This window comes from Euprymna scolopes, chromosome 27 (genome assembly GCF_053919585.1).
Source record: "Euprymna scolopes isolate OS-2025 chromosome 27, ASM5391958v1, whole genome shotgun sequence".
NCBI classification, from domain to species: domain Eukaryota; kingdom Metazoa; phylum Mollusca; class Cephalopoda; order Sepiida; family Sepiolidae; genus Euprymna; species Euprymna scolopes.
The window spans coordinates 108,162,257-108,234,345 of NC_136508.1; the positions used below are offsets into that span (position 1 = coordinate 108,162,257).

The 72,089-nt window shown below is 30.6% G+C and overlaps 1 long non-coding RNA gene and 1 pseudogene across 1 annotated transcript; both read right to left on the bottom strand.

Moving 5' to 3' along the window:
* Positions 1 to 9,379: 9,379 nt before the first annotated feature.
* On the bottom strand, positions 9,380 to 31,451 carry LOC145249054 (uncharacterized). The gene is made up of 2 exons (XR_013863460.1): positions 30,866 to 31,451; positions 9,380 to 13,769 (listed from the first exon to the last, which is right to left on the bottom strand). It is a non-coding gene; the product is annotated as an uncharacterized LOC145249054 (long non-coding RNA).
* Positions 13,909 to 14,133, bottom strand: LOC145249246 (U2 spliceosomal RNA; annotated as a pseudogene).
* Positions 31,452 to 72,089: the final 40,638 nt, after the last annotated feature.

Genomic DNA, 72,089 nt, shown 5'->3' on the forward strand with positions numbered 1-72,089 from the left:
TCATTTACAAACATCAGTGCATGGACAGGCTGTACTTACCACGGTGAGAAGGTGGTTTAGGCCTCACTGAAATAAACCACGCCTACCGAGCTTCAATGGTAAGCATAGGCCAATACATCAAATGTTCTTCTAACCCCAAAATAAAAATGGTTAATGAACATCACACCAAATGTTTGCCCCAGCAGACGTCAACTACAAAGCTCGGTAAAAATTTCAGTGGTAACACACTGGACAACACAGTAGAAGAATATGATAACCCAGCAACCCTAATCGCTCGAAAGAAGAGAAAGGAGTATACTAAAAGGGAACTGAAGACAAGACTAGAAGGATGGCAACAACATAAGAGAGCAGGCAGGATCATGGAAGAACTGAACCAGAGCTAAATTGACAAGGAGGCCCCACTACAAATCAATCTTAGTGAGGCATATTAGAACTCATATCGGGGAAAATATGCAAAACAAAAGCATCAAAGACAAAATGGCAGAACAGCCACCTGGAGACTTTTTTTTATTTTTATCCTTGAAAAGCTTATATCCCGCCAGGAAGAATAACAACATGGCGACTTAACAGCCTGAAATTGTTCTACTCAAGAGACTACATGTCTGCAAAAGTAACAGCTCTTGAGCTGAGCCACAGATGCCCGCTGGAAAACCCAATAAAAATTCCCACAATAGACCTACTCCAACAACTACCACTAACTTCACTATCAAAACTCATCAAATTGTTCCATCCCGTGCTTCTGTGCCTCTGGAGTCTCTGGTTGACACAACACCTGTATTCACAAACTCTCTGCTAGGAACCCCACAACAACCGACCCAGGAATGTACATCACCTAACTTGATACTATCAGTTGAACCACCACTACAATCACATAGACCACCACCATCAGTTGTACTCCAAGAAGCAGATGACGAACATTTAGCTTTGGAGGAGGATATCAGTAACACAATTGAGGAGATGAAAATGAAAGCCATATCAGGTTTGTTCAAGATCAAGCAGCTGAAAAAGCAAAGACTGTTATAGACAAAGTTAACATCGCTGTCAAGAGGCTAATACCAACAACAGTAACGCTCACAGACTCAACCACACCACATATGTAGATCGGCTCTATATCAACTGAAAAATTAACCCCCGAGCATTGGATCAAAATCCTCGAATAGGGCACAGTCCCCAGACACGCACCTCACTTTTTTGAGCCAAAAGTTTGAAAATTGGAAGACCAAGTTGCAAAAATAAATAAATCTCTGCAGGAAGGAACTAAGTCAAATAAAACAGTTCCTTGCAGATCCCTCGGTACAGAGCCGAGTTAAGACCAGCATCAGAAGACCTCGCACCAAATAACACTATCAGAACATTGATGAGTTGCATAATATAGCTGGGGAGTTGGAGAGGAAAATATCAGCACTTGCCCAGTAGATTAAAAACCAGTAAAACAAGATAAACTCCCAGATTCAAAACAGGCAGTTTCAAACGAACCAAAGGACGATTTACAGGCAGCTTATAAGGGATACAATTACTGTAGATAGTCCACATGCAGATAAAAACTACTGGAAATCTCTATTTAAAATAGAAGGCAAATACAGTCAATACGATCAGTGGATTGAAGATATTATTACGCTCAACGAAACCAGTCCTCAGATGCCAGAACAAGTCATAACTCCTGGTACGGTAACAAGAAAAATGGCACATGTATCCAACCACAAACACCTGGCATCGACAATGTCCAAAACCTTTGGCTGAAGTAATTGACTGCACTCCACCACCACTATCGTGAGTGCTTCAGCAGGATGCTAAGAGGTGAGAAAGCAACACAACCCTGGCTGACAGAGGGGACATATCTCCCAAATAAATACAGGTCGACATGCCGTCTAAAAACTACCTACAAGCTTTTCACTAGTCTGGTAGCCGACGATATATATATGACAACCTTTCTTCTGGGACTCACCTTGAAAAAGAGAAGACATGGCGCAGAAGAAAATGTTTCGGTACCAAAACCCAGTTATTAATCAACAAGAACATCTTAGAAGACTATGTAGAAGCAAAACACCTGAGCATTTTACAGGCATGGATCGATTACAGAAGACATTATAATTACCTTGGCATTGCGGAAAACGGGAAAATACAACATATACAATGCCAAGATGAGGTGTGAGGAAGGTATGCAAAACATAGTTTAGAAATAAAAATAAAATAATTGCCATCAGCAAACTTGTAATAACATACAGGTTTGACACAAACATATATCAACCGCCAAGATGTGTAAGACACGGAAGCTACTAACGGTTCATAAATTAATATATAGAAATCAGTTTTTCCAAGGCTGCATTTGCCCCAGGGTAAAAGGAGGATTGGGGCTCTCGGAGATCCAACATCAACATAGGGAAACTATTGTGAGCACAGACCAGTGTGTGAGAAGCTCCCAGAACCACACCCTCTCAATAATATGCGAACATAAAGAGCCAGCAGAACAGCATCAGTCACCCAGCTGGCCAAGCATTTTGGTCAGGGCTGTCTCACAGATGAGAATGAAGCACCAAGAAGCCTGCCACAGAAATAGCAAGAAAGAGCCAGCATAAATATACCGAGACCTTCCAAAGGATGAACCTTACAGAATGGGACCAACAGCAGCCTACAAAGTGTTTTTGGAGGAACTCTCTCAGAGATACATAGACAAAGAAGCTTCCTTGGACTGGCTCAAGAGGGGAGCCCTCCAGCATGAATAGGGAAGGGTTATAATGACTAGTTCAAGACCAGGGATTAATGACCAATGCATTCAAGAAGATTGCAGATATCATTAATGACAATAAATGCAGACTCTGCCATACAGAATTGGAAAGTGTGAGTCACCTGATATCGAATTGCATGTTTTTTGGGGGACGGCTATTATACAGCGATACATGATGGAGTGTGTAAGTACCTCAACCAGACCATCTGTAAAAAATTAAACATCCAGTGTAGCAACAAGTCCTGGGAACATCAAGCTGACAGAACAGTTGGAAATTACTTATATACCATACATTACGACCAGGTAATCCTTAGAGCCACCTACTTGAAAATACCGTCAAACCTGACACAGTTATATGGAATGTCAGAGAGTGGTAACAATTATTATAGGTTCCACTGGGCTTATGAAGAAAAACCTGAAGTCCTACTTAACAAATATTCCTGGTGAACCAAGTGCAAATAAGATCCAAACAATTGAACTTAAGGGAACAACAAGGATACTAAAAAGAACTCTCGGTTGTTTCAATAAAAAGCAATGTTGACAACTGGTCTGGCTACCCCATAGCATTACAATCTTCAAAGAAAGAAAATGAAAAAAGGGAAAAAGCCACATTCTTTTCAACTGTGTGGATATTCTGCCGAAAATCACTTTTACTAAGACATATGATAAACATTATACCGGTTTAGATATGAGCAACTAGTGAAAATGACCAAAATACCAAATACTTGAATGCAATCCGTTGAAGACCAAGCTGTAATGAAATACAGATTGAAGCTATAAAGGGAACATCTATTCTGGAAACAGCCCTCGGATATGCACTCAAATCGTAATTTAAATCAAGTGTTAGTTTGGTCTCGAAAGTAAAATAAAAAGGGAAAGCCCACTGGATATTGTTTTTCTAGATAATCATCTTTATATTTATTGGTACTCCTGCTGGAGAAAAGCCACATTTTTGTCAAGTAAGTGGATATTCTTGTTCTCAAAGATCAATTTTAGTGATCCATACGAGAACTCCATGAGGACATTAACCAGTATGTAGACAGGGATGCTTTACTCCAATGGCTCAAGAGCGGAAGACTTCAACTTGACGAAGAAAGACTCATTGTACCCAGTAAAGATCAGGGCCTTCTCACAATTGATTTTAAAAGATGGCTGACCTGCAAAGAAATGGCCAATGTAGGTTTTGACACTCGACGATTGAGAGCCCTGTCCGCCTAATATCTGCATGTCCAATCTTATGAGAAGAGGCTTTTACATTGCCTATTACAACAAAGTATGTAAATACCTTCATTGGAAAATCTGTGGAAAGATGCAACTTGACGGCTCAACAAACATCTGTGAATAAGAACCACCACCGATAACATCAAACGGAAAAGTGACCGTGTTCTATGACAAACATTCAGGTAGGAAGATACATAGAAGACAAGATTATCAAACCAGAAATTGTAATATTGAACAATTCGAAAGAACTGCAGTAATTATCGATGTCACTATCCCAAATGGCTTTGGCTTTAATAGACCTGAACGAGAAAAGATAATAAAATATCAGGATTTAAAAATGGTCTAAAAACGATATGGTCCCTACAAGAAATACACATACAGGCTGTGATGGAAGCAACTGGCCTAATAAAAAAGAAACTTCGGAATCAGTTACAAGCAATCTTGACAGATTGCAGATAGCAGTCATAAAGGAACACGAACTAAACATTATCAATAAGTGATAAGAGCAACTCGCCTAATAAAGCTAAGAATACTTGGAAGCAATCAGTGAAAGCTGTAATAAAATACAGTTGGAAACCATAACATAAAACATCGTCTAAATTTGCAAACTCCATAATAAATATGCAAACTCCATAATAAATATGCAAACTCTATAATAAATATGCAAACTCTATAATAAATATGCAAACTCCATAATAAATATGCAAACTCTATAATAAATATGCAAACTCCATAATAAATATGCAAACTCCATAATAAATATGCAAACTCCATAATAAATATGCAAACTCCATAATAAATATGCACATTGCAATGAAATCATGTACAAGCTTAATAATAATAATAATAATAATAATAATAATAATAATAATAATAATAATAGTAATAATAATAATAATAGAGCCACTTGATCTTGTAAAACTAATTGAAGTAAATTAAAAAATCAAACACTACGAACGAATATTCTGTCTTACTACAATATAAACGCTCTTTACTCAGTGGTTGCATAAGACATCTGTACAATATTATTGTCTGGAGTACATCTTAAAAACAAGCTATATATCTGAATCAATTTGTATTTAAAAGGAATCGTTGAAATATCTCAGTTGTATAAATGTATGAGTTAAGAGGTTAATGCTTGGTATCTGCTAGGTTGTCTCATCCCAACTAGACAAAAATGATAGGAAATATAAAAAAGAAAATACACAAGAGATCAAGAGATTGACTATGCTTCAATATAATGAAAACAAATCTAAATATAAGACCCAGGAATAACACCTTAAATGTTGATCCAGTATGACAAATTCCCTGTGTAGTATTCCTCATAGATTTTTGGTTTACGAAGCTAGCATCATTCTATAGAAAATAGCGTTTTCCTCATAATTTTGTTGATTCGTAAGATACACTAACATGGCTAATTATAGGTGACACTAATTCATTCCCCATAACAGTGAGAGACTATTGCCTAACAAATCCTTACTACAATATAAACGCTCTTTACTCAGTGGTTGCATAAAACATCTGTACAATATTATTGTTTGGAGTATATCTTAAAAAACAAGCAAGATAAAGTGTTTTGCAATAACGATCAATTGTTAATCAAGAAGTTTAGTTTCTCTCTCCCTCTCCTTCTTTACCTCCCCCCATTTTTCTTGGTGTATCTTGTGCTGCTACTGCTTGTTATATCACGTGTTGAATGCGTGCCTTTTGATTGATAAAAGGAGATGTGTGCACCACTGCACCAATGCACCATTTTGTGGGAAGTTTTGAACACAAGAAAGAAGACGGCTCGCTATTCCGCGTCAAGAGAAAAGACGTTAAAAATCGCAAGTTTGAACACGAGAAAGAGAAATCGGCTCGCTATCCCGCATCAAGAGAGAAGACGTTAAAAATTGCAAGTTTAAACAAGAGACACCAGTGGTTTAGTTTCTTTTTCTTCAATCGGGATTCGTCAAGGAATACGACACAGCATTAGTTAGAAAATATTGTTTAAAAAATCAGTTGTAAACGAAATTACAACGACCTCTTCACTGAGAAAGAAATAACTATTTTAATTTCTATAATTGATCTTGTAAAAAAAGAATACTACATCCAGTGAAGCGTTAGAAATCACGTCAAAAGGAAACAATAACTCTTCTATAGAAATATGTTACACCTCAGATTTTGATTATTTTCTTGGATTACAGAACCTAGAGGATTGAAATTTTTTCGAATGAATATTTAAGTTAATGACGCAAGGGAGATAATTTACATACACCCTCTTCTAAAAAGATTAAGTTTTGACGTGTTTTATTAAAGTACTTTGACACGTAGTAAGTCTTGACTACACCTATATTCTTACCCCTACTATCCCTTACAACATTGTTAATGGAGTTCTTTGAGAACCGCCATGTATTAAAATAGGGACTAAAGTGGCAGACACTGTTATTGCGGAACATAAAACTGAATATACCTTCCTTTCCCTATTTACCTTCCATGTATTAAACAGTTTATCGTGGTATTCTTTCGTTTTTTTTTCTTGTTGTGCAATGGGATAACCTTCATTGGACGTCATGATTAAATTACCGTTATCTACTGAGGTGCTCAAGAATCACCGTCATAGCAACTACAGTTGTTGTTTCTTGATTACATACAACATCGATGAACAATTATTGCCACATGTTTAGTTTAAAAAGAATAAGTTGAATGCAGGCACCGACGGTTAAACAAAGCGCAGAAAAGTCTAATCTTGGGCTCGATTGATTACTAACGAGAATTCACACTATGCAAAAATAATTGTTTTAATGGATCTTAGACATAAGTCTAATTTATGAAAACAACCTTGAAATGACAGAGCCAATAATAACGTTGGAATGTAAAAGTTGGATGGATACTGGTATCGCAAAATACGACATAGACTAACTATCAATATTCTGGCTGAAGAAACGCATATCACTCTAGATCAAAAACGAGTGAGACACTACACTATTGAACAATGCAGATGAATATGATGTCTTATTACCAAACGTTGCTTCATATTGTGACTTCAAATATTGTTTTTAATTGTAAGTTGAGATTTAGTTCAGAAAAATAAATAAAAGACGTATGAATGCAAGTTAATCAACATAAAATTGTGACAAATAATTTTTAAAATAATGGGAATAAAATACAGATTACAATAGACAATAAAACTGACTCGTGGTGTAAAAGAATAAAGAAACGAGTTATCATATCGTCTCCTAATCAGAGTAAATCAGAGTTGGCGGAGGTAGAGTGTGGATTGGCCAGCAGACCTCGATGGAGATTTTGCCTTTGAATATCCTGAACGCAAATGAATACACTAGAAAAAAATATAGAATATTAAAAAATCGCGTACAACTCCGCGAGAAGTAACAGACATTAAATACAGTTATATGAAAATATATCTTGGTGTTATACTGTTTTATTTTGGAGAAAGATTTATTCTTCTAATGTAAAAAAAATGTCTATCCGTCATGTTAAACTGTCGTGCATACATCATTTGTCGTGGTTGTTAATATACACCTGCGTACAAAAAACATCCGTCACTGTACACTACCAAAACACTATATACTATCAAAACAAGAAAAGAAAACATTATACATACATTCAGAGACACATTTATAGGAACACAATTACATAGACGCAATAAAACGTTACAAATACACAGGCGGCAAAAAGAAAGTCCTCATGTAATTTTTTCACAAACTGCAAATTTAATGTAACAAACTATATCTCATTTGAGTGGCCTTTTATTCTTCTAAAACTTTACGTGTTCATATTTGACTTTTAATTGAAATATTCTAGTGTTCATGTCAATTCAAAAAATAACTCCAAATTGAGGAGGAAAAAAGAAAGTCCGCACAATGGAAAATTGTTATTTAAATGTAACTTTAGGACACTAATGCAACACAAATACAACGGAAACACAACGAACTAGTTAATATTTAGTATCATAGCCCTTCTGAAATTTGAGAGTCTGCAATATTTTGGGAATTCCTTGAATTAGACTGTAGCAATACTCCGAGGAAAGGGCATCCCACTTTTCTTTAATTTTTGTCCAAAGTTCTTCTAAATTTGGAATTTTCTGTTGCTAGATGTAATGCCATATGTTTTTGATAGAATTGAGGTCTGGAGATTGTGCAGGCCAATCCAAACACGGAATATCATGCTCTTCCAGGAACATCTTGACATTGCCAGCTGTGTGGATGGGAGCATCATCCTGCATGAAGATGGGATTATCATCCAAATCTCGACCAAAGAAGGGTAGAAAACGCTCAGTCAACATATTAATGTACTTGGTCGAATTTTTTCGACCTTGCTAGCGAACTTTATGCCCTGGAACATTGCTACTAATAATACCCCACAGAAAAACTGAACCTCCACAACTTTGCAGCGTTGATACTGAGCACCTATGATTAAATTCTTCGTCTTTCCTTTGACAGACATACTACCTACCATCACTGCCTAGTCTATTGAAATTGCTTTCGTCTCTAAAAAGCACTTTTGACCAATATGAAGAGTCATGATCTTCCTTGCATCTAAGTTCAGACATCGCTTTCTGTTCTTTATTGGCTTGCATCTTGCAACATATCCCCGCAAATTAAATTCTTTTAATCTGTTCCTGACAGTAGAAAGAGAGCACTTTTTAACAAGATTGAACTGTTGTTAGATTTAGGAAGCCGTTTCAAATCTGTTTCTTAGGCTGCGGATCTTGACAGCACTGTCTCCCCTGCTAGAACTAACTCCAGTACGACTAGATTTCGGGGCATCACGAACACTACCGGTGTTTTGGTTCTTTTGCACAGTCTTTTGTACCGTTTTCTCACCACATTTCAATCTGCGGCCGATTTCTCGATTGGATAAACCAGAAAGGAGGAGATTAATGAGCTCCTCACAATAACTCAGAAAAAGTCGTGGCATATGAACTAAATGTTACGTTGTATAATCTGGAACAACAACAATTACGATTATAGATGCTTTGTTGCCTGTTGGTAGATATTTTAAACTGATTTTGAGGCGATAATTTAAGCTCGTTTTAAGCGAATTTGTTGCTACGGACTTTCTTTTTGCCTCCTCATTTTTAAGTTATTTTTAAATTGACGTGAACACAAGAATATTTTGATCAAAGTCAAACATGAACAAGTAAAATTATAGAGGAATAAAAGCTGAATCAGATGAGGTATAGGTTGTTTAAACAGTTACATTAAATTTAGCTTGAATTTGCAGTTTTTGAAAAAATACAAGTGCGGACTTTTTTTTTTGGCTACACTGTATACATGCCCGTTATATATATATATATATATATATATATATATATATATATATATATATATATATATATATATATATATATATATACTCAAGTATACTATAACATGCTCTTCCCGAGACTGGGTGTATACATGTAGTATTGTAAATAAATGAAGACGTAAAAACACTTTTCAAGGTTTTATTGAACAAAATTCACAGCTACTAAAGCAAGGGAGAAAAACTCAGTCTTTTAAATAAAAAGGAACGCGTGCAAAAATATGTGGCAAGAAACTGAATTTGCATATCGATTTTTTTAAACATTAAGAACAAAACAATTTGCATTAGCGTTTCCTTTAAATGAAAACGTAACAGTAAGTCATCGTATTTTCCCATACTCTGAACACACTGACCATCTCATTAATTTCTAAGATCATTTTCATTTACATGGAGTAGCGAGTGACGATTGGCGAGTTTTAAATTACTAGCTAGTGAGTGATAATATACCTCTATGGTAATTGATTCAAAAGTCGAAAGTGGATCCATGTTGTAGTAGTCATCCCTTCATAGAACCTTGCAACTTGATACTAGATGACTGTGTGGCAGAATCTGCATTTGTTATCATTAGTGAGACCTGCCATCTTCTTGAATGCATTGGGAATCAATCCCTAGTCTTGAGCAGCCATTATAACCCTTTCCTTATCGTGGTGGAGGGCTCCCCTCTTGAGCCAGTCCAAGCAACCTTTTTTGTCTATGTATTCCTGCGAAAGTTCCCCCAGAAAATACGCTGATGTTTGTCTCATTCTTTAAGGTCCCTCTTTTGGAAGGTCTCGGTACATTTCTGCTGGCTCTTTCTTGATATTTCTGTGGTAGGTTTGTTTGGTGCTTCGCCCTCATCTGAGAGACAGCACTGACCAAAATGCTTGGCCAGCTGGGTGACTGATGTTGTTCTGCTGGCTATTGTTTATGTTCCTATACCACTCAGAGGGTGTGGTTCTTGGAGCTTCTCAGATACTGGCCTGTGCTCACTATCGTTGGTGGTTCATCTCTGAAAGCCCAAGTCCTCCTTCTTCCCGTGGAAAATACAGTCTTGGTAGACACTGATATCTATATATTATTTTATGAAGCGTTAGTAGCTTCTGTGTCTTTACATCTAGCCAGTTGATGTATTTTTGTGGCCAGTCAATGATACCAAAATTATATATTATTACTGGCACAGCAATTTGGTTTACGTAATTTATTTTTATTTGAAAGCTTTGTTTTGCAGATCTCCCTCACACGGAATGCATACTGTTTGCCTATCTTCTCCCTTATCTTGGCATGTTATGTTATCATTTTCCTCAATGTCTTACACATCTAGCCGGTTGATATATTTTCGTGGCCAGTCAATGATACGATAGCTCCCAAAGCTGTATGTTATTACTGGTTGATGGCAGTTATTTTATTTTTATTTGTAAGCTATGTTTTGCATACCTACCTCACACGGCGCACAAAATTTTTACTAATCTTCTCCCTCATCTTGGCATGCTGTATGTTCGCGTTTTCCTCAATGCCAAGGTAATTATAAGGCGTGTGCTCTTCTAGATCCTTGTTGTCGATGTCTTCATTAAGCTGCATATTTTCTGTGTGGGTCTTCTTCCCAGCTCTTAGTGTACACCTGGCACATTTATCCAAGCCAAACTTCATTTCGATATCATTGGAGAAGGTGTGTACTAACCCGACTACCTGTAAAAACTGGTGCAGATCCGTGTCAGAGCTGGTGAGCTCATATGTCTCACTAAATTTGATTTTTATAAAAGAATATCAACACACTTCACAAGAACGTGGCTTTTCCCTTTTTTGTTTTATTTTACTTCAGTCGAAGTTCTCAGAAATGAAGGGGCCCACAACATAGGGCTAACATTAACTCTATATGAGATACATAGATATTCGAATATTCTATTAAACCTCTTTATCTCTCAAACACTGAGTTAGATAAGACATTGAGAACATAGTTTTCCTCTCCCCAATTAACCATTTTTATATCTTTAATTTTGGTCTGTTAGTCTTACTGGATTCCAGGACAAGAGTTTATCAAGTCTGGTGGAATATCCAGCTTCGTGCTATTACTTGAGGTAATATCACTTGGAGAAGGTGCACCATTCCTCAAAAAAGCTTTGGGGTAGCCGTAGTGAGATGTTATTTGGGCAGCGAATACTGAATGTGATTTAGAATATTTGGTTAGGGTTTACTTTTAGAGAAAAGTATCCCCATGCCAGGTTGTACTGACAAACCCCTGTACAAAGAGATCTTAGACACTCGGAGTGTCTAGTATGCATTCAAGTTCTCTCTATTAGGAATTAAAGTCTCGTATATCTCATCAATGTTGATTTAACAGAACAAGAATATCCACACACTTCACAAGAATATGGCTTTTCCCTTTTGTCCTATTTTCCTTCAGTCGAAATACTCAAAAGTCAAGGGGCCCACAACCTGCGGCGAACACTTGAACTCTATATGAGATACATAGATATTCGAATGGTTATTTATCTCTCAAACACTGAGTTAGTAAAGAAATTGAGAACATAATTTTCTTCTCCCCAATTAACCATTTTTATGCGTTGTAGTATAAATTTCATTTTGGTCTCTTGGTCTTACTGGTAACATCACTTGGAGAAGGTGCACCATTCCTCTTAAAAGGCAATGTGGCTTAGCCATACTGATGAGTTCTTATTTGGGCAGTAAATACTATGTGATTTTGAATATTTGGTCATTATCCTCATGCCAAGTTTTTCTGACAAACACTCGAGAATAGTGTCTACTAGGCATTCAAGCTCTATCCCCAGTGTGAGTTTTCATATGTCTCACTAATGTTGATTTTGAAATAAAAAAATATCCACATACTTCACAAGAATGTGGCTTTTCCCCAGTGTGACTTTTCATATGTCTCACTAATGATGATTTTTGAGAAAAAGAATAAGAGCACATTTCACAAGAATATGGCTTTTCCCCCGTGTGGGTTCTCATATGTATAACTAATTTTGATTTATCAGAACAAGAATATCCACACACTTCACAGGAATGTGGCTTTTCCCCCGTGTGAGTTCTTATATGGCTCACTAATGTTGATATTTGGGAACAAGAATATCTACAAACTTCACAAGAATGTGGCTTTTCCCCAGTGTGAGTTCTCATATGTGTCACCAAATTTGATTTTGTAGAAAAAGAATATCCACACACTTTACAAGAATGTGGCTTTTCCCCTGTGTGAGTTCTCATATGTCTCACTAACGAAAATTTTTCATTACAAGAATATCCACACACTTCACAAGAATGTGGCTTTTCCCCAGTGTGAGTTCTCATATGTATCACTAAGTGGGCTTTGTTAGAACAAGAATATCCACAAACTTCACAAGAATGTGGCCTTTTCTTTGTGTGAGTTCTCATATGCATCACTAATTTTGATTTATCAGAACAAGAATATCCACATACTTCACAGGAATGTGGCTTTTTCCCAGTGTGAGTACTCATATGCTTCACTAATTCTGATTTGTCAGAACAAGAATATCCACACACTTCACAAGAATGTGGGGTTTCCCCCGTGTGAGTTCTTATATGCCTCACTAATGTTGATATTTGAGAACAAGAATATCCACAAACTTCACAGGAATGTGGCTTTTCCCCAGTGTGAGTTCTCATATGTTTCACCAAATTTGATTTTGTAGAAGAAGAATATCCGCACACTTTACAAAAATGTGGCTTTTCCCCAGTGTGAGTTCTCATATGTCTCACTAACGAATATTTTGCAGTACAAGAATATCCACACACTTCACAAGAATGTGGCTTTTCCCCAGTGTGAGTTCTCATATGTATCACTAATTTTGATTTACCAGAACAAGAATATCCACATACTTCACAAGAATGTGGCTTTTCCCCAGTGTGCGTTCTCATATGTCTCACTAATTTGGATTTCTTAGAACAAGAATATCCACAAACTTCACAAGAATGTGGTTTTAGCTCAGTGTGAGTTCTCATATGTATAACCAACGAATATTTTTCAGTACAAGAATATCCACACACTTCACAAAAATGTTGCTATTCCCTAATGTCTATATATATATATATTTAAATTAAATTGCTCATGCAGCAAGATTATCACTACCAAGTTATAAGCATTATGTCATTTTATCCTGACTTTTTCAGTTTTAATCTGAAGTTGTTGATGCAAATCAGATTTTATGCTAAAGAAATTTTAATTGTGTATCACTTTTCATTTGTTTGATAAGAGATATTTCGTAGTGTAAAAGTTAAAAGTTTCTCTGTTGTAAATTATAAGACTTTTCTGAAATGTTAAATTCGATATCTCATTATTTACAAAAACATTAAACAAAATTTTCACAGATTTAAATATGGGTGATGTTATTATCACTATTTGCTAAACAATCCAGAAAAAATAACTCTTCACACATATATGTCTAATAATCTTGTGAGCAGACGTTTTTTCTGTCAGCCACGTAACGGAATAATTGTCTATTAATACTGTTTAATGAAGAGGATGGTCCATTAATATTCATTGAAAACATTCAGGCAGGAACATCTGCAAATAAAAAATAAATTAAATCTCGTATTTTTAATATTGTTTTATTTTAATCTTGCCAATAAAACAAGAAACATAACTTTATAAAACATTTAAAAACCACAGAAATAAACACTTAATTCACATTCATATTGTTTAAATGTAATATAATATTCATAGTATTTTGTACCTATTTACTATGCCTCCCCACGGGACTGAGTTAGACACCATGGTCGTTTTTTAACGCGGAGAAAAGGTACAAAAATAAAAATTGTCTCAGTCGTGAAGGATTTCTCCTCCACTGAAAGAGAACAAGAAATAGAAGTGCAGCATCTGAAGAACAGATACTACACTTTGATCTTGACCAAAAGGCCAAGGAATTCATAGTATTTTGTAATAAATAAACGAATAATGCAATTAATATAGCATATTTATATACAATATGCATTGTGTATTGTTGCAAATATGTATTGTGTATTGTTTCTAATATGTATTGTGTATTGTTGCGAATATGTATTGTGTATTGTTGCAAATATGTATTGTGTATTGTTGCAAATATATATTGTGTATTGTTGCAAATATGTATTGTGTATTGTTGCAAATGTTTTGTGTATTGTTGCAAATATGTTTTGTGTATTGTTGTAAATATGTTTTGTATATTGTTGCAAATATGTATTGTGTATTGTTGCAAATATGTATTGTGTATTGTTGCAAATATGTATTGTATATTGTTGCAAATATGTATTGTGTATTGTTGCATATATTTATTATGTATTATTGCAAATATGTATTGTGTATTGTTGCAAATATGTTTTGCGTATTGTTGCAAATATGTATTGTGTATTGTTGCAAATACGGATTGTGTATTGTTGCAAATATGTATTGCGTATTGTTGAAAATATCGCTTTGTGCAACTACCAAGACCATCTTTGTCTTAGACAGACATCAACAATAGTATCAAATTAAGCGCTACACCAACGTTAAATATCAACCCTGTTTCACCCTACAAGTTATTTAATGAAATGTTCTCTGATGAACTCAGAGCAAATTGTATCCTCTCAATGTATTTACTCACGACCAATCAGACAAACATCAAAATCCAACCATTCTCCTCTGTTGATGCTTGTAAGATTTCTATCGTTTGAGGCAACAAAGAGTTAAAAAAAATTGGGGTTGAATAGTTTTATCTTAAAATATCTTTTCATTCTTAATTCATCCGAACGTTAAAATTATTTATAATCATAGACGTTTAACTTATAAGCGAGTTTAATGTTTCATATTTAAATATTAGTAAGACAAAATATTTAAATTATTATTAACATATGACAAACATCTAATTCAGATAACATATTTTTAAAACTTAATTACATGTAAGATCAGCACATTTAATAGTAAATCTCTAAAAATGGTTTTATATTTAGAAAGTCAATGCTTTTTTTTTCTATTTTTAAGGAACATAGTTTTTAGAGATTTTATAGTGAATTGTTATAGGCAATAAAAACAGATGGCATAAAGCTCCAAATGTCTTAATAGAAAGGTACTGGAATATGATGGTGTATTCCAACGAGGTACCTGAACAGATGAAGTGCAACACTAGATCAACAAGTCAAATAAGTTAATCTTTGTTTCTGTAGCTTGCCGATATTTAATGTGCATTAATTGTCGGCCATGGTTTGTGGATAGACAGAATGGCAAACACTGCTGACTGCAGTGAATTTGTGCTTACAACCAGCTTGTTAACGACTTTAAAGAGTTTCTCCCTTTACCGTTGAATATTGTTCTACCTAATATAGATATCTTGTATAGCAAACCTTACCCAGCCATAAAATTGAGGTTATGCAAAAGAGAACTGCATGTGTTTAAACTTGAATCACAAATTCTAAGCTTTTTTAAAAATTATGTTTTACAAAGTAATAAAAAAATTGTGCAAATTGAAAAGAAGTTATAAAATGATATGTTGTTTCATATTACGGGGCATACGTCGGTTGCAATAAAATTAGCTATTGTGCAGATTGGCGAGGCTTTGTTTTTATTTTTCAGCTATCACTATCCATTTTGCATGTAGTTTATCATGTTCAGGCCAAATGGTATGACGTCATGAAATTGGTTATGAGTTTTTAAGAGCTCTTTTACAGAATAAGAAAAAAAATTGTGTAAATTGAAAAGAAGTTACAAATTGATATAATGTTACATATAAAATACCAGACGTTGGTGACGATAACGTTAACTAATGTGCAGGTTGGCAAAGCTTGGTTCTCATTTTCAGCTACCAATATCCATGTTGCATATTGTTTTATGATGTTCACACCAGATGATATGACGTCATAAAATTGGTGATGGTGTAAGAGTTGTTTAGAAAATAGACCAATAGTATTTTTTTATTATTATCACATTTTCACTCCAAACAAGGCACATTGCCACTTTGGTGTAGGGGGCTACTATCAGAAGCAACAACTACTGGGATACTATGTAGGAATTTGGCCAGCATGATGTTGGTTCATGTTATACTTGAACTTCTGCACGTCAGTACAGTTGGCGAAGCAGGGACCTGGAATGGTATTCCAAAGTCTAGCAGTTCTGGGGAAGAAACTACTGGAGCAGAAAGATCTTTTATCTTTAGGGATCTCTACCGTGTGGGGGTGGGATTTAGCTGCCTGTCAGGTCTGTTGAGGGTGCCTATGTCGTGGGGGCACAAGTGTCTGCAGTTCGCCAGAGCATTCATCATTAAAACACAGGCAGAGGGATGCAACATTTCGTCGATGGGACAGAGGCTGAAGCTTAGATACCATTTCAGGGCCTATCAGATTGGCGACTCTCTTTTGAACCTTGTCTAGGAGCGAGAGACTAGTAGCAGATGCACCAGTCCAAATTTTACAGCAATACTCCCTACATGGGCGAATGGTGGCCTTATAGAGGTACAGGATACTTTCGGGTGTTAGTAGTTTTCAAGCACGGTAGAGAGAACCTACCTTCTTCACAGCAGCCCTGGCAATGCTTTCAATGTAACTGTTTCAACTCATGTTTCCTGTGACCGTTAGGCCAAGGAGTGTGTACTCTCAGATAAAGAATCACTGACCATTGCTATTGGAGGCAGAGAAGGTTTCTCGTAATTATTGAAGGAAACCAGTTTAGTCTTCGCAGCATTGAATGTGACCATCCATTTTTGCCCCTATTTCACTAGAGATTGGAGGTCATCCTCTAGTGTTTTTGCCATTTCTCTAGATATGTGGTCGTTTGTTTTCCTGTCGTGCCTGTTATAGAGCTTGGTGTCATCAGCATATATACACATCTCAGAGGCAATTTTGTCGTGGAGGTCATTTATGAATATTAGGGATAATAGAGGTCCAAGGATAGACCCTTGAGGCACTCCCGCATTTATATCATATTGTTTAAATGTATGACCGTTGAGGACAGCCTGGAGTTTTCTCTTACCTAAGAAGGATTTAATTATGTAAAGTATTCTACCAGCGATACCGTATGATCTAATTTTCCTGAGAAGCCCGTCATGCCATACCCTGTCAAAAGCCTTAGATATATCCAGAGCTACCGCTCTACCCTTCTCCGCTTTGTCCAATGAATGGTATATACGTTCAGAGATTACAGTTAGGATGTCTGCTGTGGAACGGGCTTGTCTAAATCCATATTGTTGGTCAGTCAGAAGTTAAGCATCTGTAAGGTGATGGACTAGAGCATGCTTAATTATAGTCTCAAATATTTTGGCGAAAAGTGAGAGAAGGCTAATGGGGCGATAATTTGATGGGTCAGTTCTTTCGCCAGAATTTTTGAATACTGGTACTACAGAAGACGTTTTCCAACAGCCTGGAAAGCAAGATTCATTAAGGCATTTGTTGTAGAGTTTGGAGACCACTGGAGCTACTTCGGCTGAGCACTTTTTTAATAGCACAGCTGGGATGAAATCGGGTCGACATGCTTTTGAAGTGTCAAGGTTTTTTATGATAGCATGCACCTGAGCAGGGGTGATTTTTAGAACGTCTAACGTGGCATCTGTCCGCAAAGGAAAGTCAGGTAGGGGGTGGTTGGAAGGGTCCAGTATGGAGTTTGAGGCAAACCGACTGGCAAGCATGTAAGCCTTTTCATTTGCTGAGCAAACAACCTCGTGATTGTTGGATACATAGCAATACTAATCCATCTCCACATAATAATCAGACAATATATATTGTGCAATTGTACTTCATAGTTAGATGAGAATTGGATTAGATAGGCTTACCTAACATTTTCTGCATGGTTTATAAAGTGCAGACTCAAGACGTATAAAGTTATTTAATTAGAACTAAAGCACAAGTTGTTCACAGGAGAGACTTTATAGAATTTTATGATCTCCACAGTATATGTTCTTACAAAGTGATGAAACATTTTAGATTTAAATTTGCGACTCCAGTTTTTAAGAGTTTGTAGTAGTTGCTTTTTAAAAGTATTTTTACACAATAATTAATATATTTTTGCAAGTTTAAGAAAAGTTTTACATTATTATATTTTTTAAAGTAGTTTTTACGCAATAATTAATATATTTTTGCAAGTTTACGAAAAGTTTTACATTATAATATTTTTTAAATTAGTTTTTTACACAATAATTAATATATTTTTTCAAGTTTAAGAAAAGTTTTACATTATTATATTTTTAAAGTAGTTTTTTACACAATAATTAATATATTTTTTCAAGTTTAAGAAAAGTTTTACATTATTATATTTTTTAAAGTAGTTTTTTACACAATAATTAATATATTTTTTCAAGTTTAAGAAAAGTTTTACATTATTATATTTTTTGAAGTAGGTTTTTACACAATAATTAATATATTTTTTCAAGTTTAAGAAAAGTTTTACATTATTATATTTTTTGAAGTAGTTTTTACACAATAATTAATATATTTTTTCAAGTTTAAAAAAGTTTTACATTATTATATTTTTTAAAGTAGTTTTTTACACAATAATTAATATATTTTTGCAAGTTTAAGAAAAGTTTTACATTATTATATTTTTAAAGTAGTTTTTTACACAATAATTAATATATTTTTGCAAGTTTAAGAAAAGTTTTACATTATTATATTTTTTAAAGTAGTTTTTTACACAATAATTAATATATTTTTGTAAGTTTAAGAAAAGTTTTACATTATTATATTTTTTAAAGTAGTTTTTTACACAATAATTAATATATTTTTGCAAGTTTAAGAAAAGTTTTACATTATTATATTTTTTAAAGTAGTTTTTTACACAATAATTAATATATTTTGCAAGTTTAGGAAAAGTTTTACATTATTATATTTTTTAAAGTAGTTTTTTTACACAATAATTAATATATTTTTTCAAGTTTAAGAAAAGTTTTACATTATTATATTTTTAAATTAGTTTTTACACAATAATTAATATACTTTTGCAAGTTTAAGAAAAGTTTTAGATTATAATATTTTTTGAAGTAGTTTTTCACGCAATAATTAACATATTTTTGCAAGTTTAAGAAAAGTTTTACATTATTATATTTTTAAAGTAGTTTTTTACACAATAATTAATATATTTTTGCAAGTTTAAGAAAAGTTTTACATTATTATATTTTTTAAAGTAGTTTTTTACACAATAATTAATATATTTTTCAAGTTTAAGAAAAGTTTTAAATTATTATATTTTTTAAAGTAGTTTTTTACACAATAATTAATATATTTTTGTAAGTTTAAGAAAAGTTTTACATTATTATATTTTTTAAAGTAGTTTTTTACAAAATAATTAATATATTTTTGCAAGTTTAAGAAAAGTTTTACATTATTATATTTTTTAAAGTAGTTTTTTACACAATAATTAATATATTTTTTCAAGTTTAAGAAAAGTTTTACATTATTATATTTTTTAAAATAGTTTTTTACACAATAATTAATATATTTTTGCAAGTTTAAGAAAAGTTTTACATTATTATATTTTTTAAAGTAGTTTTTTACACAATAATTAATATATTTTTTCAAGTTTAAGAAAAGTTTTACATTATTATATTTTTTGAAGTAGTTTTTTACACAATAATTAATATATTTTTGCAAGTTTAAGAAAAGTTTTACATTATTATATTTTTTAAAGTAGTTTTTTACACAATAATTAATATATTTTTTCAGGTTTAAGAAAAGTTTTACATTATTATATTTTTTGAAGTAGTTTTTTACACAATAATTAATATATTTTTTCAGGTTTAAGAAAAGGTTTACATTATTATATTTTTTAAAGTAGTTTTTTACACAATGATTAATATATTTTTTCAAGTTTAAGAAAAGTTTTACATTATTATATTTTTTGAAGTAGGTTTTTACACAATAATTAATATATTTTTTAAAGTTTAAGAAAAGTTTTACATTATTATATTTTTTAAAGTAGTTTTTTACACAATAATTAATATATTTTTTCAAGTTTAAGAAAAGGTTTACATTATTATATTTTTTGAAGTAGTTTTTTACACAATAATTAATATATTTTTTCAAGTTTAAGAAAAGTTTTACATTATTATATTTTTTTAAGTAGTTTTTTACACAATAATTAATATATTTTTTCAAGTTTAAGAAAAGTTTTACATTATTATATTTTTTAAAGTAGTTTTTTACACAATAATTAATATATTTTTTCAAGTTTAAGAAAAGTTTTACATTATTATATTTTTTAAAGTAGTTTTTTACACAATAATTAATATATTTTTTCAAGTTTAAGAAAAGTTTTACATTATTATATTTTTTGAAGTAGTTTTTTACAAAATAATTAATATATTTTTTCAAGTTTAAGAAAAGTTTTACATTATTATATTTTTTAAAGTAGTTTTTTACACAATAATTAATATATTTTTGCAAGTTTAAGAAAAGTTTTACATTATTATATTTTTTAAAGTAGTTTTTTACACAATAATTAATATATTTTTGTAAGTTTAAGAAAAGTTTTACATTATTATATTTTTTAAGGTAGTTTTTTACACAATAATTAATATATTTTTGCAAGTTTAAGAAAAGTTTTACATTATTATATTTTTTAAAGTAGTTTTTTACACAATAATATATATATTTTGCAAGTTTAGGAAAAGTTTTACATTATTATATTTTTTAAAGTAGTTTTTTACACAATAATTAATATATTTTTGCAAGTTTAAGAAAAGTTTTACATTATTATATTTTTAAATTAGTTTTTACACAATAATTAATATATTTTTGCAAGTTTAAGAAAAGTTTTAGATTATTATATTTTTTGAAGTAGTTTTTCACGCAATAATTAACATATTTTTGCAAGTTTAAGAAAAGTTTTACATTATTATATTTTTAAAGTAGTTTTTTACACAATAATTAATATATTTTTGCAAGTTTAAGAAAAGTTTTACATTATAATATTTTTTAAAGTAGTTTTTTACACAATAATTAATATATTTTTGCAAGTTTAAGAAAAGTTTTACATTATTATATTTTTAAATTAGTTTTTACACAATAATTAATATATTTTTTCAAGTTTAAGAAAAGTTTTAAATTATATTTTAGAGTCTGAAAATGTTACGCTTGAAATTTTATATACCTACGTTTGACTCATGTTTTTTTACAAATGAATCACCATTTATCAAGGACAAGAAGCCCGTCGAGGATAAGGGTTAATAAGCATACGGTGGTCAATGGAACATTGTTGTTGTAATTGTTAATGGAAATTTGGTAAATTGGATTACATAAGGGAAACGGCTCATTAAGTAAATGTTTACATTGGACTTGAAAATGACCATATTATAGTCAGCTGGAAAGCAGGCAAATGGCAAATCACTGGTGTGCATTCTCAGAAAGAAACATTGTTCATGGAATCTATGTTTTTGTTTAGGCACAGATAAAGAGTGGGGGAAATTATAGATAGTTTTTCAGCTAGACGAGTGTTTCTCGTGAAAGTTTGGCGAGGGGGACTATAGACTGGAGCTCAGACGAGCACTAGACATGAAAATAATGATAAAGCAGAGACAGGCTGTGAAAAAGAGGTTACAGGAAAGAGAAAATAGCATCCCCTACTAGGCTACGGAGTCTACTATTAACACTGTCAAGGCAGGGAACATGAGTTGGAATAGATACATCGAGATAATTGCCAAGACTGCTGTGAAGAAGGTGGGCTCTCTCTTCCCTTCTAGAAAGTTACTTACACTTGAAAATATCCTATACAAAGCTACAATTCGCCCTTGTATGGAGTATTGTTGTGACATTTGGGCTGGTGCATCTGCTACTAGTCTCTCGCTCCTGGGAAGGGTTCAAAAGAGAGTCGCTAACTTGATAGATCCTGAGCTGTCATCTAAGCTTTACTTGCTGTCCCATCGACGAAATATTGCATCCCTCCGATTGTTTTACAAGTATTTTAATGGTGGATGTTCTGACGAACTACAAAGTCTTGTACCATCTTAATGAAAATACTCCTGACAAACCCAACAAGCAGCAAAGTCTCACCCCTACACAGAAGAGATCCCTAGATATATGAAAGTCTTCTACTCTAATAGTTTCTTCCTCAGAACTGCTAGACTTAAAAATTCTCTTCTGGCTTTCTGCTTCCCCAACTGTACTGACATGCAGAAGTTCAAGTGTAATGTAAACAAACATTTTGCTGCTAAACTCCCTACATAGTACCCCTGTAACTTAGGTCCATGATAGTAGCCTCCTACATCAAAGTGGCAATTTGCCTTGTTTGGTGTAATAAAAAACTGGTAAAACCAAACAGGAAAATCATGTAAAAAAGTAAATATAATTAAAGATAGAAAACTACTTGTAAAAGTAAAAAAAAAACAATGGAATACTGAAAAACTTAAAGATAATTGTGGACAGAAAACTACTTCTAAAAGTAAAATAAAAGTAAAAAAAAACAATGGAATATTGAAAAACTATGCTGGTTTCGATTGTAAATATTAACCAATTATTTTTTCTATATTAAGATTCTGTTAATTAGTGATGGCCAATAAATGAGGGCTCATTTTATGCAAACTTAATTAAATAAAATTATCCTTATTCTAAAACCTAAAATATTGAATAAAATATCAAAATTCAAACAATTCTCAAGCGAAATATAAGCTAAATATGGACAGAAAAGTATTTGTACAAATATTTAAAAAACAATAAAAATATTAAAAAAAAAAAACATTTTGTGCTCAGTTGTCTAAATATTCGACAAACTTTGGATCGACTTATTTTGTTTAGGGTAAACATTATTATTTTCTCAGAAATCACGAAAGTAAATAAACACAGTTTTTATAAAAATCTAAATATCAGATTGAATAATCAATTTTTAGGAAGATTAGGAAGGGGTGGGTGCTCATTTTCAGTTTAATTTATAATACAAAGTCTTAAATATTTAAATTTTGTGTTTTTACATTCTTACTCTCTTCCTGATCTACATCAATGATCTCCCAAAACACATACTTAAATCATTCGTTGACATCTATGCTGATGACACGATCATCTATGGCAACACATCAAACGACGTAAATGACAAAGTTCTCTCTAATTCTCTCTCGTCTGATCTTGAGTGTGTGGTACAGTGGAGGAAGAGGTGGCTGGTTACTTTTAATGCATCCAAAACAATGCTTCTATCTTTTCATCATCAACGCTCTAATCCCCATCTGGCATCAATTGAAATGGATGGCTCTCGTCTTGGGGAGGCTCCATGTTTGGACAAGCTTCTGGGTTTGACCTTTACTTCTGATCTGAAATGGAACACGTACATCAAATCTGTTGCCAAGGACGCTTGGAAAATTCTAAGATCCATCTACTGCTCCAGAAGATATCTCACAACTGATGCAATTCTCTATCTGTATAAAAGCCAAGTACGTTCAAGAATGGAGTACTGCTGCCACATCTGGAGCTGCTAAAAATACCTATCCTGCCTTGACAGAGTACAAAAAAGACTTCGTGGCTTAGTGGGGGATGCCCTTTTCTTTTCCCTGCAGCCTCTTTCCCACAGAAGAGACGTTGCGAGCCTGTCTTTGTTTTATCGTTATTTCCATGGCAAGTGCTTATCTGAGCTCCAATCTCTCATCCCCCTCACCAATCTTTCATGAGAAACACCCGTCTGGCTAAAACTACTGTCAATAATTTCCCCCACTCTTTATCTGTGCCTGAATCCAAAGGTAGATTCCATGAGCAGAGCTTCTTTCTCAGAAGTGCACGATTGTGGAACTCTATTCCGTTTGCCTGTTTCCCACCTGACTACAACTTGGATGTCTTCAAATCCAACATAAACAAATTCCTGAAAAACCGCCCCCTTAAGTAAGACACTCTATCAAATCTCCAATACTAATGATTACTACAATACTATCTCATTGATTACTGTACACACAATAACCCGTATCCCTGAGTTGCCTCCTGGCCTTGATAAGTGGTAACCTCCATGTAAAAAAAACATTTTTTTTTTTTTTAGCAGTAAAACTACGTTGGATTCGATTGTAAATATTTACTAATTATTTTTCCTTTATTAAGTTTCTGTTACGTGCTCATTTGTTGGAAAAAAATCATATAACTCAGAGTAGCTAACCTGAAGTGAAGTTGCGAAAAAGATACAATCTTCTCCGCGACCTTCTTCTCAGGTCTTGTAACCACAGTAACATGAAAGTAAAGGAATGAAGAACTCTTCACAAAGGAGGAAGCTTTTTATAACAATTACCTTACTCTATTAGTATAAATAACCACAAGGCTATTGTTCTTCTTGGCTGTTGGAAGAGCATCCTCACCTCCGGCAGCTACACCCAGTTAACTTATGTATTATTCACTAGACATTTTATGTAAACTTACTAAAAAAAAATCATTTTATGTAAATGAAATAAAAGAATCATTTTATGTAAATGCAATAAAAGAATATTTTTATGCAAACTTAATAAAAAAATCATTTTATGTAAATGAAACAAAAAATCATTTTATGTAAATGTAATAAAATAATCATTTCATGTAAACGAATAAAAAAGAATCATTTTATGTAAACGAAATAAAAGAATCATTTTATGTAAACGAAATAAAAAACCATTTTATGTAAACGTAATAAAAGAATCATTTTATGTAAACGTAATAAAAGAATCATTTTATGTAAACGAATCAAAAATAATAATTTTATGTAAACGAAATAAAAGAATCATTTTATGTAAACGAAATAAAAAAAATCATTTTATCTAAATGTAATAAAATCATTTTATCTAAACGTAATAAAAGAATCGTTTTATGTAAACGTAATAAAAGAATCATTTTATGTAAACGAAATAAAAAAATCACTTTATGTAAACGTAATAAAAAAATCATTTTATATAAACGCAATAAAAAATCATTTTATGTAAATGTAATAAAAATCATTTTATGTAAACGTAATAAAAAAATCATTTCATCTAAACGTAATAAAAGAATCATTTTATGTAAACGAAATAAAAAATCATTTTATGTAAACGTAATAAAATATCATTTTATGTAAACGCAATAAAAAATCATTTTATGTAAACGTAATAAAAAATCATTTTATGTAAACGTAATAAAAAATCATTTTATGTAAACGAAATAAAAAAATAATTTTATGTTAAACGTAATAAAAAAATAATTTTATGTAAGCGTAATAAAAAATAATTTTATGTAAACGTAATAAAAAATGATTTTATGTAAACGCAATAAAAGAATAATTTTATGTAAACGAAAAAAAAGAATCATTTTATGTAAACGAAATAAAAAAAATCATTTTATGTTAAATGTAATAAAAAATCATTTTATGTAAACGAAATAAAAAATAATTTTATGTAAACGTAATAAAAAATCATTTTATGTAAACGTAATAAAAAATCATTTTATGTAAACGAAATAAAAAATAATTTTATGATAACGTAATAAAAATCATTTTATGTAAACGTAATAAAAAATCATTTTATGTAAACGTAATAAAAAATCATTTTATGTAAACGAAATAAAAAAATCATTTTATGTAAACGTAATAAAAAATCATTTTATGTAAACGTAATAAAAAAATCATTTTATGTAAACGAAATAAAAAATCATTTTATGTAAACGTAATAAAAAAATAATTTTATGTAAACGTAATAAAAATAATTTTATGTAAACGAAATAAAAAATCATTTTATGTAAACGAAATAAAAAAATCATTTTATGTAAACGAAATAAAAAATCATTTTATGTAAACGTAATAAAAAAATAATTTTATGTAAACGTAATAAAAAATCATTTTATGTAAACGAAATAAAAAATAATTTCATGTAAACGTAATAAAAAATCATTTTATGTAAACGTAATAAAAAAATCATTTTATGTAAACGAAATAAAAAATCATTTTATGATAACGTAATAAAAAAATAATTTTATGTAAACGTAATAAAAATCATTTTATGTAAACGAAATAAAAAATCATTTTATGTAAACGTAATAAAAAATCATTTTATGTAAACGTAATAAAAATCATTTTATGTAAACGTAATAAAAATCATTTTATGTAAACGTAATAAAAAATAATTTTATGTAAACGTAATAAAAATCATTTTATGTAAACGTAATAAAAATCATTTTATGTAAACGTAATAAAAAAAATCATTTTAAAAGAATAATTTTATGCAAACGAAATAAAAGAATAATTTTATGCAAACGAAATAAAAAAATCATTTTATGTAAACGTAACAAAAAAATCATTTTATGTAAACGTAATAAAAGATCATTTTATGTAAACGTAATAAAAGAACCATTTTAAAAGAATAATTTTATGCAAACGAAATAAAAGAATAATTATATGCAAACGAAATAAAAGAATAATTTTATGTAAACGTAATAAAAAAATCATTTTATGTAAACGTAATAAAAAAAATCATTTTATGTAAACGTAATAAAAGAATCATTTTATGTAAACGTAATAAAAGAATCATTTTAAAAGAATAATTTTATGCAAACGAAATAAAAGAATAATTTTATGTAAACGTAGTAAAAAAATCATTTTAAAAGAATAATTTTATGTAAACGTAATAAAAAAATCATTTTATGTAAACGTAATAAAAAATCATTTTATGTAAACGTAATAAAAGAATCATTTTATGTAAACGTAATAAAAGAATCATTTTAAAAGAATAATTTTATGCAAACGAAATAAAAGAATAATTTTATGTAAACGTAATAAAAGAATCATTTGATGTAAAAGTAATAAAAATCATTTTATGTAAACGTAATAAAAGAATTATTTTATGTAAACGTAATAAAAGAATCATTTTAAAAGAATAATTTTATGTAAACGAAATAAAAGAATCATTTTATGTAAACGAAATAAAAGAATCATTTTATGTAAACGTAATAAAAAAATCATTTTATGTAAACGAAATAAAAGAATCATTTTATGTAAACGTAATAAAAGAATCATTTTATGTAAACGTAATAAAAAATCATTTTATGTAAACGTAATAAAAAATCATTCTACGTAAACGTAATAAAAGATTATTTTATGTAAACGTAATAAAAAAATCATTTTATGCAAACGTAATAAAAGAATCATTTTAAAAGAATCATTTTATGTAAACGAAATAAAAGAATCATTTTATGTAAACGAAATAAAAGAATTATGTTATGTAAACGAAATAAAAGAATCATTTTATGTAAACGAAATAAAAAAATTATTTTATGTAAACGAAATAAAAGAATCATTTCATGTAAACGAAATAAAGAAATTATTTTATGTAAACGAAATAAAAAAATCATTTCATGTAAACGAAATAAAGAAATTATTTTATGTAAACGAAATAAAAGAATCATTTTATGTAAACAAAATAAAATAATTATTTTATGTAAACGAAATAAAAAAATTATTTTATGTAAACGAAATAAAAAAATCATTTTATGTAAACGAAATAAAAAAATCATTTTATGTAAACGTAATAAAAGAATCATTTTAAAAGAATCATTTTATGCAAACGAAATAAAAGAATCGTTTTATGTAAACGAAATAAAAAAATCATTTTATGTAAACGAAATAAAAGAATCATTTTATGTAAACGAAATAAAAGAATCATTTTATGTAAACGTAATAAAAGAATCATTTTAAAAGAATCATTTTATGCAAACGAAATAAAAGAATCGTTTTATGTAAACGAAATAAAAAAATCATTTTATGTAAACGAAATAAAAGAATCATTTTATGTAAACGAAATAAAAGAATCATTTTATGTAAACGTAATAAAAGAATCATTTTAAAAGAATCATTTTATGCAAACGAAATAAAAGAATCGTTTTATGTAAACAAAATAAAAAATCATTTTATGTAAACGTAATAAAAAAATCATTCTACGTAAACGTAATAAAAAATTATTTTATGTAAACGTAATAAAAAAAATCATTTTATGCAAACGTAATAAAAGAATCATTTTAAAAGAATCATTTTATGTAAACGAAATAAAAGAATCATTTTATGTAAACGAAATAAAAGAATTATGTTATGTAAACGAAATAAAAGAATAATTTTATGTAAACGAAATAAAAAAATTATTTTATGTAAACGAAATAAAAAAATCATTTTATGTAAACGAAATAAAAAAATCATTTTATGTAAACGAAATAAAAGAATCATTTTATGTAAACGAAATAAAAGAATTATTTTATGTAAACGAAATAAAAAAAATATTTTATGTAAACGAAATAAAAACATCATTTTATGTAAACGAAATAAAAGAATCATTTTATGTAAACGAAATAAAAGAATCATTTTATGTAAACGAAATAAAAGAATTATTTTATGTAAACGAAATAAAAGAATTATTTTATGTAAACGAAATAAAAAAAAATATTTTATGTAAACTAGGCACCGCCAAAAATGGCCGCAAAATCAAGTTGTTGTTTTTTTTTAAAACTAAATTACATTTATTAAAATCCATTATTTCTGAGTAACTTTTTTTTTTCCAGAAAGATAAAACCCTGAATTTTATCATATAGAAAACAGAATAATGTAAAACTTTTTCTACTATTTTTAATTCAATTTTAAATGTTAAATTTTCCCAAAAAGTTAACAATTGTTATTTTTTGTCTTGCACAAAAAACGTACTTAAATATTTAAAAAAAAGGGTTTTTGAAATAATTTATTTATTCATTTATTGTCTAACTAAGATTTAGGATGATTTTCTAAGAGAATGTGCAAAAATATTATAATATAAGTACCTGAATTTCAAATAATTCCACTTATTCATATATGTAACCAGATATTTCGCGTCGCCGAAGAGTTCAGATCGACTCTGTTTACGTTTTCTTTCGATGAGACGAAAACTATGGAAGACTAAACAGGCCAAAAAAACTTATTTTTCAGTGACGAAAATTTCAATGTATTATTAAGCTGAGGCTGGCCAGTACCAGATGGGTGACCATTTGTATGAGTTTGGTTTTTAATGTGTATGTGTGTGGGGGCCAGGCTCCCCAAAATGGGGGGAGGGGGCAATTTAAAGCAGAATAAAAAAAAATTATTTCAGCGCGTTTGGTCCACCGTAGTCGAAAGGCGGCAAACGTTTTCAAACGAGATCGAAAAAAATGATGCTATTTTTAACACAAAGGGCACAATATTTATCGAATTTTTTTTTGTATCGATTATTCAAAGCATGCTCTGTTTAATAATGGTCATGCATTATTCGGCTCGCTAAAAAAAAATTGTTAATTTATTTATCAAAAATTTTAAAATGGCTTTTTTCGTATGAATATAAAAAAAAAATTTTTTTTGTTTTGCTTAACTTAAATTAATTATTTTACTTAACATATTCACCGAATTTCACACTTCAAAACTCAAAAGCGGGATAATTAAACACAATCGAAGTTCTGATATTCAGACGTCAAAATAAGGTATGCAAAAAATTTTTTTTTTTTTTTTTTTTTAATCTATAATTCTGTCCCTTACAACAACACAATATGTTTTGTTCAGTTTCAGATGATTATTTTAAGCATATTTTTTCCCACTTCAAAACAAGGGGGGGTTTTGTAAGCAAAAAAAAATATATATATAAATATCGTTTATGAAAAATAAGTACACTGTTATAAAGTTCATTCTTCTCCTAATAATCGCTGAAAATTTCGTATTGATCGGATAATTACCTGATTTTTGGTAGATTTTTAAAAAGACGGTCCGTCAAAAAGTACTGACCTGCCCCCCCAGTTTTGGCGGTGCCTAATGTAAACGAAATAAAAAAAATCATTTTATGTAAACGAAATAAAAGAATCATTTTATGTAAACGTAATAAAAGAATCATTTTAAAAGAATCATTTTATGCAAACGAAATAAAAGAATCGTTTTATGTAAACGAAATAAAAGAATCATTTTAAAAGAATAATTTTATGTAAACGAAATAAAAGAATCATTTTATGTAAATGAAATAAAAGAATCATTTTATGTAAACGAAATAAAAAATCATTTTATGTAAACGTAATAAAAGAATCATTTTAAAAGAATAATTTTATGCAAACGAAATAAAAGAATAATTTTATGTAAACGTAATAAAAGAATCATTTTATGTAAACGAAATAAAAAAATCATTTTATGTAAACGAAATAAAAAATCATTTTATGTAAACGTAATAAAAGAATCATTTTAAAAGAATAATTTTATGCAAACGAAATAAAAAAATCATTTTATGTAAACGTAATAAAAGAATCATTTTAAAAGAATAATTTTATGCAAACGAAATAAAAAAATCATTTTATGTAAACGTAATAAAAAAATCATTTTATGCAAACGAAATAAAAGAATAATATTATGCAAACGTAATAAAAAATCATTTTATGTAAACGAAATAAAAGAATCATTTTATGTAAACGAAATAAAAGAATCATTTTATGTAAATGAAATAAAATAATCATTTTATGTAAACGTAAATATCAAAATTCAAACGGAATTCTCTAGCGACGTAATAAGTAAATTACGACAGAAAATACACACACACACACACACACACACACACACAACACATAGTTATATATATATATATATATATATATATATATATATATATATATATATATATATATATATATATATATATATATATATATATATATATTGCAATAAAAAAACAACATATTTCAAGATTTAAGATTATTTTAAAGTTGTTGAATAATATTTTTTTAAAGTGAAAAAAAAAACAAACTTACCTTCCATTCCAGGAATTTAATACGAAAAAAAAAATCGTTTTTCTTTTGTGTTCAACGCAGAAAATTTGTTTGTTTGTCAGGATTTCTTAATATAATCTTTAGTAAATTGATACAAATTTTGTTTTGTGTGTCCAATTCATTAAGCAATTAAATATATGAAAATATAAAGGAATCAAAATTAAAAGACAAAAAACACGATTTAAACGTGAAATTATTATAAGAAGAAAAAATCAACTGCTTCAGAACAAAGAACTTATGTTCATCGTAAAACGGTGTAATCATTATTTTGTTCCTCGTGTAAAAGATTGAACATTTCATTATTAGTTGGATTAGTCGAACTACTGTTTACATCCAAGATGAGAACAGTAATCCAAATAATCCAAATATAAAAAAATGCAAAACTGAATATTTCACATAAACATTTAAAAAATGAAGGAATTGAACAAATAGCGAAGTCAATCAAATAACAAAAATAGATTTGAACCAACAAGAAACAAAACAATAATCACATGATTACATTATGAAAATTGCGAATTATTTTTATCAGATTCGATTCCGTTAACTTTACGATGACCTTAACTTATAATTCCAGACTTAAACCTGATGTTTTACATGCAATCAGCATCAAACGACTAACGATGGAAGTGTAGTACCTGTTTGTAGTTTGCTTGTGCATTTCAGCCATCTGTTGCGTTATAACCATTCTGACTTTACTTGTCATGTTTTGTGCCCTCCCATGTATTACCCCCTCCTTTGATCGAGAAGTAACGCAATGTTGTAAAATGTTCCGACTCGCAGATGTGAATATGAGAAAAATATATAACAGAACACAAACCGATCACCGCATCCGAAAAATATGGAGGGGGGCACGGGGCATTTCACAAAACGAGAGTTAAACATGAACTCCTTAGGTGTTTCCACATCTGGTTATAAAAGAGATGAGTATTGGCTGAAGAGACCTTGATACGGTTATCTAAAACGGTCCCTAATTACCAGGTTTTAAACGGTACTGCTGAATTATCTCATCTAAACTTTCTAAACAAACACACACACACACAATGGTGCTGAAAACGAATATCACATTTAAATTTGGGGTAAATAAATAGTTTTTTTATGAATAAATTACTTTTTTAAAAAGTGGGGGATCACTTTCTTATATAAATTGCACGTAAAAAAAGCACACACATACACACACACACTATATATATATGTGTGTGTGTGTGTGTGTGTGTGTGTGTGTGTGTGTGTGTGTGTGTGGTAAATATCCAGATACGCTACAACAGAACACCGACCACTCTAATTTGTTTTTTAATAGGTAATTGAGGTCGCTGACAACAAATCTGATAGTCAAACTTGGGGCAAATTTACCGTTTGCATGGTATTAACCCCTGAACCCACGAACAACTTTCCACCATTTTGCAGCTTCCGTTTACGCTACGCGCGAGCGGGCGCTGTAGCATAAATGACGATTGTAGAATTTGCATTCATGGAGCAAACTGCCTTTTCACATGGTGTATTAATAATTTGTGGAACATTTAAACTTATGCAAAAAAGAAGAAAAGCACTCCAAGAGTGTGTGTGTGTGGGGGGTGGGGGTAATGTCGGAAAGACTTTTTTGTTCAGAACAGAATTATTTTTTTTTCTTTCATTGGCGGACAATTTAAAATTCGGAGGAAAAATTAAAATTAAAAAAAAATACATTACATTACAAAAAATTACATTACAAAAAAATACAGTACATTTTGGAGGAACTTTATTTTTGTCTTACGTAGTTTTTAATGCGGTTTACAAAAACATTAGCACCAAACGTTTTTATGTTTTCGTTCTTTTTTTTCTTTTTCTTTTTTGCATGCGCTCCAACAGCACCCCCTCCCCTCCTCCCCCAATGTAAACAGTAAAATCTCCGAAAAATGTTAAATGGTGTCCTAATCAGTAAATGTCGGTGCGTTAATACCATGCAAACGGTAAGTTTGCCCCAAGTTTGACTATCAGCTTCGAATTAAAGTAGTCGGTGTTGTTCTGTTGTAGCGTATCTGGATATTTACCATATTGCCAGGGAAAGGTATACATTAATGCAATTTCCTGTCTATATTCTTTCCTACTAATATATAGGGCCAAACATGTCACATAGAGATCACTTCCTTTGAAATATGTTAATGTCAAAATAAATAAATCTATGATATAAAGCTGAATGTCTGTGTGTGCGTGTATGTGTGTCTGGTCACGAATAGGCTCCTATATGGTTGACTATTTAAAAAAAAAAAACTGATTACATATAATGATAGAAGATGTATCGAGACACAGGAATGGGTATGTTTGATCTGGCAGAACGGTGGTTCATTAAAATTGTGGGGTCTGCGTTCGCGCCTGGTCCACAAAGTATGGAAATAAAAAATTCAAAATTACACAAAATAAAAACGTTTACAAGTGTTTTTGATATAAATGTACATAATAATACTTTGATAAGTATGTTTTAACTTTAATATGGATGGTATAATAAAATTGTGGGGTCTTCATTCGCGCCTAGCCTCGGTAGAATGGAAATAGACACAAACTTTAATAAAGACTTTTCATATCTATCTGCGTAAGTATACTTTGATAATTATGTTTCAGTTTAAAGAAATATGGTATAATAAAATTATGGAGTGTTCGTTCGCGCCTGACTTCCATAGAATTGAAATATGTCACAAAGTTTAACAAGGTTTTTTAATATAGACCCACAGACTATTGTGATAAGTGTTTCAGTGTGAACAGGCGTGGTATAATAAATTATGGGGGTTATCTATTTTATTTTTACTTTTATCATATTTTGCTTAGCTTTTGATACCCCCAAATTCGAAGCTATCTCTTTACAACCCTTCTTTTTCATAACCTATCATACTTTCATAAATCAGAGTCTATTTTCTGTAGGGTGTTTGTGAACCCAGTCTGCGACGGGTACTTTTGCTAGTATATATATATATATATATATATATATATATATATATATATATATATATATATATATATATATATATATATATATGTAATAATTGCGAGGGAAAAGTAACACTTCTGGAAGTTGTGTCCCTGTACTTGTAAACATGACATTCCTCCAATTCGGGGCGGAATGAATTGTTCTATCTATCTATCTATCTATCTATCTATCTATCTATCTATCTATCTATCTATCTAGTGTGTGTGTGCGTTTTTGTTTACAGAAAGTTTAGATTAGATATTTCAGCGTACCGTCGATTTCAAACCTGAGAATTAGGAACCGTTTTATATGCCCGCATCAAGGTCTCTTCAGCCAATACTCATCTCTTTTATAACCAGAAGAGGAAACATAAATATACATTACAAGTTCAGGTTTAACTCAAGTTTTGTAAAATAACCCCTTTATTTATCGGATGGTAGGTATATCAGAATTTTGGCGGAATTTTCGACACTCCTAACACGAAACTGCAAATAAAATATTAAAAAAAAAACTCGTAATTTCTTTTTTAAAAGTGGGTTATTTATTTTCTTTATGGATTATACTTCCAAAATAAACTATTAAAGTTGTATAAAAACTAATAAAAATATTTTTTTTTTATTAAAAAAAAAAACAGTAATGAAATCAATTGAATTTTACGAGTTAAGTATTTTTCAATTTTTAAACTTTAAAAATCTATCAAAATTTTTCTATTGATTCTATTTTTACGATATTTTCAGGGTCAATGTGAAATTTTATGCTCCTTCCAATAAATCGAATATAATATTTTAGACAAACGTTTTTTTTTAAATCACGGCCCCCACTTTGAAATGTCTATTAAAAAGTAAGGGTTTGTATTACTGTACACATAGATTCGAAAAAGTTGTCAAAAAAAACAAATATATAACAAATAAATGTTATCAAAGGCAAGATAAGTTACTTTTCTACCAAACTGGATATATTTTTTGTGTTTTTATTCAATGTAACATGTTTATTCAGCTCGAAAACCATACAGTGTTTACCGATGTATTGGAACATTCAAGATGGCGTCTGATTCTCTCTTTAACACGGTAAGTTTGGGAAAAGGTGTTATAAATAAAAAACCGGATAAAATACTGTTAAAAACTCGCTCAATATATGTTACCGTGACATAGGTTGACATATATTCGGCAGAGTTTTAATAGTATTTTGTATAGTTTTTTATTTATAAAACCTTTTCCCAAACTTACGGTGTTAAAGAGGGTGTGAGACGCCATCTTGAATTTTCGAATACATCGGTAAACACTGTACGTTTTTCGAGCTGAATAAATATGTTACATTGAATAAAAACACAAAAAATATATCCAGTTAGGTAGAAAAGTAACTTATCTTGCCTTTGATACCATTTATTTGTTATATATTTGTTTTTTGACAACTTTTTCGAATCTATGTGTACAGTAATACAAACCCAAAAGTAAATAATTAATTTACTCACCAATTTTTTATATATCACAAATTGAAGATAAAAGACCAATAAATAATATATTCAAATTTAAAATAAAAAAGAGGTGTTTTTTAGCAATTTACCTGTAAAGTCCGAAGTTTGAACCCTTTTTTAAACCACGTCGTTTTTTTTTAAATGAAACCTCGGTCCTTGCTCCTTTAATTGAAAAGAAAATAGTGTTTGAATTACATTTTTCGAGTGGTTAAAAGCTTGGAAAGACAGGGGGTCGAATTATTCAAAATATTCCACGCATTCGTAAATTGTAGGCTCTTCGATATATTTTATTTTGGTGGTAGGGAGACTTAAAAATATATTTAGATAAATAAATGCGTGCTAAGAAACGTTAATAATTATCTAAAATTTACATAGAAAGAATAAACGCTATTCTGTTAGTCAATGGCTCTATTCTGTTGGAAATGGGTGATAATCTTAAATCAAATATATATGAGAAACTGATTCCCCACTTTAATTCCTAAGATAATTTTCTCATTATAAGAGTTTTTCAAGATATTCTTATTTACAAATTTACCAATTGTTCAAATTATTTTATATTAAATTAGTATTAAAATTATTCTTTAAATTTCTGATACGATTTTAAAACTGTTTAAACTTTTGAATGTAATGAGTTTATTCTTTTTGATATTAAACATAGGACTAATTTAAACAGAAAAATATGTGAGAGCCAAAGTATATTTTTCGATTTGGTTTCATTATTAACGTTTTTGCTTCATCATCGCTAAGAAAATACTACAACATTAATAGAGAAATAAAAATGCGAAGATATAGATGTTAACATCTTCAACATATGAATTTTTTTTTAAATTTTCAATTTGGCATTTTTGAGAGGCCTTTTTTTACAGCAAAAGAGAGGCTTCATTTTAGAATTTGGCCTTTTTTTCTTAAAAATATATTTAACAAAATATTTTTACTTATTTACTTTTGTTTTAAAACCGATAATTGACTTTTCTAAGTGTTTGTTTTCTACCGAGCTGGATAACTTTTTAGTATTTTAACTTATTTTAAAGCTTTTATTTAGTTACGTGAGAATACGAGAAAATATCCGACATTTCACAAATTTTTAAAACCATTTTGGAGGTTTTAATAGGAAATTTACGTGATTTTGGGGCTTGTTTTACAAGCAACACAGATTCGAAAATGTCTCAAACAACAAATATATAATAAATAAATATTAGCCAGGGTAATATAAGTTACTCTTCTACATACCTGGATAAGTTATAATGTTTGTACTTAATGTAAAATAATAAACGTGTTTTAATTTTTAACTACTCTGTACTTGTTATGAATATGTTAATAATGAAATGAAATGAATAAGAAATGTTTTTTTTTTCAACTATACTGTAGTTTTACATGAGATTATACAAAAGATACGGTAAAAATTGAATTTCATCGTCCTTTTTCTACATAATGACAAAAAAAAAAAAACAAGAAACTGTTTTTCGTTTTATTTTAAAAGATGAATGAAACAAATGTTACCAAAGGCAAGCTAAGTTACGTTTTTACCTTACTAGATATTTTTTTTTTCAGTTTTTAATTTATTTATTTACATTTTTAATACTACTTTTATTCTTAACTAAAAACAGACATTAAAATTGCTTTGTTTGATATTCTGGAAGATTATATTATTTTTTAGTTGTTTCATTTGATTCTGTTTGTTTTATTATTCATTTGATTGTTTTATGGTATCTTGTATTTATTAAAATGTTATGTGAAAAAAAAAATCTTAATTATTTTATTTTATTATTAAGATATTCATAACAAGTACAGAATATTTACAAATTAAAATTATTAGTTGTTATTATCAGCTGTTGTTTTTTGATTGCTAGATTGTACAGTCAACTCGCTAAATTTCGTTTCGCTAAAATTTGCGTTTCCTTCAATTTTTTACATCCGTTTGCGGCCGTCATCTTGCGACTTGCGTACGACTTTAGTGAAGATGACCATTCATTGTATTTTTCTATAACATTCCTTAAATAAGGAAATACTTTGAAAAATATTTACTTATTAGTTTAATTAGTTTTGGGGTTTGTTTTACAATACAAAGAGATTTGAAAAGGTGCAAAAAATAAAATATACAACAAATAAATGCTCCCATTGGCTATAAAAGTTAATTGAATCATTTATTGGTGTTTTAAAATAGTTTAAAAGACTCTTTCCCCGTAAGTTTCTATTTTACGGAGGGGGGGGGGTAGTGACGGGTCTCGCTCTCTAAGTATATATGTATTTTTAGGGATAGGCATCTAAGATTTTATGGGGGGGGGTATCTCACCTTTTGTGGTACTATTACGGAACAACACAAAAGGTGCTTATGCAGAGAAATAGCGTGCTATTTTTTAAAATAGTATTTAAATTTTTTTTCAGAATATTTACATGAATTTTAAAATGAAGAGAATTAAGGAGAGTGGTGTGGTGCGGCATTCCGTAAAAAGCGAAAAAAAAACAAAAGAAGAGGAAGAAAACAAGAATAAAGGCACGCTGTTGAAAATTCACCAAAAAGACTTCTATGGCCGAAATGGCGGAAACGAAAGTCGAAAATCTTGCTGAAACCGAAGATGAAGTTAACATTGATACTGTTACTTCGGAAGTCGACATTGCCCGCGTTGATACATCAACAACTGCCAATGATGATGCGCGTGAAGTTGAAGAATTGGAAAGGCAATCACTGGTTGTCGCGACCGATTTTACAGATGTTGGTCTATGGCCTATTGAGATTAGTCATGAAATTCGCGCTATGCTTGTTCGGCAGGGATCTGTCGCTGTGCAGCACTGCAGCACTGCAGCACCTTGATCATGAATTCAAGGAAATAGTGCGACCAGGGACAAAAACAAAAGGCGACGTTAGAAAGCTAACAAAAAACTGGTTCTATCAGGTATTGCGGAACGGTGAGAAATGTTTGCGAACTTGGATGGTGTATTCTCCGGCCAGAGAAGCCTTATTTTGCTTCTGCTGCAGACTATTTTCAATTGGACTCTCGAGTTTTTCTGCTGATGTGGGTTTCAAGAATTGGTGGAAATTAAATCCAAAAGTACATGAACATGAAGCAAGCACATCTCATGCTTGCTCAGGCGTTTCTTGACTGGAAGGAGCTAGAGATCCGACTTGCTGAAGGAAAGGTAGTTGATAAAGTTGAGCAAAATATCATCGAGAAAGAAACAAAGAAGTGGCGAGAAATCCTAGCCAGATTGCTGGACATTATCAGATTTCTCGCCAAGCAGAATCTGGCGCTACGAGGTCACCGGGAAGACATCCATAATGATGAAAGGGGTAAAGAAAACAAAGGAAATTTCTTGGAATCGGTAAATCTATTGGCTAAATATGACCCTGTACTCCGTGAACATTTGGTTAAAGTTAACCTAGGGAAGAAATTCACTATTTCTTATCTGTCGCCAGAAATTCAAAATGAGTTTATGAGCATTTTAGCAAAGCAGGTCAGAAAGAAAATTATCGATCAGATAAAGAAAAGCAAATATTTTTGTATAATTTTTGATAGTACTCCCGATGTATCTCACAAGGACCAGATGAGTGAGGTGTTGCGCTACGTGAAAGTTGACAGAAATGAAGTGACGGTGGAGGAGTCGTTTCTCCGCTTCATCGAAACAAAGGGTAGAAGCGCGGAGGACATTTCTGAACTTATTTTGAGAGAATTGGAGAATGATGAGATACAGATTGGTGACTGTATTGACCAGGCATTTGACAATGCCGCTGTTATGGCAGGTCACCGATCGGGTGTGCAGAAACGAATCTCTGAAATCAACCCAAAAGCTCTATTTGTGCCATGCACAAACCATTCACTAAATCTGGCTTGTGTACATGCAGCTTCAGTAGCGGTTCACTCTGTTACATTTTTTGGCACACTGGACCGGTTATTCTCGTTCTTTTCTGCATCTACACATCGCTGGGACGTCTTGATTCAGTTGACCGGTCTAAGTATCAAACGGACTGTGGATACTAGATGGAGTAGTCGAGCAGATGCTGTAGATGTTGTGATAAAAAAAAATATTGGAAGTCGTCATTGCCCTGGAACAGCTCACATAAGAAGGAGAAAATGCAACCACAAGATCAGATGCATCTTTAATTCTCAACTCGGTACTATCGTTTCCGTTTCTTTTATTTCTGAATCTTTGGAAAACTATTCTCCCAGAAATCAATGATGCCCAAAAAATATCTTCAAAAAAAAAAGGGCTGGATCTGCAACAAAGTTCTGTCAGGCTGACGGCGTTGAAAGATTTCCTTCTTCAGAATAGAGAAAAGATAGTGGACACTGCAATAGACGAGTCAAAAACACTCTGCTCTGAAATGAGGATAAGCATGGAGCGTCGTATTCGCAAAAAGAAACGAATGGATGGTGAAGGATTGACTGATGCAGCGGCAGCGCTGAGTTTTGATACTGAGTTGAGACGGGAAATGCTGTCTGTCATAGACAGATTGACTGAAGAAATATCTTGCAGATTTCAACAAGTTCACAATCTTACAAATAAATACGCTTTTCTTATACCGTCAAATCTGCTTGATGATAATTATGATTGTCAGCTTGGTGGATTTGACGAAGATATAGAAAAAGAGAAATTCTTTGCTGAAAGGAAGAGGTTACAGTATGTTGTAAAAGCTTCAGAAAAAGACAAAATCGATGGACCTCTTGAACTTTTGAACTTTATACAAAGATACCAACTTGGGGATTCCGTCACTAATATTGTGATCTTGCTGAGAATTCTCCTCACCAGAGCTATTAGCGTTGCTAGCTGTAAGCGCTCTTTCTCAAAACTAAAGCTCATAAAAAACTACCTTAGATCAGCAATGAGCCAGACAAGACTTACAGACTTGGCAATCCTCTCAATAGAGGGGGAACTTGTCGAGGAAGTGAATTTTTATAGAGTCATTGATAACTTTGCCGAAAAAGGCGAGAAAAATCTGTTTGTAAATTTTCAACCGACTTGATGCCTTGCGACAGTTCTCTCACAAAAAATAAATTTATAGCCTTATTTGCCATTCATAAATACATTTATTTAAAATATATTAAAACTATTTTTAAAAGAGTTGAAACGTTATTAACAATAACAAATTTCTGAAAACCGAGCGATTACACACACGGATTTAAAAAAAGCACCGATACAAGACGTTTTTTTCTCTTCTGAGGGCTCGACCTCTTAATAATAACATTATGAAGACAAAGAAAAGAAAACTACATCGGACTATTCTCTCCTTGATACATCCATGTTATTTGGCGAAAATTCGGACTTTAACAACAACGACAAAAAAGTAAATAAAAATGATTTCATCATTTCATAACATTTTCAGGTTTTCAAATGTTCTCATTTAAATTTATTATTATATTTGCTTGTGTAGCTAATTCATTTAATTTAACATTTTTTTTATAATTTGAATTATAAGTTTTTGTTTTGAAAAAATATTTGGTTTATTTTATTTGCGTACCCAGTCTTTATTTTATTAGTGGTTCAGAGGCTAGGGAATGAGGGTGGAGAGTTGTGTTTCGATTTCGATTCTAGCTCATGGCACCCAACTCATATATTATTATTGAAAAGAAATTTCAATTATTATTATAAAAATATTCAATTATTATTGAACAGAAATTGTTAAATTAACTGGCTACGTATACAATTACGTAGCCAGTTAATTTAATTTAACAATTTCTTTTCAATAATAATAAGTATGTAAACATTAATCTGAAGGGAATTGTGTGAACATTAATCCGAAGAAAATTATATAATTGTTTTGAAAAATATTTGGTCTTCTTTGACGAGTACTGTAATACGATGAAAACCTAGGACTAATAGCTGCAGTCTAACATTAGTTCCATGAAAATAAATATTTTGAGGGCTTTTTGAATTTTGAAGGCTAACAGATTATCAAATGCGGGTGGGGGGTGGGGGCAAATCTTACGATCGCCGCGGGCTGCAAAGACTGTTGCTGTTTAATTTTTCAACATTTTTCAGAGCATGTAAAGCAACTGCTTTCTTTGAAAGGTTACATAGAGAATTTATGCAATTTAAAAAAATTGTTTTACAAATAAAATAAATTTACATCGTATTTTGAGGTTATTCTCATTTTAGTTTTAGTGATAATTTAAAAATAATAAATATTTATAATTAGTACCAATAATGAAAAATTAAATTAAAAATTTAAAAGAATCGGTTTTGGAATCGTAAAATAGGGACACATTTTTCCGATTCCGATACCTCCAATACTTCAAATTTTTACAAACTTTCGGTATAAAATTTCAAATTTTTTGTTAGCTTTTATATATTTTTTCTATTTTCTATTTTTATCCTCTCAAAATGCCGCCCCTGACATGTGCTGCTCTTAAATAAGAGACACATTTTTCTGATTCTGATACCTCAAAAATTTCCGATTTTTTACAACTTTTTCAGTATAAAATGTCAGATTTTATGTTAGATTTTGTTTATTTTTATTTATTTTTTTCTACTTTCTATTTTTACTCTCTCAAAATTCCGCCCCCTGACATATGCCGCTCGACAAAATAGGGACACCTTTTTGCGATTCCAATAACTACAAAAGTTCCCATTTTTTACAACCTTTTCGATATAAAATTTTAGATTTTTTGTTAGCATTTTTTTCGATTTTCCCCTTTTACCATCTCAAAATGCCGCACCATGCCGCCCCCATGCCGCCCCCATGCCGCCCCCCCTGACGCTCCGAAAATAGGGACACATTTTTTCTGATTCCGATACCCCCTTAAATTCCGATTTTTTACAACCTTTTTGGCATAAAATTTCATATATTTATTAGCTTTTGTTTATTTTTATTTATTTATTCTACTTTCTATTTTTACTCTCTCAAAATGCCGCCCCCTGACATATGCCGCTCGACAAAATAGGGACACCTTTTTGTGATTCCAATAACTATAAAAGTTCCCATTTTTTACAACCTTTTCGATATGAAATTTCAGATTTTTTGTTAGCTTTTTTTCGATTTTCCCCTTTTACCATCTCAAAATGCCGCCCAATGCTGCCCCCATGCCGCCCCCCTAGCGCTCCGAAAATAGGGACACATTTTTTCTGATTTCGATACCCCCCAAAATTCCGATTTTTTACAACCTTTTTGGTATAAAATTTCATATTTTTTTAAACTTTTGTTTATTTTTATTTATTTATTCTACTTTCTATTTTTACCCTCTCAAAATGCCGCCCCCTCAGGTGTTCCGCCCGGGGCGCTCCCCCCCCCCCCGCCCCCTACCTACGCCAGTGGAAGTACTATGTTATTACTAACGGATCTAAGACTGAATTGTTTAGCTAATTTTTTAAACCTTCATATAATTGTATGAAGACAATATCCTTAATAACGGATCTGAGTATGATTTTTTAGACTAATTGTTATAAACCTTCATGTAATTGTATAAAAAGCTATGTTCTTAATAACGGACCTGAGTATAATTTTTTAGATTAATTTTTTTAATATTTATATAATTGTATAATATATTTTGTTTTTACTTACGAATGTGATTATGACTTTTATATATTAAATTTTGAAACGTTCATATAATTGTATAAAATCTGTTCTTACTAACAGATGTGATTATGAATGGTTTTAGATAATTTTTTAATCCATTGTATAATTTTATATACAAATGATTAAATGTGTGTATATAAAAGATACTCCATGTAAATGTTTTAGGTACAGAATGTTTAGATCAGGAGAAATCAATTTTATAATTTTAAATAATAATTCCCCCTCCATAAAACCATTTAAGGGAACTTTAATACAAGGGTAGATTAATATTAATAACTTAATGATACATTTGTATTAAAACGAGTTAAATGGCACCGTGACGATGGATTAAGTTCTCCAAAGAGATTTTGCACTATAATTCACTCCTTAATTATGAGGAAGATTTGGTATTCAAATTTGTTAATGACTTTCAAACTGAGTATAATGTTTTATATAATGTTTCAATCCATTTGTATAATTGTATGATTTTATATGCAAATGATTAAATGTTTTAATTCATTTATATAATTATATAATTTTATATGCCAATGATTAAATTTTTTATCCATTTATATAATTGTATAATTTTATATGCAAATGATTAAATGTTTTAATCAATTTATATAATTGTATAATTTTATATGCAAATGATTAAATGTTTTAATCAATTTATATAATTGTATAATTTTATATCCAAGGAATTAAATGTTTTAATTCATTTATATAATTGTATAATTTTATATGCAAATGATTAAATGTTTTAATCAATTTATATAATTGTATAATTTTATATGCCAATGATTAAATGTTTTAATTCATTTATATAATTGTATAATTTTATATGCAAATGATTAAATGTTTTAATTCATTTATATAATTGTATAATTTTATATGCAAATGATTAAATGTTTTAATTCATTTTTATAATTGTATAATTTTATATGCAAATGATTAAATGTTTTAATCCATTTTTATAATTGTATAATTTTATATGCAAATGATTAAATGTTTTAATCAATTTATATAATTATATAATTTTACATGCAAATGATTAAATGTTTTAATTCATTTATATAATTGTATAATTTTATATGCAAATGATTAAATGTTATAATCCATTTATATAATTGTATAATTTTATATGCAAATGATTAAATGTTTTAATTCATTTATATAATTGTATAATTTTATATGCAAATGATTAAATGTTTTAATCAATTTATATAATTATATAATTTTATATGCAAATGATTAAATGTTTTAATTCATTTATATAATTGTATAATTTTATATGCAAATGATTAAATGTTTTAATTCATTTATATAATTGTATAATTTTATATGAAAATGATTAAATGTTTTAATCCATTTATATAATTGTATAATTTTATATGCAAATGATTAAATGTTTTAATTCATTTATATAATTGTATAATTTTATATGCAAATGATTAAATGTTTTAATCCATTTATATAATTGTATAATTTTATATGCAAATGATTAAATGTTTTAATTCATTTATATAATTGTATAATTTTATATGCAAATGATTAAATGTTTTAATTCATTTATATAATTGTATAATTTTATATGCAAATGATTAAATGTTTTAATCCATTTATATAATTGTATAATTTTATATGCAAATGATTAAATGTTTTAATTCATTTATATAATTGTATAATTTTATATGCAAATGATTAAATGTTTTAATCCATTTATATAATTGTATAATTTTATATGCAAATGATTAAATGTTTTAATTCATTTATATAATTGTATAATTTTATATGCAAATGATTAAATGTTTTAATCCATTTATATAATTGTATAATTTTATATGCAAATGATTAAATGTTTTAATTCATTTATATAATTGTATAATTTTATATGAAAATGATTAAATGTTTTAATCCATTTATATAATTATATAATTTTATATGCAAATGATTAAATGTTTTAATTCATTTATATAATTGTATAATTTTATATGCAAATGATTTAATGTTTTAATCCATTTATATAATTGTATAATTTTATATGCAAATGATTAAATGTTTTAATTCATTTATATAATTGTATAATTTTATATGCAAATGATTAAATGTTTTAATTCATTTATATAATTGTATAATTTTATATGCAAATGATTAAATGTTTTAATCCATTTATATAATTGTATAATTTTATATGAAAATGATTAAATGTTTTAATTCATTTATATAATTGTATAATTTTATATGCAAATGATTAAATGTTTTAATTCATTTATATAATTGTATAATTTTATATGCAAATGATTAAATGTTTTAATCAATTTATATAATTGTATAATTTTATATGCAAATGATTAAATGTAGGCATTTTAAAAATCATCTTTCAGAAGAAATCAGTTGTACGAGTATTCCTCCTTAAAAAAGCATTTAAAAGAATGTTAAGTATTAGGGAAGATTAAAATAAGTTAATTATACATTTATGTTAATACGATTTAAATGGCACACTGTGAGTAGGAAACGATGGATTAATTTCTCCTAAGAGATTTTAAGTCATAATGCACTCCTTAATTATAAGGAAGTGTTTGTATTCAAATTTGTTAATGCTTTCTAACAAATATCAGTGCATGAAAGCACGTCCAACAAATATCAGTACCATGTTGGAATTTAAATTGATAAACAACGTTACCGCAGTTGACATAAAGCACACTGACTTTGCGAAAAAGACAGGTAGATCTAATAGCATACACCGAACCTAAGGAAACAAGTTATAATCATACTAACAATGTGTTTTTCAATTATATACTTTTCCCAAAAAATAATTTGAAATAAAGAATACATTTTAAAGCATAATAATTTTGATAATTTGAAATCTTCATTTTTTAATAAGATCTTCTGGATAACCATTTTTAATGACTATTTTCCTTACCCTATCTCTTTTCAGAGTAAAGTCTGCTAGGTGAATTACTCCTGAGAGCTCTATGAATCAAAGTATGAATTAAACACGCATTTCGTTATTTTGTAAGTCTAATAATATATACCAAACCTAAGGAAGCAAACTGGAAACAAGTTATAATCATAATAACAATGCGGTTTTCAATTATACACTTTTCCCAAAAAGTAATTTGAAATAAAGAATACATTTGAAACCATAATAATTTTGATAATTTGAAATCTTCCTTTTTGTAAGATCTTCTGGACAACCATTTCTAATGACTGTTTTCCTGATCCTATCTCTTTTCAGAGTAAAATCTGCTTGGTGAATAACTCCTGGCAGCTCAATGAATCAAAGTATGAATTAAACCAGCCTTTCGTTATTTGGGTAGAAAACGTTCACAAAAGTTTGTTTCATGTAAATGATAGCGACAGTCAAAGGAATGATCAAATCTCAGTTTGAAATTCTCATTCAAAGTAAAACGTATTAACGTGTCATAACGAATACCATGTAAACGGAGACAATTTTTATTCAAATAATTAAAACGTAAAAGAATGAATCAATTAAGAGTCTGGATGTTAATGAAATATTTTACCATTTAAGATAAAACAAACTGAATGCAAATACTAAAAAAATTGAATTTCATTTTTTTATTTGCAGATATTCATGGTTGAACAATTTTGCTGAAGTTGAACTGATCATTAGTTTTATAAACATTAACTGCTCAACAGATGTATTTGAACTGATCATTATTTTTATAAGCATTAACTGCTCAATAGATTTATTTGCACTGATCATTACTTTTATAAGCATTTACTGGTGAAAAGATGTATTTGAACTGATCATTTGTTCTAAACATTTACTGGTGAAAAGCTGTATTTTAACTGATCATTATTTTCTAAACATTTATTGGCGCTAAGATGTATTCTTGTGAAATATGCGAATAATCTTGTTCTGATGAATCAGATTTACTAACACATACTAGACCTCACAGTGCAGAAAATTTATATTCTTGTGAAATATGTGAATATAATTGTTCAAATAAAACAAATTTAGTAATACATATAATAACTCACAGTGCAGAAGATGCAAATTCACGTGAAATACGTGAATATAATTGTTCTGAGGAATCACATTTAGTGACATTATATGAAAACTCACACAGAGAAAAAGACATATTTATGCAAAGTGTGTGATTATTCTAGTTCTGGAAAATCAGATTTAAAGTCACATATGAAAATTCACACTGGCGAGAAAACATTCTTGTGAAGTGTGTGGATATTCTTTCTCTAGGAAATCAGATTTAATGGAGCATACTAAAACTCATAATGGCGACAAACCATATACTTGTAATATGTGTGAATATTCCTTTTCGCAGAAATCACAGTTAGTTATGCATATGAGAACTCACACTAAAGAAAAGCCATATTCTTGTAGAATGTGTGCATATTCTTGTTCCATAAAATCAAATTTAGTGAGACATGAGAACTCACAGTGGTGAAAAGCCATATTCTTGTATAATATGTGATTATTCTGTTACTCAAAAATCAGATTTAGTGAGACATATGAGAACTCACAGTTGTGAAAAGCCATATTCTTGTATAATATGTGAGTATTCTTGTTCTAATAAATCAAATTTAATGAATCATATGAGAACTCACGGTGGGGAAAATAAATAGTCTTGTATATCGTGAATATTCTATTTTTAAAAAATCAGCCTTAGTGAGACATATGAGGACTTGCACTTCTACAAGTCGATCAAATCAAAAATAATTTTACGACATAAAGAATAATGAAAACTTTTCCCAAAACAATTGAAATAAGATCCAAAGCAGGGTTAATGCACTCTACAATAAAACAACTAAGAGTAACACCATGAATAACTGAATAAATAAATGAAAAACATAAAAATATTTTTTCACAAATTGATTGAGCATTAAATTTAATTAAATAATTACATAAAAATAACCATTTTAAACTCTTTATTATCTAAGGCGATTTTTTTTCAAAAACAAAACATTAGTTTAACATATTAAAAATCATATAAGTTTAACATACCCAAAAACGTATTAGTTTAACATTTCCAAAAAATATTAAAATTATTCAAAAATGCTAGTTTTACATATGCAAAAAAGTATTAGTTTAACATATCAAACAGATATTAGCTTAACATATCCAAAAACATATTAGTTTATCATATCCAAAAACATATTAGCTTAACATATTCCAAAAAGATATCAGTTTAAAATATTCCAAAAGCATATTAGTTTAACATGTTCCAAAAACATATTAGTTTAAAATATTCCAAAAACATATTAGTTTAACATGTTCTAAAAACATATTACTGTAACATGTTCTAAAAAAACATAAGTTTAACATATTCATAAAGATATTGGTTCAACATATCCAGAAATATATTGTTACACTAATGTGTTTCTGGATATGTTAAACCAACGTGTTTTGGAATACGTTAAACGAATGTGTTTTTGGAATATGTTAAGCCAATGTGTTTTTGAAATATGCTAAACCAATATGTTTTAGAAATATGTTAAACCAATATGTTTTTAGAAAAGTTTAATTAATATGTTTTTGGAAAAGTTTAATTAATATGTTTTTGGAATATGTTAAACCAATATGTTTTTGGAAAAGTTTAATTAATATGTTTTTGGAAAAGTTTAACTAATATGTTTTTGGAAAAGTTTAATTAATATGTTTTTGGAATATGTTAAACCAATGTTTTTGGAAAAGTTTAATTAATATGTTTTTAGAAAAGTTTAATTAATATGTTTTTGGAAAAGTTTAATATGTTTTTGGAATATGTTAAAGCAATATGTTTTTAGAAAAGTTTAATTAATATGTTTTTGGAAAAGTTTAATTAATATGCTTTTGGAAAAGTTTAACTAATATGTTTTTGGAAAAGTTTAATTAATATGTTTTTGGAAAGTTTAATTAATATGTTTTTGGAAAAGTTTAATTAATATGTTTTTGGAAAAGTTTAACTAATATGTCTTTGGAAAAGTTTAATTAATATGTTTTTGGAATATGTTAAACCAATATGTTTTTAGAAAAGTTTAACTAATATGTTTTTGGAAAGTTTAACTAATATGTTTTTGGAAAGTTTAATATGTTTTTGGAAAGTTTAATTAATATGTTTTTGGAAAGTTTAATATGTTTTTGGAAAGTTTAATTAATATGTTTTTGGAAAGTTTAATATGTTTTTGGAAAGTTTAATTAATATGTTTTTGGAAAGTTTAATATGTTTTTGGAAAGTTTAACTAATATGTTTTTGGAAAAGTTTAACTTATGTGTTTTTTTATATCAAAAAACATATTGCTTTAACATATCCAAAAACATATTAGGTTAACATATCCAATGATGTACGAGGAACACATGAAACATTCATTTCCTAAATTTGTTAAAATATATAAAAACTGATATTCTTTTTAAGTTATAGATATTTTTAGTAAAATCAATTTTCTTAATAAAAGATAATCTTAAAATACTTCCATACAAGAATACACTTCATCCGTACATACACACCATCAATAGGAGTATGCAAAGTCAAACAAATAATATTATAAAAAATGTCTGCTGTGAACTAAAACAAAAAAGTCGGCAAAAACACCAATCATTTCTATTGCAGTAAATTAGCCATTCATGCAAACCTATTCCAATAATTTCTATTTAAACAAAAATGGACCCATATTACTACCAACACCAATAAGTATATCCAATAAAACTGGACGTATATGACAACCAACACCAATAATTTCTATTGCAACAAATGGACGTATATGAGAACCAACGCCAATAATTTCAAGATGCAAAAAAACTGGACGTATATGACAACCAAACACCAATAATTTCAAGATGCATAAAACTGGACACATATGGTAAGCAACACCAATAATTTCAAGATGCAAAAACTGGACTCATATAACAACTAACACAAATAATTTAAAAGTTTAAAAAACTGGACGTATATGACAAGAACACTAATAATTTCTCTTGCAAAAAACTGGACGTATATGACAAGCAACATCAATAATTTCAAGATGCAAAAAACTGGACGCATATGACAAGCAACACTAATAAATTTAAAATGCAAAATATCAATCTCACGGAGATAAAACACATTCAACCCTTGTACATTTTTACCAACATATTACAAGCAACACCAATAATTTCAAGATGCAAAAAACTGGACGCATATTACAAGCAAAACCAATCATTTCAAGATGCAAAAAACTGGACGCATATTACAAGCAACACTAATAAATTCAAGATGCAAAACACTGGACGTATATGACAACCAACACCAATAATTTCAAGATGCAAAAAATCAATTTCTTTTTATATATTTTTCATTCCCAATTTTTAATAAGATTTTCAACTGTTTCGTTTCTTTAATAAAATAACAGATTGGAAATCAAATTATTTCTTTAAATATATGTGTGTTCTTTTATTCCTGCAAGATTGAAAATCACAGATAAATAAACATTACATTTGAAAATTCAGTATAAAATGATTATTAAAATTTCTCAGTTGTATCTTTGTGAAACATGAACAAGTTTATGACACGTGTAAAATGTGCAGATGTTTAATTTAACCTAAAATGATGAATAATCATCATTTCCAGGCTACTCTAACATTGTAGAAATGTTCACTAAACAAAAGTTTGACTGATGAAGTTGCAAAACTTAAACTGGGAAAGAAAATCGCTGCTTCTTATCTGTAACCAGAAATTCAAAATAAATTTGTGAGCATTTTGGCAAGGCAGGTTAGAAAGAAAATCATCGATCTGATCAAGGAAAGCAAATATTTTTGCATAATTTTGATAGCACTCTTGATGTATCTCACAAGGTAAAAGTGCGAAGGACATTTCTAAACTTTGAAAAAAGATGAGATTCAGATTGATGACTGTATTGGCAATATTTGACAATGCTGCTTTAATTCTGTAAATGATGTAGTAAAAATTATTGGAAGTCGTCATTGCCCTGGAACAGCTCACAGAAGAAGGAGAAAATGCAACCAAAAGATCAGATGCACCATTAATTATCAACCGGATATTGTCGTTTCTGTTTCTTTTATTTCTGAGCTGTTGGAAAACTATTCTCTCAGAAATCAATGATGCCCAGAAGTATCTTCAAAAAAAGGTGCTGGATCTGCAACAAAGTTCTGTCAGGCTGATGTCGTTGAGAGATTGCCGTCTTCAAACTAGAGAAAAGATGGTAAACACTGCAATAGACGAGTCAAAAAAAACTCTACCCTGAAATAAGGATAAGCATGGAGCATTGTATCCGCAAAAAGAAACGAATGGTGAACGATTGACTGATGATGCACTGTGGTTTGATACTGAGTTGAGACAGGAAATGCTGTCTGTCATAGACAGGTTGACTGAAGAAATATCTTGCAGATTTCCGCAAGTTCACAATCTTGCAAGTAAATACGCTTTTCTTACACCGTCAAATCTGCTTGATGATAATTATGACTGTAAGCTTGGTGAAGTTGACGAAGTTATAGAAAAAGATAAATTCTTTGCCGAAAGGAAGAGATTACAGTATTTTGTGAAAGCTTCAGGAAAACACAAAATCAATGGACCTCTTGAACTTTTGAACTTTATGCAGAGATACAACTTTGGAGAATCCGTCCCTAATACTGTGATATTGCTACGCATTTTCCTTACCCAAGCTATTAGCGTTGTCAGCTGTAAGCGCTCTTTCTCAAAACTGAAGCTCATAAAAACTACCTTCGATCACAAATGAGCCAGACAAATCTTAGACTTTGCAATCCTCTCCATAGAGAGGGAACTTTTCGATAGAGTGAATTTTGATAGAGTTATTGATAACTTTGCCGAAAAAAATGCGAAAAGTATGTTTGTAAATTTTAAACCGACTTGATGTTTTGCAATAGTTCTCACAAAATATAAATTTATAGCCTTATTTTCAATTCATAAATACATTTATTTAAAATATAAATGTAAACCATTTTTAAAAGGGTTGAAACATTATTAACAACACATTTCTTAAATTACGCGCTTTAAACGAGCGATTACATGCACAGATTTCAAAAAGTACCGATACAAGACGTTTTTTTCTCTTCGGAGTTTTGAAGGTTTCAACAGGTTGTCATATGCACGCAGTTGGGGGGGTGGCAAAATAGGTAATCATATGCCAGCGGGGGGGGGGGCAAATAGGTAATCATATGCCAGCGGGGAGTAAACAGAATTATATGCGAGGGGGGGGGGGTAAAACAGGTAATTATATGCCAGCGAAAGGGGGGCAAAACAGGTAATAATATGCCAGCGGGTGGGGGTGGCAAAATTTACGACCGCCCCGAGCTGCGAAATTTGATGCTACGCCACTCTTTATATGTGCCTGAGTCCTTTACAAAAATGATGTGTTAACATGTTTCATTGCTGGTAAAGTTTATGTAAAAAATCATGTGTTAACTTGTTTCATTGCTGGTAAAGTTTATGTAAAAAATCATGTGTAACATGTTTCATTGCTGGTAAAGTTTATGTGAAAAATGATGTGTTAATGTTTCATTGCTGGTAAAGTTTATGTAAAAAATCATGTGTTAATATGTTTCATTACTGGTAAAGTTTATGTAAAAACTGATGTGTTTACATTTTTCATTGCTGGTAAAGTTTATGTAAAAAATGATGTGTTAACATGTTTCATTGCTGGTAAAGTTTATGTAAAAAATCATGTGTTAACTTGTTTCATTGCTGGTAAAGTTTATGTAAAAAATCATGTGTAACATGTTTCATTGCTGGTAAAGTTTATGTGAAAAATAATGTGTTTACATTTTTCATTGCTGGTAAAGTTTATGTAAAAAATGATGTGTTAACATGTTTCATTGCTGGTAAAGTTTATGTAAAAAAACTGATGTGTTAACATGTTTCATTGCTGGTAAAGTTTATGTAAAAAAACTGATGTGTTAACATGTTTCATTGCTGGTAAAGTTTATGTAAAAAAACTGATGTGTTAACATGTTTCATTGCTGGTAAAGTTTATGTAAAAATCATGTGTTAACATGTTTCATTGCTGGTAAAGTTTATGTAAAAAATCATGTGTTAACATGTTTCATTGCTGGTAAAGTTTATGTGAAAAATGATGTGTTAACATGTTTTATTGCTGGTAAAGTTTATGTAAAAAAATCATGTGTTAACATGTTTCATTGCTGGTAAGGTTTATAGTTTTACTTGGCTTTTTAACTTAAACTTTATTGCTCAATATAAAGAATATCCTGCTGTGGCTGACAAATCTTGCAGTTCGTTGGAAGCATTCGATACGATCAAAATCTAAAACAATTGATTATTCAAAGAGTCGTACGAGCAAGAGAGCTGAGAAGTCCTGCTTGGAAAACTATCAACTCAACAAACTGATGCGGCGTTCAACGTGTATTGAAGACAGTGATATCACATCGAACATCTGCTTCGTGAAAGCAGGTGGCACTTCGAGTGTAAACTGGAAGGAATCCTAAAAGATTTTCCGAGTGTAAATTCGCACAGATATAAAGCAACAATCGGTTGTTGATAATCTTGTAAAGCAATTGGTTGTTGATAATCTTGTCAAGCAACAATCGGTTGTTGATATTCTTGTAAAGCAACAATTGGTTGTTGATAATCTTTAACCCTTTATTTTGGCTGTTGATGCAGAACCACTTCCTCCTGCTTATTCTTTTTAATCTACAATCACCAAATGTATTTACTAGAACAAAAATACACACACACGCCACAAGAATATGGCTTTTCTCTTTTTTTTATTTTACTGTTGTTAGTTTGAAGAGATCAAGGGGCTACTTTCCAAGAGCTAACACGTGATTCTATTAAATTTATATCCAAGGGATATTTTAAGTATAGACACTGTTCCCTTTATGGCTGCTATCTGTATTTCCTTAAATCTTGGTCTTCCAGGGATTGCTTCTAAGTATTTCTGAAGGTTCTTTTTTATTAGACCAGTTGCTCCAATCACAACCGGTATGATGTTTATTTCTTTCAGAGACCATGTCGTTTTTAGATTTTTTTAGGTGCTGATATTTCGTTATCTTTTCCCGTTCAGATCTACTAAGGCCAAACTCATTTGGAACTGTGGCATCGATAATGAGTGCATTTCTTTCAGGCTTGTTCCATATTACTATATCTGGCTTGATTGCCTTGTCTTTTATGTATCTGCTCTCCTCTATGTCTTTGTCATAGAACACGGTCACTTTTCCGTTTGATGTTATCGCTGGTGGTTCATGTTCCCAGATGTTCGACGACCTGTCTAGTTGCATCTCTCCATAGATCTTCCAGTGTATCTATCTACATACTTTGTTGTGGCGGATACTGTAATGACCATCGGCTAGAAGGATCTTGCATCCAAGTATTAGGTGGCTTGGGCTTTCAACAGCCGAGTGACAGAATCTGCATTTGTCGTTTTTGTAGACCAGCCATTTTCTTAAATCCATTTGTGAGTCATGGTCTTGTCCAGCTATAATTAATCGTTCTTCATCAAAAGGGAATTTGTCACTTTTAAGCCATTGTAGTGAAGCCTCCTTGTCAATGAAGTTCTGGTTCAGTTCTATGAAACTTTCTGCTCTCTTATGTTGTTGCCATCCTTCAAGTCTTGTTTTCCGTTCCCTTTTTGTATACTTCTTTCTCCTCTTTCTGGCGATTAGAGTTGCTGGGTTGTCATATTCTTCTATTGTGTTATACAGTGAATTTTCACCAAGCTTTGTAGTTGACGTCTGCAGACATTTGGTGTGATGTTTATTCACCATTTTTATTTTGGGGTCAGAAGAACATTTAATATATTGGCCTATGCTTACCATTGAAGCTCGCTATGCGTGGCTTATTTCAGTGAGGCCTAAACCACCTCTTCATTGTAAGTACAGCACTGAAGTTTGTAAATGATTTATGAAGGGCCAGCATTTTCTGAATTTTTACGTCACAGTTATTGATGCAGTTCTATGGCCAACTGTTTATGCCAAATCCATAAGAGACAAAGGGTAATGCCAATTGATTGATGGCAGTAATTTTGTTTTTCGGTGATTGTTTTGATAAGAGGATTGTTTTAAGTCGCTTGAAGTATTTTCCCTGCACTTTTTATCTCATCAAGATGTTCTTCCTTTCTTTATGGTGCAGTTATTTAGCGCATTTGGCGAATCCGAACTCCATGCAATAATTTTTACAATGTCTAAGTTGTTTCTTGGATTCTGCAGTTTCAAATCGTCTATAAAGAGTAAATGATTCTAGGACTAGAATTTTACTGATATGGTGGAGTGTCATGCTTAGTGTTGTTACTTGTGGCAACATACCTAGGAGGAGGTTCATCGTTATTTTGACCCAGTGCCTAGGCATGCTGAGGGGATCTTTTTATTCTTCCAGATTGTTGATTTAGTTTTATTTTTCATTTTTATTTAAATTCGAATACTTGATCAGGGTTTATTTTAAATTGAAAATTAAAGTATCCTCATACCAGAGTTCCTTGGAAACACAACTCGAGGTTGGTGTCTAGTAGGCATTCAATTCTCCCCTTTTTTTCGTTTTTTTCTTCTTTTACTTCAGTAAGTTTTAAGAAATCAAGCGGCTCCTTCCTGGAGCTAACACTTGATTTGTTATGATTTAAATTTATATCCGAGGGCTCTTTTAAGAATAGATGCTGTTCATTTATGGCTGCTAGTGTGAGTTCTCATATGTTGATTTTCGAGAACAAGAATATTCACACACTTAACAAGAATATGTGGTTTCCTCATATGTGTCACTAATGTTGAGTTGTGAGAAAAAAAAATCCACACACTTCACAAGAATGTATGGAAAAAGTATCCTCATGCTAGGTTGTTCTGACAAACCCTTGTACAAAATAAACTCAAGGACACTGTCTAGTAGGCATTGACTTTCTCAGTGTGACTTCTCATATTTCTGACTAATGCTGGTTTTTGAGAACAAGAATATCCACACACTTCACAAGAATGTGGCTTTTTCCCAGAGTGATTGCTCATATGTGTAACTAATGTTCATTTTACAGAACAAGAATAGCCACACACTTCACAAGAATGTGGCTTTTTCCCAGAGTGATTGCTCATACGTGTAACTAATGTTCATTTTCCAGAACAAGAATATTCATACACTTCAGATGATGGTGGCTTTGCCTTTTTTATTTTAGTAAGTTTTAAGAGATCAATGATGACCTTGTCTTTTATGTGTCTTCTCGTCTGTTTTCGTCATAGACCACGGTCAGTTTTTTCCTTTTCAGTGTGAGTTCTCAGATGTGTCACTAAATTTGATTTTTGAGAAAAAGAATACCCACACACTTCACAGGAATGTGGCTTTTCCCCAGTGTGAGTTCTCATATGTATAACTAATCTTGATTTTTGAGAACAAGAATATGCGCACACGTCACAAGAATGTGGCTTTTCCCCAGTATGAGTTCTCATATGTGTAACCAAGCTTGATTTTTGAGAACAAGAATATCCACACACTTCACAAGAATGTGGCTTTTCCCTAGTGTGAATTTTCCTATGTCTCACTAAGTTGGATTTTTCAGTAAAACAATATCCACACATTTCACAAGAATGTGGCTTTTCTCCAGTGTGAGTTCTCATATGAGTCACTAACTTTGATTTTTGAGAACAAGAAAATCCACACACTTCACAAGAATGTGGCTTTTCCCCAGTGTGAGTTCGCATATGTGTCACTAATGTTGTTTGTTTAGTAAAAGAATATCCACACACTTCACAAGAATAAGGCTTTTCCCCAGTGTGAGTTCTCATATGCATCACTAAGTTTGATTTATCAGTACAAGAATATCCACAGACGTCACAAGAATGTGGCTTTTCCCCAGTGTGAGTTCTCATATGTCTGACTAAATGGTATGTTTGAGAACAAGAATATCCACACATTTTACAAGAATGTGGCTTTTCCCCAGTATGAGTTCGCATATGTATCACTAGCTTTGATTTTTGAGAACAAGAATATCCACACACTTTACAAGAATGTGGCTTTTCCCCAGTGTGAGTTCTCATATGTATCACTAATGTTGATTTTCTAGTAAAAGAATTGCCACACACTTCACAAGAATGTGGCTTTTCCCCAGTGTGAGTTCTCATATGTCCCTCTAACGATGATTTTTCAGAACAAGAGTATTCACACACTTCACAAGAATGTGGCTTTTCTCTAATGTGCATATTCATATTTATATAAAATTGGTCCTGGTGCAAGACATTCACTACCAAGTAACTAGCAATATGACATTTTATCCTGATGCTTTCAGTTTTAATCTTGAGTTATTGATGCGACTTTTATGGTAAAGAAATATCAATTGTGTATCACTTTTAATTTATTTGATAAGAGATATTTCTTAGTGTAAGAGTTAGCATATTCTCTTTTGTAAATTAGCAGATTTTTCTGAAATGTTAAATTCGATATCTTATGATTTATAAAAACATTAAACAAAAATTTCACAAATTTAAACATGTGTGATGTTTTTATCACTATTTGCTAAACAATCTAGATAAAATAAATAACTATTCCCATATATATGTCTAATAAAGTTGTGTGCAAAGGGTTTTGCTGTCTGCTGCATAAAGAAATAATTGTGTATAGAATACTGTTTACTGTGAAGGATGGTCCCTTAATATTCATTAAAAACATTCAAGCAGGAACATCTGAAAATAAAAAATAAATTTAATTTAATATTTTAATATTATTTTTTATTTTAATCGTGCCAACAAAACAAGAAACATAACTTTATAAAACATTTTAAAATGATAGAAATAAATACTTAATTCACATTCATATTGTTTAAGTGTTTAATATTATTCATAGTATTTTTCAATAGATAAAGAAACTATGCAATTAATACAGTAAAATAAACAAAATTATCGTAGGAATTTGTGGGACCAATAAGCATACAACTACCATAGTTGCTACTGATAATGATAAAAATATATTGCTACCAATGGAAATATGATAATTTTATAATACAGGAAAGTGAATTTATATACTTATAATCCAAAGCAGTATATAATCTAGTTACTTAATAATGGATACTAATACTGTCTTTTAAAGTGGCTTTCATTTTAAGTCACATGTGTGAAAATATATTGTCGTTTATTTATAATGTTCTTAATATCTGTATAAAAATGTGTATTTTCATAACATTACACATTTGTTAAAACTCATTGAATTTTATACAACAGAATTGGGTTCTCATGTTTTACTCCCTATTTTTCGAATTACAGTTTTTCAACCAACGCTTTTGAATGCATTGTTAGCCCAATTTTATTTTTTATTTACTTCTGATAATACATACCTGCATACTAAAAATCCTCTCGACAGCTATGAATTGGTTATCTAACCCAACATTACACATTTGTTAAAACTCATAATAAGAAATTTTATACAACAGAATTGGGTTCTCATTTTTGTACTTCTTATTTTTAGAATTAGTTTTTTCTATTCAACGAATTATTTCATCCAACGCTTTTGAATGCATTGCTATCCCAATTTTTTTTTTAATTAACGTCTGGTAATAAATATTTTTATACCAATTTTTTTACTTTTTTAAATTAACGTATTATAATACATATTTGTATACCAATGAAATTATTTTTTTAAATTTACGTATGATAATACATATTTGTATACCAAAAATTATTTTTTTAAATTTACGTATGATAATACATATTAGTATACGAAAAAAATATTTTTTTAATTAACGTATGATAATACATATTTGTATATCAAAAAAGCTCTCGACAGCTGTGAATTGGGTATCTTTACCTAGCATTAGAGAATTGATATTCTGATGTTTTATCCTTATTATTTTAAAATAAACAATAATATAGTACGTGTTTTTAGCAACAATAACCATAGTTGCTACTTCAAATAATAAAAATGTAATAATTTATTATATGAAAGGCAAAATCGGTGCTCACGTTTCTGTGTGTCCATAAAAATACTACTCTTAATGATAAACTAGTATATAAAGCTACTTATAGAAATATAATATTTTATGATACAGGAATACTGTTCATAATTAACTCATATATATATATATAGCTATTAATAGAAAAAAGTATTTTTTTATGATACAGGAAAATTTACTTTAAATAGTAAATTTACTTTTAAAATTAATAATCCAAATCAATATAGAATTCAGTTACTTAACAATGGATACTAATATGGTGCTTTAAGGTAGATTTCATTTCAAGTCACATGTGTGAAAATATATTGTCGTTTATTTATAATGTTCTGGATATCTGTATTAAACTTCGTTCCTTCTTCTGTGTATCAGTATGTCTTCAATGTTTTATCTATAACAAGTTTTTGTTTTACTGTTTTTAATGGATTTCCGATTTGTATTTTCGTAACATTACACATAATAACGAATTTTATACAACGGAATTAGGTTCTTTTTTTACTTTTTTATTTTTTATTTCAACAGTTTTTTTCATTCAACAACTTATTTCATCCGACTCTTTTAAATGGATTACTATCATTCCCGTATTTTATTATACAAATGAATTTTATTTTTTAAATTAACATCTAATAATACACACTTGTATCCACATTTTTTAACGTATTTGTATAATAAATTATTAAAATGTATTAATGCTGAAAGCTTAGTTTGAATTTAAATATGGCCTGTAAAATGAGTCTATTCAATTCCTGGTCTATGAACTAATTTTATTTCTTTCTTCTGCATATTAATGTTGTATCTATAACCAGTAGATATTTTATTGTCTTTTAAATCTTTTCAATTCGCTATAAAATTACGTTTCCTTTACTTTTTTTACTGAATTTTGGATTTTTATTCCTTAAAAACCAAACTAATTAGCTTTAAAATTACGTTTCCTTTTTGAACCAAGAAAAAAGTGAACATTTTCTTCTTTGATGAACTGATGAAAAGTCTGATGAGTTGATTGGTTTATGCAATGAAACACGTGAAAATGTAAATCATTTTCATTGAGTTTAATAAACCTTTGCAATTTTAAGATATGATTATTGAATATATATATATATTATAAACGTATTTTGCTTTAAGGAAAATGTGTGCATGCGTGTGTATGTGTGTGACAATCTTAATGTAATACTTATCATTGTAATAATGAGAGAAATATATTGTATCCTCTTGACGACATACTCCCGATTAATTTGACAAACATCAAAATCCAATTATTCACCTGTTAATGCTTGTAAGGCTTCTGCTTTTTGAGGCAAAAAAGAGTAAAAATTGGTGTTGGAATGTTTCATCTTAAAACGTAATTCATAATTCACCCGTGTGTTAAATTATTTGTAATCATAGGCGTTTAACATATAAGCGTACTTAATGGTTTATATTTAAATATTAGTAAAACAAAATATTTAAATTATTATTAACATATAACAAACATTTAATCTAATTATATTATTTTGATTTTTACTAAACATTTTATAACAATACAACTACCAGCTATAGATTGATATTTTCTTTGCTTGGGACAATTACATTTTCTATTTCTTTTCGTGCATGTGTCAAACCTATTATTCCAAACCAATGAAACCATCTCTAATTCAGCTTAACATAAATATTTTAAAAAACGTAATTAGATGTAAGATCAGCACATTTAATAATTAATCTCGAAAAATGATATAATATTTAGAAAGTGACTTATTTTTCTCGATTTTTAAGGTACATAGTTTTTAGAGATTAAGAGAACTAGAGCGCAAGTTGTTCACGGGATAGACTCTATAGAATTTTACGATCTCCACAGAATATGTTCTTACAAAGTCCTGAAACATGTTGGATTTAAATTTGCCATCCCAGTTTTTAAGAGATTGTAACAGTTGCTATTTTTAAAAGTTGTTTTTACACAATAGTTAATATATTTTTCAAGTTTAAGAAAAATTTTAAATTATTATATTTTTTAAAAGTTGTTTTCACACAATAATTAATATATTTTTTCAAATTTAAGAAAAGTTTTAAACTATTATATTTTTTGGAGTCAGTGAAAATTTTACGTTCAAAATTTTATATCCTTACGTTTGACTTCTGCTTTTTTTTACAAAGGAGTCACTATTATTAAGGCACAGATGCCACTCGATGATATTGGTTAATAAGCATACAGTTATCAATGGAACACTGTCATAGTAACTGTTAGTCGATATTAGGTAAATTGGATTATTACGTTTAGGTTTAGACACAGATAAAGAGTGGGGGGAATATTTATAGTGTTTTAAGCTAGACAAGTGTTTCTCATGAAAGTTTGACGAGGGGGGACCATAGCTTATAGCTCAGGCGTGCATTTCCATGAAAATAACGATAAAGTAAAGACAGGCTTGCAAGGTCTCTTCTGTGAGAAGGAGGCTGCAGGGAAGAGAAAATGGCATTATCCACTAGGCAACAAAGTCTATTTTGAACTTTGAATAAGATCTTTTGAGCAGCTCCTTGCTCCATGTGGCCACAGTAATCCATCCTTGGACGGACCTGACTCTTATATAGGTAGAGAATTGCATCAGCAATAAGATCTACTGGATCGATATAAGGTTCCCACTATTTTCCCAGCGACCTTGGCAAGAGATTTGATGTACGTGTTCCATTTCAGATCAGGAGTGATGGTAAAACCCAGAAGCTTGTCAAAACATGGAGCCTTCCGAAGATGAGAACCATTCATTTCAATTGATGTCAGTTGGGGATAAGAGCGTTGATGATGTAAAGATAGAAGCTTGATTTTAGATTCATTAAAAGTATCCAATCACCCCTTTCCCCATTGCATCACATGCTCAAGATCAGAGGAGAGAGAATAAGAGAGAACTTGGTCGTTTACGCTCTTTGATATGCTGCCATAGATGGTAGTGTCGTTAGCATAAATGTCTACGAATGATCTAAGGCTATGATTTGGAAAATCATTGATGTAGATTAGCAAGAGAGTTGGGCCCAGGATGGACCCCTGATGGACTCCAGCATTAATACTATGAGCTTCGGATTTCTGCCCATCAACTACTACTCTTATTAACCTATCAGAAAGAAATGATTCAATAATTGAGAAGACATTTCCAGCTATACCTAACTGGAGTATTCTTTAACTACAAACTCATCTAGGAAAATAGTTTTTTTTAAATTTTTTTTTATTACATTTTCACCCCAAACAAGGCAAATTGCCACTTTGGTGTAGGGGGCTACTAACAGGGGCAACAACTACTGGGGTACTTTGTAGGGATTTGGGCAGCAAGATGTTCGTTCACGTTACACTTAAACTTCTGCACATCAGTACTGTTGGGGAAGCAGGGACCTGTAATGGAATTCCAGAGTCTAGCGGTTCTGGGGAAGAAACTATTGGAGTAAAAAGATCTTTTACATCTAGGGATCTCTACAGTGTGGGGGTGGGATTTAGCAGCCCGTCGGGTTTGTCGCGGGTGCTCACGTCGTGGGGGCACAAGTGATTGCAGTTCGTCAGAGCATTCACCACTAAAATACTTGTAGAAAAAGCAGAGGGATGCAACATTTCGTCGATGGGACAGAGGCTGAAGCTTAGATGCCAGTTCAGGGCCTATCAGTTTTGCGACTCTCTTTTGAACCTTGTCAAGGAGCGAGAGACTAGTAGCAGATGCACCAGCCCAAATGTGACAGCAATACTCCATACATGGGCGAATGGTGGCCTTATAGACATACAGGATACTTTCGGGTTTTAGTAGTTGTCTTGCACGGTAGAGAGAGCCCAACATTCTTACAGCGGCCCTGGCAATGCCTTCAATGTAATTGTTCCACCTCATGTTTCCTGTGAACGTTAGGCCAAGGAGTTTGAAAGATGTACTCTCAGATAAAGAGTCATGACCATTGCTATAGGTGGTAGAGAGGGTTTCTTGTAATCATTGAATGAAACTAGTTTAGTCTTGGTGATATTGAACGTGACCAACCATTTTTGTCCCCATTCCACTACAGATGGGAGGTCTTCTGCTAGTGTTTCTGCCATTTCTTTAGAAATGTGGTCATTCGTCTTCTTGTCGTGCCTGCCATAGAGTGCGGTGTCATCAGCATATATACCCATCTCAGAGGCAATTTTGTCAGGGAGGTCATTTATGAATATCAGGAACAATAGTGGTCCAAGGATAGAACCCTGGGGCACCCCGCATTTATATCATATTGTTTAGATGTACGACCGTCAAGGACAACCTGGATTTTTCTCTTATCTAAGAAAGATTTAATTATGTTAAGTATTCTACCAGTGATACCGTAAGATCTAATTTTCCTGAGGAGACCCTCATGCCAGACTCTGTCAAAAGCCTTAGATATATCTAGAGCTACTGCTTTGCCCTCCCCTGCTTTGGTCCAATGCCAGTTTTGCTTAGGAATAATAGGTCTGCTTTAGTCTCCTGTAGTTGGGTTTCAACCTCTAAAAGGTTGAAACATAGACTCCTGATGTTGGAGAAGGAAACATGGTAGGCGGGGGGGGGGGTCTATGTTGAATATTGGAAATCCAGGTTTAATCATGTATTTTTTCTGGAAAGTTATTATAATGGTGTTTTGGGATTTGTAGATTAGGTCGACAGACTTGTTTAGAGCAGGGCAAAGAGAGAAAGTAAGAGAGAAAAAAAATTATGACAAGGTAAAACCCGTAACATTTATTCACTAATGTAGCATCAACAAACCCCACCAAAAACTACTGCATGGTCCAAAAGCCATTCAGCAAAAGAGCAGCCCCAGTACTTTTCACCTGGTGATAGGACAGCCTCGTTAGTGGTCAATCCAAGGTTCAGGTCCCTAAGTATGAGGAGGATAACGTCAGCCCAGATAAAACGTTTACCTCCAGCACCTATTAAAGACTCATAGCTTTAAATATGTTCAGCGTCTAAAAATTTTTTTTAAAAATTTACCATCGAAACATGATCTTGTTCCAAAAGTTTTATTAGTTACATATAAAGAATGAGAGAAACAGGTGCGGAGGGGGGGGTAAAAAGAATAGAATTAGCAAATATTTATGCAATATTTAAAATCAACTTGCTAGATATCTATATATATTATGGGACGAGAAAATCTATTATTAAATAAAACAAATCAAATATAAATAAAAATTGAAATAAATAGTTAATATTAACATTTGCAGTTAATAAAAATAGCATTAAATAGTTTTTTTTACAAGGTGGTCACCACTTATCAAGGCCCGGAAGCCACTCAGGGATAAGGGTTATTGTAAGTACGGTACGTTAGTGTAGATATTTAGAGTGTCTACTTAAGGGGCGGTTCATTAGGAATTTGTTTATGTTGGACTTGAAAACATCCAAGTTGTAGTCAGGGGGAAGCAGACAGACAAAACAGAATTCCACAGGCGTGCAGTTCTAAGAAAGAAGCTTTGTTCATGGAATCTACGTTTTAATTAAGGCATAGATAAAGAGTGGGGAAAGTTTTTGACAGTGGATTCAGCTAGACGGGTGTTTTTTGTAAAAGATTGGCGAGGAGGGGATCAGAGATTGGAGTTCAGACGAGCACCTGCCATGAAAATAACGATAAAACAAAGATAGGCTTGCAACGTCTCTTCTGTGGGAGAGAGTTTGCAGGGAAGAGAAAAGTGCATCCCCCACTATTTTGTACTCTGTTAAGGCAGGATAGGCTGTTTTTAGCAGCTCCTGCCCAGATATGGCAGCAGTATTCCATCCTTGGACGTACTTGGCTTTTATATAGATAGAGAATTGCATCAGTAGGGAGATATCTTCTGGAGCGGTAGAAGGATCCCAACATCTTTCCAGCGACCTTGGCAACAGCCTTGATGTACGTGTTCCATTTCAGATCAGGAGTGAAGGACAAGCCCAGAAGCTTGTCAAAACATGGGGTTTCTCTTAGACAAGAGCCATCAATTTCAATTGATGCCAGATGGGTATGAGAGCGTTGATGATGTAAGGATAGGAGTTTGGTTTTACATGCATTAAAGGTAACCAGCCACCTCTTCCCCCACTGAACAACTCATTCGAGATCAGAGGAGATAGAATCAGAGAGAGCTTTGTCATTTACAGCCTTTGATGTGTTGCTGTAGATGGTCATGTCATCAGCATAGATGTCAACGAATGATTTAAGTATGTGTTTACGGAGATCATTGATGTAGATCAGGAAGAGAGTTGGGCCCAGGATGGACCCTTGAGGGACTCCAGCATTAATATTGCAGGCCTCTGATTTTTGTCCATCAACCACTACTCCTATGAGCCTATCAGAGAGAAATGATTTAATCATAGAGAGAATATTTCCAGTTATACCGTAGCTGGAGATCTTGTGAAGTAGGCCTTTATGCCATACCTTGTCGAAGGCCTTTGATATTTCAAGAGCAATTGCCCTGGAAAGGAGGCCTTTGTAAAGAGATTCACTAATCCTATGAGATATACCCGTTAGCACATCTGCGGTAGATCTTGCAGAATGGAAACCATATTGCGTGTCACTAAGAAGGTTATTTCTGCTGAGGTGGTTGACTATTTCTCTATTTAATATGGATTCCAGCAACTTACTCATGACACACAGGACACTTATTTGTCTGTAATGAAAGGGAGATGACTTATCACCAGAGTTCTTAAATACAGGGCATACTGATGAGGTTTTCCAGGGTGTTGGAAAGCACTTCTCCTTAAGGCAACATTTAAACAGTTTCGTAAGTATGGGAGCAAGTTCTGGTTGAAGTTTTTTAACACTATAATTGGGATGCCATCAGGGCCAGTAGCTTTAATGGAATCAAGGGTCTTGATTAGCTTGGCGACCTCATGCACAGATATTTGTATGTTACCTAGCATGTTCTGTATTATAGGAGGAAATATGGGGAGTTGATGGCCTTCGGCGCACAGGGTAGAATTAGCTGCAAAGTTCTTTGCAAATAGTTTGGGCTTGTCTGAAGCTGAGAAGATGACCTCTGGTCCATTGATAATTGTCGGCATAGAACGCACACTTCTGTTCAGGATCCTATTTGTTATTTGCCAAAATCTGATCAGCTACCTTGGATTTAACAGACTGGGCATATAGCTCTCTTGCATTTTTTATTACTCTTTTACAGTTGTTGCTGTCGTTCCTGAAAGCAGCTTTAGTCTCAGTGCATCTATTACGTTGGTAGCTATGGAAAAAGTGATTTTTGTGCGCGATGGCAGCAGCACATTCAGGGGAGAACCATGGCTGGTAATACAACAAACTTAACTGTCAAAGTCTTCATCTTCCGTGCAACGATTTAAGACTCATCGCTTTAAATATGTTCAGCGTTCTAAAAGAATTGTTTAAAAATTAAATGTCTGAATGTTTTTTTTTGTTTCATATGTACATGCATATCTGCTCTTGTTTAAAATTTATTTACTTTTGTGACGTCATGGAATCATTAATCTTTGTAAACCAGAACAAAAAACATCAATTTTAAAACTTTTCTAAAACTTATTAACAGCTTTTACTATTCAATATAAAAATTATTCGTATTAAATCCTTCAATAATATTTTAAACCTTTCTGTTTGACAAAGTTTTATATTTTCTAGAAAATAGAACATATATTACAAAAAAAAAAAAAAAATGTTACCACATGCAATATAAATTAATTTCTACTAAACTGGATAAGTTATTTTTAAGTGTATATTTACTTTGACTATTCCGTTAGAAAAAGAAGAATTAGCTGACATGAAAGAGTCATTTTGAGAGTTCCGATAATCGCTCATGAATCGAAAATTAAATCAAATCCTTGCAGAAATAAATCTAATATATTGTCGATATTTCCTACCGACGAGTGGGAGGGGGAAAGAAAAGACGTTTAGCTTGCAACGAAAAATTATTCCCCTTACCACCGCCACAAAAATGTGAAACTGCGAACATTAAAAACATGTCTCGTTGATCGTTGAATTCAATGTTCGTTGTACGTTAAATTTATGTAGGAAAGTAATCTCAAATCTTAAAAAGAAAATATTTATTATTATCATTATTATTATTTTATTATTATTTTACTAAATAAGCATATTTACCAAAATATAAATATCAGATTGAATAATATATTTAAGATGATTTTCTTTTTTAAATTTGGGATTCATTTTTTTTTTTTTTTATTCACGTTTGTTAAAAAGAATGGTGGATTCAATAAACTTATTTAAATTTTTAAAATTAATTTAAAAGTTGGTGATTGAATAGTTTTGTAAGCGTAAAAAAGATGAAAAAACTAACCTTTCATTCCAGGAGTTCAATACGGAAAACAGAAAAAATCGGGATGAATTCGTTTTTTTTTTTTTCTTTTGTGTTCAAAACAGAGAGTTGTTTTGTTTGTTAAGATTTCTTTAGTAAATTTACTGAACTTTTGTTTTGTGTGTCCAATTCATTAAGAAATAAAATATATGAAAATATAAAAGAATCAACATTAAACCATGAAAAACACGATTTTAACTGCTAAAGAACAATGAATTTAGGTCATTTTAACACGGTGTAATCATTATTTTGTTCCTCGTGTAAAAATGTCCGTTTATTAGTTAAGTGTGCCGAATTGTTTTCCTATAAAGTTTATATTATTCATTTGTTCATTCTTAATAAAAAAAAAAGAAATCAATACATGAATAAAAAAAATTAAAACGTGAAATTATTTAAATAGAAAATTTACTGTTAAAAAACAATGAATTTAGGTCACCGCTTTTAAACATAAAAAATTATGGTAATCTGGAAAAAAGAGAGAGGCTGTTTCCTCCGTTTAACTATAGGTGGCGTTACTGTCTGTCCACCCAGTTATGGAAGCACCCTTGAAATAAAAATAAATTTTTTTGTTTGTTTTTTTTTGCAAACATATTTAAGTTTTATTTTTCAAGCATATTTACGTTTTGTTGCTTGTTTATTTTCAAACATTTGCGTTTTTTTTTTTTTTTTTTTTCGTTTTTCATATATTTTTTGTTTGTTTGTTTTGGAAACATTTACGTTTCTTTTTTGTTTTTCCAAACACATTTACGCTTTTTTTTTTTTTTTGCAAACATATTTTTTTGTTTTTGTTATTTTTTTTTCAAATATAGTTTTTTTATTATTATTATTTTGTAAACGTGCGCAATCTATTAGGATCTTTGCCGCAATTAACCTTTGCCAAACCACATAATGGATGCAATTGTTGATAACATTTTACCTCTAAGTGACATGTCTTTTCTTGAGTATTCCTTAAAGAATGTTCTCTTAGGAACGTAAAAAAAAGAAAAACCTAAATGTTTGAAAATAAACAACAAAACGTAAATGTTTCGAAAAATAAAACTTAAATATGTTTGCAAAAACAAAAAAAAAACGTAAATATGTTTGAAATAAAAAACTTAAATATGTTTGCAAAAACAAAAAAAAACGTAAATATGTTTGAAATAAAAAACTTAAATATGTTTGCAAAAACAAAAAAAAAACACATGTTAAAAATTAAGATATAACAAAAATATTTATTTTTATTTCAAGGGTGCCATTCTATACATGTTGTGCTTCCGTAACTGGGTGGACAGACAGTAACGCCACCTATAGTTAAACGGAGGAAACGGGCTCTCTCTTTTTTTCGGGTTACCAAAATTATATTGCTTAATACCCGAAAAACGACATATTTGAAGAAAAGTTAAATGCGATATTCGTTTTCAGCATCCCAGAAAACCATGAATAGTCGTCAATTTAAGGGAACATGTTAAGGTGGAAACCAATTGAAAATTTCCCGTTTAAATTTATAAAAATAATTATTCGTTTAAAATTATTTTATAAAAAATCTATATTGTTTAAATTTTAAAATAAATAAATATATAAATTTTGTTTATATTGTTTTAAAAAATAAAAGTGTGTTTTTTTTTTTTCAATGCAGTTGAACATTTTAAAAAATGGTCTGTATGGTGCCGGGAAAACTCGTCTCGGGAAAACTCGTCCCCTTTCGCTAGGTAGGAAAACTGGTCCCTTATTGAATAAATATCGATTGAAAACACATTTTATGATCGTTCTTGAAGGATATATTGTTTTTTAAAATAAACCATAGCCCCCCCCCAATATTTTTTTAATAATATTTTTACTTGTTTAATGTTTTTTTTGTGTTTTTAATAAAAGCGTTTATTATGTTCATAAACGAGACCGCATATTTTTTTTTAGTATTAATATAAAAATATTTACTTATATACTGTTGTTTATAAAAGGGTCAAATCGATTTTTCTACCTCGCCGACTATGTTGTTTATTTAATTTATTTGGATCGTTTATTTGGTAAAGAAAAAAAAACAGAAAAAAAAAAAAAAAAAAACGAGTGTTACGGGAGAACGAGAAATAATGCCCGGTATATCACATCTTAGGGGGTCTTGATAATCGCTAAAAAATAGAAATTACTGAACGAGATTTGGTTTTAAAAAGAAAATAATAAATTTTAATATTTTTTAAAATATAATTTAGAGAGAGAGGGGGATAAAACCTATATCTCCCTTCGAAAAGCAACCAACAAAAAATGAAATTAAAAAGATTCTTGATAAACGATAGCGGAGTTTTCAATAAAATTGATTAATAAATTTATTTAGTGATTACTTTCTCTCTTAATGATTGATTTTAGAATTTTGAAGTAAAGATTTAAAAAATTAAAAATGAGTTAACGAGAGATTGTTAACACATGGCATCCCTCGCGCCAAAAAAATATTTCGTTTTTAATTTATCAGTTAATTTTTGCAAAATTTGACAGGACGACAATAAATGTTGATAATTGATAAAATCATAATTTTAAATAACGCATGAGTGCATGTTGTATGACAGAAAACAAAAACATAACAACAAAAAAACTATCATAATTAAAAAACAAAACCAAAAGCGTAACGAAGAATCGAATCGCTCCCTGTTTTTTAATTTTTGGGTTTTGTTTTTTTATTGTTTTTATGACTCCAAAAAGCATCGTTAAAATAAGAACAAAAAAAACATTGTAATTAACTTTGTATGAACATAATAAACGCTTTAAAATAAGTTAAACCACTAAGAACTTATCCAGTTAGGTAGAAAACGGACACTTAGAAAATCGATTTTATTTTTAAAAAAAAAACATTAAACAAGTAAAAATATTTTTTTTTAAATATTATGGGGGGGGGGGCTATAGTTTATTTTAAAAAACAATATCTCCTTCAAGAACGATCATAAAATGTGTTTTCAATCGATATTTATTCAATAAGGGACCAGTTTTCCTACCTAGCGAAAGGGGACGAGTTTTCCGGAGACGAGTTTTCCCGAGACGAGTTTTCCCGGGACGAGTTTTCCTAAATTCGGTCTGTATATATTGTTTAAAATAAATAACAAGTGTTTATTCTTATAAAAAAGTTGGTTTCATTTTGTTTATTTTTGAAAAATTCGATTTTGTTGGGAAACATGTACTAAAAAAAAAAAAAGAAGAAAATTGTAACAACGAAGAGAAAAAAAAGAAAAAAAAAGAAAATTGTAACAACGAAGAGAAAAAAAAAGAAAAAAGAAAATTGCAACAACGAAGAGAAAAGAAAAGAAAAAAGAAAATTGTAACAACGAAGAGAAAAGAAAAGAAAAAAGAAGAAAATTGTAACAACGAAGAGAAAAGAAAAAAAAAAGAAAATTGTAACAACGAAGAGAAAAGAAAAAAAAAAGAAAATTGTAACAACGAAGAGAAAAGAAAAAAAAAAGAAGAAAATTGTAACAACGAAGAGAAAAGAAAAAAAAAAGGAAATTGTAACAACGAAGAGAAAAGAAAAAAAAAAGAAAATTGTAACAACGAAGAGAAAAGAAAAAGAAAAAGAAAATTGTAACAACGAAGAGAAAAGAAAAAAAAAAAGAAGAAAATTGTAACAACGAAGAGAAAAGAAAAAAAAAGAAGAAAATAGTAACAACGAAGAGAAAAGAAAAAAAAAGAAGAAAATTGTAACAACGAAGAGAAAAGAAAAAAAAGAAGAAAATTGTAACAACGAAGAGAAAAGAAAAAAAAGAACAAAATTGTAACAACGAAGAGAAAAGAAAAGAAAAAGAAGAAAATTGTAACAACGAAGAGAAAAGAAAAGAAAAAGAACAAATGTATGACCTTGGATTGAAGTTTAAAAAGTTCAAAGTTCATATGGGAAAAGGTGGCTGTTGTTTTGCTTGCCAAAGGCAAATGTAAAAATTACCACATTAACAAGGTTACAAAAATAATTTAACGAACAAAGTTCAAATTTAATTGAAGTAAATACAAAAAAAAAAAAAAAAAATGGAAGAAATATAATTTGTAATGGAGATTCGAAATTATATTTCCCAAATGGGAGTATTTCTCCCCCCCCCCCATTAAAATAAATAAGAAAGGCTTACTTGAAAAAAGGATTCTGAAGGGGGGGGGTAAAACATGCAAAAATCAGTTATTTTTTTTCTTTTCTGTCCTTTTATCGCCCTTTCTTCAAAACAAACAAAACCTTCAAAAGGTTCAGGAGTTGGTCTCTCTCTCTCTCTCTCTCTCTCTCTCTCTCTCTCTCTCTCTCTCTCTCTCTCTCTCTCTCTCTCTCTCTGCCTCGCCCGAAGATAAGAGTCCAAATTAAAATTCCTTTTTTCTGAAAACGTTGTAAGCTGCTTCTTCTTCTTCTTCTTCTTCTTCTTCTTCTTCTTCTTCTTCTTCTTCAATAAACTTTCCCTCGAAAGTCAAATAAAGAAATAAATTAATGTTGACGAGTTTCTCTGCCAACGGCTTGGAAGAGGGAAAAATAAAAATGTTGACAGACAATGTCAATTCTTTCTCCTTTTCAATGAATGATGTATTTAACGACATCTCAATTTCAAACCGTTCCCATAAGGGTCTCTACCCTTAATAAAGGAATTGAATACGTTTACGCCGCATGGTCACCGATACAATGGAATCCCGAGAAAAAAAAAAGAGTCTTGCTCTCAAGAAATCCTATTTTGGACTAATTCGAAAGACGCGCAAAAAAGGAAATTGCTGGGAGTGTTTCCTGAATAGCCAATCAATCACTAACAAGTTTCTTCCACTTTTTAGAGATCAGCACACGACACGGCAACTATCCTGTGAGCGAAAGGTGGAGAGAGAGAGAGGGCGAGAGAGAAATGTCCGCGAGGATTTAAATGTGCATTCTCATATGTCTCACTAAGATTGATTTTATAGCAGATGAATATCCACACACTTCACAAGAATGTGGCTTTTCCCCAGTGTGAGTTCTGATATGGATCAATAAAGTTGACTTATGTTGTTTGTTTAGTAAAAGAATATCCACACACTTCACAAGAATATGGTTTTTTTCCCTATTTTTTCATTTTTCTTATCATTTTGTTTAAGCCAGGGATGGGGCATCCTACCAGATGCCAAACATACACCTGCTATTTTAGACACTCCAACCGAGAGATCTTTTTAAGATTCTAACCGTCCCTTTAAGTGCAATTGTTTGAATCTCCTTTGCACTTGGTTTACCTGGTATATTTGTAAGATAGTTTGTAAAATTCTTTTTCATAAGTC